The 69032-nt window shown below is 45.2% G+C and overlaps 6 protein-coding genes across 11 annotated transcripts; 4 read left to right on the top strand and 2 right to left on the bottom strand.

Moving 5' to 3' along the window:
* Positions 1-5940: 5940 nt before the first annotated feature.
* On the top strand, positions 5941-14648 carry cUnh4orf54 (chromosome Un C4orf54 homolog; the record flags this gene model as incomplete). Its single annotated transcript, XM_079371536.1, has 2 exons — positions 5941-10391; positions 12438-14648. One exon carries the CDS (start codon positions 5941-5943, stop codon positions 10369-10371), a length of 4431 nt encoding a protein of 1476 aa, XP_079227662.1. The 3' UTR covers positions 10372-10391; positions 12438-14648.
* A 1686-nt stretch (positions 14649-16334) lies between these two features.
* Positions 16335-19728, top strand: trmt10a (tRNA methyltransferase 10A). The gene is made up of 7 exons (XM_079371240.1): positions 16335-16610; positions 17139-17307; positions 17578-17649; positions 17829-17903; positions 18788-18937; positions 19042-19147; positions 19261-19728. The coding sequence occupies exons 1-7, from the start codon at positions 16453-16455 to the stop codon at positions 19431-19433; spliced, it is 903 nt and encodes a 300-aa protein (XP_079227366.1). The 5' UTR covers positions 16335-16452; the 3' UTR covers positions 19434-19728.
* Positions 19729-20528: 800 nt separating this feature from the next.
* spata6l (spermatogenesis associated 6-like) lies at positions 20529-28150 on the top strand. 4 transcript variants are annotated; one of them, XM_079371236.1, is made up of 14 exons: positions 20752-20856; positions 21080-21127; positions 21767-21904; positions 22178-22226; positions 22683-22724; positions 22817-22941; positions 23034-23126; positions 23331-23546; positions 25297-25366; positions 25588-25634; positions 25827-25942; positions 26064-26145; positions 27281-27373; positions 27948-28150. In XM_079371236.1, the coding sequence occupies exons 3-13, from the start codon at positions 21818-21820 to the stop codon at positions 27344-27346; spliced, it is 993 nt and encodes a 330-aa protein (XP_079227362.1). In that variant the 5' UTR covers positions 20752-20856; positions 21080-21127; positions 21767-21817; the 3' UTR covers positions 27347-27373; positions 27948-28150. The 4 variants fall into 4 exon arrangements, with proteins under 4 accessions (XP_079227363.1, XP_079227360.1, XP_079227361.1 ...); XM_079371237.1 differs by lacking the exons at positions 20752-20856; positions 21080-21127 and adding an exon at positions 20529-20713; XM_079371234.1 differs by lacking the exon at positions 21080-21127 and having other exon boundaries at positions 20720-20856.
* Positions 28151-29474: 1324 nt separating this feature from the next.
* On the bottom strand, positions 29475-43794 carry slc1a1 (solute carrier family 1 member 1). Of its 2 annotated transcripts, none has more exons than XM_079371229.1 (13): positions 43427-43794; positions 40495-40609; positions 38045-38185; positions 36854-36946; positions 36571-36685; positions 35836-35878; positions 35606-35713; positions 34328-34512; positions 33866-33973; positions 32005-32127; positions 31723-31917; positions 30595-30729; positions 29475-30504 (listed from the first exon to the last, which is right to left on the bottom strand). In XM_079371229.1, the coding sequence occupies exons 2-13, from the start codon at positions 40592-40594 to the stop codon at positions 30264-30266; spliced, it is 1587 nt and encodes a 528-aa protein (XP_079227355.1). In that variant the 5' UTR covers positions 40595-40609; positions 43427-43794; the 3' UTR covers positions 29475-30263. The 2 variants fall into 2 exon arrangements, with proteins under 2 accessions (XP_079227355.1, XP_079227356.1); XM_079371230.1 differs by lacking the exon at positions 43427-43794 and adding an exon at positions 41601-41752.
* On the top strand, positions 43083-55608 carry aco1 (aconitase 1, soluble). 2 transcript variants are annotated; one of them, XM_079371227.1, is made up of 22 exons: positions 43083-43235; positions 45841-45895; positions 46015-46147; positions 46213-46381; positions 47057-47194; positions 47297-47366; positions 47454-47637; positions 47714-47853; positions 47939-48110; positions 48197-48297; positions 48934-49050; positions 49144-49303; positions 49375-49510; positions 50125-50209; positions 50289-50445; positions 51565-51689; positions 51769-51873; positions 51960-52102; positions 52220-52367; positions 52446-52568; positions 53241-53426; positions 54852-55608. In XM_079371227.1, exons 3-22 carry the CDS (start codon positions 46039-46041, stop codon positions 54966-54968), a joined length of 2685 nt encoding a protein of 894 aa, XP_079227353.1. In that variant the 5' UTR covers positions 43083-43235; positions 45841-45895; positions 46015-46038; the 3' UTR covers positions 54969-55608. The 2 variants fall into 2 exon arrangements, with proteins under 2 accessions (XP_079227353.1, XP_079227352.1); XM_079371226.1 differs by lacking the exon at positions 45841-45895.
* Positions 55609-61154: 5546 nt separating this feature from the next.
* On the bottom strand, positions 61155-63948 carry paqr9 (progestin and adipoQ receptor family member 9). Its single transcript, XM_079371728.1, has one exon. It carries the CDS (start codon positions 62819-62821, stop codon positions 61676-61678), a length of 1146 nt encoding a protein of 381 aa, XP_079227854.1. The 5' UTR covers positions 62822-63948; the 3' UTR covers positions 61155-61675.
* Positions 63949-69032: the final 5084 nt, after the last annotated feature.

Below are 69032 nucleotides of genomic sequence, written 5' to 3'. Positions count from 1 at the left end.
AGGCAGAAAATTTAAAAAACTAAAAAAATTTACATGCAACATGAAGCTACAAGCTAACTAAAAAGCGCTACCGTTAGCCTGCTAGCACAACAATGCAGCTTGAGTTGTTTTGGTTTTATGCTGGTGCTCAAGGGCGACATCTACTGGAACAAAAAGTCGCACATTCATCCTTTAAGATTAGTAGTGCTAAATAAAAACTCAACAGAGGTGAGATGGAAGCAAAACTTTTCCTGCCAAAACTTTTTGTCTCTGTCCATCGACAGTGTGGGGAAAAATTTAAATGTCTTGGGTTAAAAATGGTTTAAAGACTTTCAGGCGTATACTCTGCATTGCACATTAGCGTACTTTACGTTATCTGAAGAAGACGTGTTAAAGTGCTTCACCACGGCTGAGGGTGTAATCATGTCTGGACATGGACGGGGTCACTTTTCACCTTCCTATATTTGTCCTCTCACTTTTTAGCCTCCGGCTGATTCTCTCCTTTAAACCTCTCGACAGACTGTGAAGCTGTCAAACTGTTCAAACCTCAGAGGACACAACTGAGACGTTGATGTGTTCATGTTTGTCTCCTCCAGTAAAGAAGAGAGAAGTCAGAGAGAGTCCATGGGAAACGCTGTCTCAGGCTAACTTTGAGTCAAGCTAACGACAGGCTGCTAACTTTGAGTCAAGCTAACGACAGGCTGCTGACTTTGAGTCAAGCTAACGACAGGCTGCTAACTTTGAGTCACGCTAACGACAGGCTGCTAACTTTGAGTCAAGCTAACGACAGGCTGCTGACTTTGAGTCAAGCTAACGACAAGCTGCTAACTTTGAGTCAAGCTAACGACAGGCTGCTAACTTTGAGTCAAGCTAACGACAGGCTGCTAGCTGTGAGTCAAGCTAACGACAGGCTGCTAGCTGTGAGTCAAGCTAACGACAGGCTGCTAGCTTTGAGTCAAGCTAACGACAGCCTGCTAACTCTGAGTCAAGCTAACGACAGCCTGCTAACTGTGAGTCAAGCTAACGACAGGCTGAGAGCTGAGGCGGGTTTTAAGCCTCCTGACAAACCGTTACACGGCGCCCACCTGTCAATCAGCTCAGCTACACGCCTTGTTGTGAATAACTCTGATCCTTCATCCAATCAAAACTGATGAGTCATCAATAAATTGTCTTGGTGTCTATTTATTATTTATGCACTGTTAAAGAAAGTCTGATCAGAGGGGAAGATCACTTTATCATTTTGCTCTTTACACATCTCACTGATTGGACCATTGAACACAAAGATTTCAAGAAACGTGATGTATTTCCAAAAATGTGTGTTGAAATGTTTTTAACCTTTCAGGGCTTAAATCTGATTTGGTAAAAAAAAGAATCTTGTCAGAGAAAATGTTTATCAGAGTGTGAAACATGTGGAGCAGAGTTTCAGCGCTAAGCTCAGCGCCGTCTCCGTTACTCTGCTGGCACGAGGTGACGGGGAAATTTGTTGCCCACCAACAGCAGAGTTGAAACCCTCTCGCAGCCCAGTGGTGAGTTCAGGGTCCCTGCCAGCCAACCATCAGCTGCCCAGTTATTCATTCCAATTAGACCCGGACTCTTTGACTGCTACTGTCCTGCAAGCTCTGCTGATGCTTCATTAAAATATCTCTCATCCGATGGACGCTGGAGCTTCGTTTCACTCTGAATGTGAACAAAACGTTTTGTGTTTGAGCAGATAAACCTTATTGCCTCATAGTTTATCTATAGCCAATAATTAGCTAATATTTCATGATGGATCACATGTTGCACATAAAGAATTATCAAACACTCAACAGCCTTTTAGCCCATTGTGGTTCAATTTCAAACACACCACAAGACATGAGATGTGTTACACCAGACACTGGATTTTAGAATAGACTTGTGATTTCCATCTGGAGTTTTAGAAACACGTCATAAACATTTCTTCAAGTGGACACTCCAGGAACTGCAGTTTGTTTCCACTTCTGCATTGGATTAATTTTTCAACATCACAGGTTGCAGCTGAGTTTTTATCCCATGTGCCACCACAACATAGAGCTCTATGGAGACTGACTCACCTGCAGGAGACAGACTCTAGTGGACACTGGAGGAACTGCAGCTGTAAAGTTGGACATTTTAACATAGAGCTCTATGGAGACTGACTCACCTGCAGGAGACAGACTCTAGTGGACACTGGAGGAACTGCAGCTGTAAAGTTGGACATTTTAACATAGAGCTCTATGGAGACTGACTCACTGCAGGAGACAGACTCTAGTGGACACTGGAGGAACTGCAGCTTTTGAGACTATTGCACTTGCGTTGACTTGTAGCCTCGAGGGTTTGGCGGAAAAGTTTATGGAGACTTTAAACAATAGATTTAATTAAAACAATCAGGATTTTGCTTTCTGTGATGTAAAAGAAGATTATTGAACACATAGCTGAATCATCAGAACGATGGAGTGTGGCGGCTGATCAGATCAATGAAAGGTTTCTGCTGACACGCTGCACCCTCTGAAGACTCCGGATGAGACTGAAGCTCGGATCCATAAAAACTGTAACTCTCCAGGAAGGTTTCTCGATATGTTCAGGGAGCGTCAAAAGAGTCGTAAACTATGGGAGCCATGTCAACAGAGAGTAACGCTGTGGAGTATGATGTCTGTTCCCGATCAGCGTCCCTGAGACAAACTCTTTTTATGATATTCAGAAGCCCACATGAACAGGGAAGCAGGTTGTAGATTTAATCTGTCAGTGATATAAAAACACAACCTGAGCTGTCCGTGGTGCTGAAGATTCACCCTGCTGTTTGCATTCTGATTTCTTCAGTTTCAAGTTCACAGTCAAATCCAACATATTAAGAGGGATTATTAGAGATCCTCATGCATTTAGTGTTGAAATATAATCAGTGTGCAGAGATAAAGATAAGAGCTGAGCCAATCAGAGGCCGGCAGGGAACGAGCAAACGTGACTTCAGCGTGGCGCCCCGTTAGAGTCCTGAAAGAAGAAGGCGTTTATGATGTAGAGAATCAACAGAAGATAACTGCAGGATGTTTGTGAATAATTTGGTCTGATTGTGGTTATTTCCTCTGTTATGATGGACGCTGCTGTGTTTCCACCTCTGTCCTGGCGCTTTGCATTGTGGGAAACGCGACACAAGGCAGAATGTTCATTTCTCCCACATCCGGGTATCTTTGGCATCCCGAGGATCTCATGTTTGTTCCCATATTGGATTTTTCAACGACTCAGCGTGTAGTAGACGGTTTCATAAACAGCCGACGTCTTGACTGAGACCTTTAAAAAACCTTTTAAAAACCCTTTAAAGACCTTTTAAAAACCTTTTAAAGACCTTTTAAAGATGAGGCTGAATAAGAAACACTTCATTGGGTCTTGAGGTCATGGGATCTTGATCGTCTTGAACCGTTCTTGTTTCTGTCCAGAAAAGCTAAAATAGTGTGACCTACTTAAGCTCCAGAGGCCCCTGGTGGCCCCTGGACTCCAGACCGGCCCGGCCTGACACAGACTAACCCCTGTGCTCGCTCCTCCTGGCGGTGTGCTGTCGATGACTTGTTGTCACTTGGGTGTTTATCTGCCAGACAGTCATCATCTGACGTGTCACAAAAAGCCCGCACGCCTTCCTCCTCGTCTAACGCAGCTGCAGTTTTCACATTTTGCCTCGGTGCCTATATTTGACTTTGACGTGTATTTTTAAAAGCGGCCGTCAGCGTGCGGGGAAACGTTATCTGTCTGTCAGGCAGAAACAGGCCGGGCGCTGCGCTTCCTTTGGACTCCAGTCTCCTACATTTAATGAAATATCTTCAGCTGTAGCCTCTTGGTATCAGAAGCCGTCTCCACACTGATGCGCCGTGCTCTCACGTAACACAGTTTGAATTCACAGACAGTGACGGCGATGTGACGCCTTTGGGGAACAAGTTTGAAAGTCTTGCTGTGTAATGAGGAGCTCTGTTACGGCTCTGATCTTAAACCTGCATTCTTTAAAACGACCAGCAGGGGGCGATTCCGCTTCTTGGAGAGAGAAACCAACGCGTTCAGAACGCTATATGAAAATCAGAACCGATCAGTAATCATTTTACAGTGATGTTCTGTGTTTCTCTGGGACCTCTGTTTGACCTCTGTTTGACCTCTGTTTGACCTCTGTTTGACCTCTGTTTGACCCTCATGTCCTGCAGCTTGTGTCACTTCCTTTTCCACGCAGCGCTCATCATGCAGACATCATTTCTTGAGTCTGACTTTCACTCCGTCTCACAGAGGCTGAAAAAGAAACGAGCTGTCTTGTGATTTACTCGCATTAACGGGTCTCGAGTTTGTTAATATAACAAACATCATGATTCAGATCTGTCCGTTGTTCCCGGTTCCCATTGGTCAGGTGGGATTTATCATGCAGAGTTATAAGGAGTAAAAAGGGAAGCTTGGCATATCTGTCCTCAGGAGGAGAAAACTTCTTTAAAAATGTTTGTTTGTAAATAAAAAACAGGGAAGCATTTAAGGCGGGGCTTAACTTTGATTGACAAGTCGATCCTGCTGTTTATGTTTGTTCAGTACATTTTTCTTTATAACTAATATTTAGTTTTTTATCCGTAGCTTGAGCTTCACTCCTTCAATCAAACTCACCTGGAGAGGAGGAGGAGGAGGAGGGGGAGGAGGAGGAGGAGGAGGGGGAGGAGGAGGAGGAGGAGGAGGAGGAGGAGGGGGAGGAGGAGGAGGAGGAGGAGGAGGAGGAGGAGGAGGAGGGGGAGGAGGAGGCGGGGGAGGAGGCGGGGGAGGAGGAGGAGGAGGAGGTGTGGCCCAACAGGAAGTTTGTTTTGGTTTCATTCTGGTTCTCAAAGTGCGACACCTACAAAGTGGCACATTGTTCCTCTTTAGTTGATTAAATATTAAATGAATAATCCGATGAGTCAAAGCTTTTTAAAACAAGCAGACGTCACATATTTAGATTTGCTGTAAATAAAAATAATTAGAACATTTGTGAGCAAAAACAAGATGAGTATCAGGAGGACAGCTAGCATCCACTGAAACAAGGTTTTTAAAAGGATGAGGACGTTTTAAATAAAAGTCCATCTTGACCTGTGTTGGTGTACAGCGACATGTTGAACAGTGTGTGTCCGCGGTGTGAAGAGGCGCTGCTTCTGTTTGGGCCCCCAGACCAGTAGGGGGGCCCCTGAGGGCTCCTGAACTGAAACCAAAGCAGTGGCACAAAATGCGCTAATTTTGCAGAGACAGAAGGAAACCTCTCTAACGGGCTCCAATCTGACAGTCAACAAATAACAAAGAGGAGGAATCATCCATCAGTGAGAGAGAAGAAAGAAACCGGAAGTAAAGAGGAGGAAGGATCGGGTCAGACATGAACAGACTCTACCTGAGCGGATCATGCAGAGTTTTATTTAAAGAAGTAAAAGTTCAATTCTTCCCTCTCAAAGTTTCAAGAAGCTGATGTGTTGGACATGAACAGAAGATTCAGTGTTAAATTCTCATGAGGTGTGTTAACACGTGACTGTCACTTTATTTGACCAATAGATTAAAAACTAAAGTGGGGTTTTGCAGCTCATAGTTCCTCATCCTCCACAGCGTGAGTTAAACTTTTTATTTTCAATGGAATAGTTTGAAGGGGAGTGCCCTCAAGGCTGCTATTGGTCCGCGAGCCGCAGGTTGAGAAGCACGTGGCCCAGACAGAAGCTGGTGATGTCTCTGGTCCTTTTTAGACTCTGAGCTGCATGTTGCGGTGAGCTGGAATGATCGGAGCGCTTCCGTCTCATCAGAGATTCTGTCAAAGAGGGAGCGAGGCACCATCTCTGCCTGTGACTCTGAGGAACCCCGTGGTTGGGTGAGGAGGGAGGTGTGTGTGTGTGTGTGTGTGTGTGTGTGTGTGTGTGTAGGGGGAGGGGGGGGGGGGGGGGTCCTCCATCTCAGCCGCTTCTCTGCTGTCACACACCGCATGTCCACTGAGACTCAGCCATGAAGACTGAGACACCGGCAGATCTCCGCCAGGTCAAAGATCTGCTCCAGAAGCTCGCGCGTAAAGGGGAGGATGTCCCGGAGAGGCAGGACGAACTCAAGTATGTGGATTTGGACTTAGAGGACATGAGTCAAGGCGGAATGATTGGGGAGAAAGATCGCGGATCCGATGAGAGAAACCAAATGAAAGCTCCGCGCGCAACAGAGAGAAACCACGAGGTTCAAACTGAGACTGAAACGAAGAAGAAAGACAACTGTGTCGTTTGTAAATGTTCTAAGGATCTTAAGGAGCACCCCTCTCCTCCTTCTGTGACAGTAAAGTCAGAGCATTGCCTCAAACCTGAAGACAAAGGCGAGCGCGAGCGCGACCTCGCGCATCAAGACGGGTCCAAAACAGAGAAGAAGAAGAGCGAAAGAGGAGAGGATTCACGCTGCCTCCATGATGAGGAGGATTATCTGAGCGGGAGGAGTGAGGTGGAGGATTTTGAGGAGGAGGATGATGTTAGCTTGGTGCTTTCGGACGACTGCGTCCCGTGCGTAACGGACGACGAGTCCCACTACATTACCACGCACGAGATCCAGCTCTCGGAGCTTTCTGACCACGAGGGGGATTATGACATCGGAGTGGGCTCCTCCGCCAGCTGGGACCTTGAGGATGACAATCAGCAGGTGTACTCTTTTGTCGATTACGCCTCGTTTGATGGTGATGGAGCGGCGGCGGCGCGCGCTCAGGACGCAGCAGCAGCAGCAGCAGTCAGCAGTCTGCTTGAAAGTGATCCGGCCAAGTTCACCAGCTCAGATGAGAGTGTGTCAAAGCAGCAGGCCGGTGGCAACGGTGCCGGACAGATCCACCTGTCAATCAGAACCACTTCTCGAGCTATAAATGACCCCAGCAACATCCAAGAACAGAAAAATATTCTTTATCATGCCAGGCGCGCCGGAGACATGAGCCGGTATGTGTTGAGGGGAGTTGATGGGAAGGGCGACAGGGCGAAGTGTTTCATAGCCGCGCCCGGACGCTTGCACTTTGGCCACAGATTGAGGGGAAAAGAGGTCACCGAGCTCTCCAGCGGTGCGTCCAGCGCTGTCAGCGAGCTGGACGACGCTGACAAGGAGGTGCGCAATCTGACAGCCAAATCCTTCAAGAGCCTGGCGTACCCTTACTTCGATGCCATTAATTTCAGCACCTCCAGCGAGTCATCCGCATCAGAGCACGGTTTGGGGATTAACAGGTGGTCCGCGTTTGTCGACCTGAAATATGGCAACATGTCACAGGGAAAGGAGCAAAGTGTCGCTTCACGTCAAAACGCCACGGCCTCTTTTGAAATCGCCAAAAATGTGGGGAGCAGAGGCTACAAAGGTTTGACACTGGCAAGCATCAAACCGGCCACCAACAAGATCTTCACTCTGAATGGGAATCCCCACAGCGCGTCGTCTTCGAAGAAAATCGAGCTGATGGGGAAACTGAGTCAGGATCACAGCGGGCTCATCACACTCACTGAGACTCTGAATTTTCGCTGTAATGTGGAGTCGGGAATGTCTGCGGGAGAAAGGCGCACGAACTTTGCGAAAAATTCTGCAGGATCACGTTCCACGGATGAAGTTACCAACAGTGTGCCAAGCAGCCAGAGGAGAGGGGCCAGCAAGCCTGCCTCCAACGCCATGGAAGACACGCACAAGAAGGCCATATTCGCCTCCAGCCTGCTTAAAAATGTGATTTCTAAAAAGATGCAATTCGAGCAGGAGCGCAAGATGGAACGAGGGGAGATCAGTGAGCCTCCCCCGAGCTCTGCGCACCAGGACAGCGACAGCCACAGGGGGAAGGGGGGCAGGGAGCTGCACAGACAGAGCTCCAAGTTCTCAGAGAGCAGCGCAGACTATGCCATAATGTGCTTGGATGAACTAGGAGACATTATTGACAGCGGCTCGTGTGATACTATGAGCGACTCGCGGAGACGAGACGCGGCGGCTCTCTCACTAGAAACCAATTTAGAGCAGGCAAATGAAGCTAAAAGAGGCGCATTGGAAGCGTCTAAAAGCACGCTGCTTCGAAGCCAAAATAGCGCATTCAGATGTTGGAAGGACGAGGAGGTAGAGTTTCAAAAGGATCATAAAAACGATCAAACTCCGGAGGAGACGCTGCCTTCAGCTCGCTGCAGAGAGGGCGAGTGGGATCAGTGCTCATCAGGCGGCAGCAAACTGATTAAAATGTCTCATTTGTTTGTGCCAAGTATCCAACTGCTGCACAGTGACGGAGAAGAGAGGCAGCAGCTGCAGAGCCGGAGTTTCTCTCCATGTGAGGACGGAGGAGGAACACACCTGCGCTCTGACAACTCTTTATTCGTGGCAGACTCGAGGAGTGTGGCTACGTCTAAATCTCCGGAGATCAAAATCAACCTGAGGAGCGTCAGAGACAATAAAACGGAGCCGTTTGGTGTCTCCAAACTGCGCGCTCCTAATATAGGCAGTAACCCAGCCAGCCTCGGCAGAGCAGACGACTTCAGATGCCAGTCGCTGGCTGCAGCGCTGAAGGGTGAGTGTGCAGACAAAGTGCCGCACTTCATGGTTCGAGACATCAGAGATAATAAAGGGAAGTTGCAGACGCCCATTCATCAAGTCAGAGACGTGCGCAAACTTGTTAAAAGCTCCTATCATTTTGTCTCTTTGGATAACAACGAGAATAAACCCGCTGCTGACAGCCACACAGAGCAGAAGAAGCAAATGCCCAATCGAAATCTGAACTCTGTTTCCCCAATTGTGATAAAATGTCAGTCTGTGAATACAAACAGCAACGGCAAACAAGAGTTTTCTAAACGGGAGCAGCTGGACTTCGACAGGTCGTCTCCAGAGGGCGCTATACTGCAAAGTGCATCAGGAAGAGTCCCCGGAGATAACTCCATTAACTCCTCAGAGGGAGGCATTGGATCGAGAATTGAAGGCAACATGGCTTCCAAGAGGCAGGAAAACCCATCAGATGTCACGGATAAGAAGCCTGAGTCGAAGGTGGCGAACCAGGCGGCGTTGGAGAAACTCCAGGCGGCGGTGAAAACCATGGAGCAGCTCTACGTGTTCGAGAGAAACGAGTGGAAGAGGAAGAACAAGCCCAGGCCGCTGACGGACAGCCATGTTCTGTCCCTGCTCACCAGCGAGGACCATGAGGGACTCGAGGACGAGGAAGTCAGAGGTTTCAGCATGGACAGGACCGCCAGGAGAGACTCCTACCCCAACGCCGACAAGACTCCGCCTGCTGCCGCGGCGTCCCCGAGCCTGCAGAGGAGAGAGGACAAAGTGTATCAGACTCCCAAGTCGATGCAGACGACCGCCAACGCCACAGGCACCAAAAACATGTTCAGCCTCAGCTCCGGGTTTAAGCCCTCTGCAGCCACAAGGACGACTCAACCGCCGAACGCAGCCACACAAACGCCGTTCAACACGAGAAGTTTCACCCCGAAGTCGCCAAAGATGCCCGTGTCCTTAAAAAGCAGCCAAACAACGTTGAGTGGACACGATGGAGTCAAATCAAGGGAGGTAGAGAGGCAAGATCTGTGGGGCGCCGACAACGAGAACTACCTCACGATTCCGGTGAAGTCTCCCGCTAGCGCCAAGAATCCAACGCCATCCGCCGATAAAACTGCAGTGTACACGTTCACCGCCAAGACGAACCCAACCACGCCTACAGGACTGGTGGGATCCACCACCAGGGGTCCCGAAGGGTTCAACCAGTCCCCGAAACGAGCCAGCATCGTCATGGAGCCGCGGTCGCCGGAGATCCCTCCTGCGACCATCTACCACTCCTTGCCGTTGGGCATGAATGCAAATCATCCTCAGATGTACTGCTTCTCCCCGGCTATCACTCCCGCTCCCACTCTGGACCCGTTCCAGGCCACGCAGAGAAAGATGCTCCTGGATCCCACAACCGGAAACTACTACCTGGTGGACACTCCTGTGCAGCCAACCACGAAGCGCCTCTTTGACCCGGAAACAGGCCAGTACGTGGACGTGCCGATGCCGCAGCCACCTATGACGCCAGTTCCCATGCCGATCTCACCTTTGGCGCTGAGTCCAGGAGCGTACGGACACACCTACATGATCTACCCGGGCTTCATGCCGACGCCATCCGTGATCCCGGCACGGACGCTGGTGCAGTCGCAGATGTCGATGCAGTCGGAGGCTGAGAGCGTGGAGAAGGCTTCGGCGCAGCAGACGGAAGGCTTGTACATGGAGAGTCCCTTCTACATGTCGACAGGGAAGTCTCCGCAGGCCGCCACCGGGGTTCAACAGCAGGCCGCCACCGCCACCAGCAGGCCAACACAGGGGTTCTCCACTGCCAAGCAGCCGCTCATCAGCATTACTTCCCAGCAGGGTCCACGGATCATCGCCCCGCCCTCGTTTGACGGTACCACCATGAGCTTTGTCGTGGAGCACAGATGAACGGCAGCCTACCTGGACAGGTGAGCAGATCTGAATGTTTATGTTTTCGGCAGGTTTGAGTGAACAGGGAGGAGGGTCACATATTAGGTCAAAGGTCACATATTATGCAATATACTCTTCTCCATGTTCCTCCTACATGTGTCTCCAGTCTGTCTACAAACCCTCCAATGATGAGAAAAGTCCATCCTCTCCGTGTGCTCAAACAGGCCGTTTGGAGATTGTCCCTTCATGACATCACAAAGGGCATTTAAAGAGACACACACACCAAAACGGAGCGTTCAGAGAGAGCTGGTTTCTACAGGGTCACAAACCTCCTCTGCTGCTTCATTCATGTTTTATTTGGACCAAAGCTCAGAAACACAGATGTTTCATTTGGAGCACAGGGGGCGCTGTTTGAAAAGATGGAGAAGAGGGGGATCATGTGTCCTCTTTAACTTTTATCCCTCTAAACGCGAACACAGAGGACACATTTTAGCTCCCCTCTGGGTTCCATGATGTCCCTATTTTGTGCTAAAACTGCTGCTAACATCTGCTGTAGCACGAGGAAGCTGTTTGAAATGTGACAACCCCACGTTCATTTACACTCGTTAAAATGCATCATCAAAAACATGTGGGTGATGTCACTGGTCGTGCTTTCACACATGCACAAAAGCTGACCTGTACGAGTGAACTCAAACAGCCGAAGTTTTCCGGACTGTCTCCTCCGAGTAGTTTTTCCACATGAAGTCAGAGTGAGCTGATGTGAGAACTCAGCAGGATATAATCATGACCCAATGGGATTGTAAACTTTCTAAGTATGCACCACAGCGAGCTGGTTCGTGCATTCTGATATGCCAGCACAGATAAAACAGATTATGCTGACATGTCTTTATTAGCTCCGTGTTTGAATGTGAGTGTGTGTGGCTGCATGTTGGACATAGCACCAGTGCAGGAGTTAAAGGTCAAGCAATGGCAGGTATTTGTTATTGTATACACAGCAGGGCCGCTTCAGCTGCTGCCGGACATCAAGAGGCCGCCTGTCAGGTCAGAGTCGCTGCAGGGTCGGCCGGCTTTTTATAGGACCAGTCATTTAAAGACGGGGAGAGTGAGAGGCCAGGTTCCCATGGCCTCCGATCAGAGATTACATAAACACAACATGCAACCCAGCAGGCGCACATTCGGAGTTCCCCTTCTCATCTGAACATGAGACACACCTTCTTGAACAGAGAGTCACAAGCTTCAGAAATTAGCTTTTGTGTGGAAGTTATTTTCCCACTTTGTTGGAATAAACACGACAAAGTCTGCTCTGGTCACTTCCTGTCAGCTCCTCTGGTCACTTCCTGTCAGCGCCTCTGGTAACTTCCTGTCAGCTCCTCTGGTCACTTCCTGTCAGCTCCTCTGGTCACTTCCTGCCAGCTCCTCTGGTCACTTCCTGTCAGCTCCTCTGGTCACTTCCTGTCAGCTCCTCTGGTCACTTCCTGTCAGCTCCTCTAGTCACTTCCTGTCAGCTCCTCTGGTAACTTCCTGTCAGCTCCTCTGGTAACTTCCTTTGTGCGCCTCAGGTCACTTCCTGCCAGCTCCTCTGGTCACTTCCTGCCAGCTCCTCTGGTCACTTCCTGTCAGCTCCTCTGGTCACTTCCTGTCAGCTCCTCTGGTAACTTCCTGTCAGCTCCTCTGGTCACTTCCTGTCAGCTCCTCTGGTCACTTCCTGTCAGCTCCTCTAGTCACTTCCTGTCAGCTCCTCTGGTCACTTCCTGTCAGCTCCTCTGGTCACTTCCTGTCAGCTCCTCTGGTCACTTCCTGTCAGCTAGTCTGGTCACTTCCTGTCAGCTCCTTTGGTCACTTCCTGTCAGCTCCTCTGGTCACTTCCTGTCACCTCCTCTGGTCACTTCCTGTCAGCTCCTCTGGTCACTTCCTGTCAGCTCCTCTGGTCACTTCCTGTCAGCTCCTCTGGTCACTTCCTGTGAGCGCCTGTGTGTCTGATCAGACTTAAAGCTGTTTGTTTGCACTTCCTGACGTTGTTTCCTCTGATAAATGAATCGTAGATGATTTGAACTGATTGTCTTTTTCGTTGTTGCTCCCGACAGGGCTGAGCTGTGATTGGACGCTGGACTTCTCTGCATCTTTGATCACGTATGTTTCTTTCTGTTTTTAAGTGATGGATCAGAGGAAAGGCCTTTTTCCCTATTTCAGCTTTTCAAACTGGTACATGTTTATAAAGTGTGCATCTGTTGTTCACACGTAGTGAAAATCAGAAATAACTGAAGTCTGATTTTAAATCAACACGGTGATCAATCACACCATGAGTTCTGTACATTGTTTTCTCTGACTTGTTGAGTCTTTTGCACTTTGTTTCATTTTTATATCGGCCTGTTTTCTCCACAAATGAACTTTTTAAGATCTCCTGGGTGGGTGTCATGTTTTACAAAGACTGTCAGCATTAGTTTGATCTTTCTGCTCCAGTTTGATGTTTTTAAACTCATCTTTATTTTCTGAACATGTAATGTGTGTTCAACATGATGTCACACATCCTCGAGATCTCTCATCACACCTTCATCCTGCGCTTGAGGATTTTTATTCAGTTTAAGAACTTGTTGTTACTCTAATCGAATTGATGAGAGACCCAGTGTACCTGTTCACTTTATACTGGAAGGGTTATGGGGCAAAGGATCATGGGACGGATGGCGAGTGAGCACGAGGTGCCAGTAAAAGGTGAGACAAACGTTCAGTGAACGACAGTCGGTAAAGTCAGGGACATAATTCTTATTTACGTTTCTGAGTCGTCTTGAAGTAAACAGATGTTCATGTGTCCGACGGCACATGAACGCACCATACGCTCTGCTGTGATTGACAGTCGCTCGCTCGTGCAGTGGTTCACTCCCACAAGGAAATAAATCAAGGCTGGAAAAGTCAACATTATCACTCATGATAACCATTTTCAACATTTCCCTGTGACAGTGCAAAGAGAGACCTCGAGGATGACTTGTTTTTATGACCTTTGTGTTTTCACTTCCTGTTTTGTACTTTAAATGTTTCACAGACTCTGGATCTGCTGGACAGTCCATCCTTCTTCCATATTCAGTTTACGGTTGATCCACCAACCTGACATGAAGCTGTTAGTCTTCACACTGCAGTGACAGGAAGGGACACTCGAGACATTTTGTTTGTGGGTTGTCTTAAAAGTGTTTTTGTTAAAAGGTGACGGTTGTCTTGGTTTGTGGGCTCTGCAGCACTTTGTTTCTGTTTTTTGTTTTCAGGTGTGCATGAGAGAATCTGTGCAATAAATGAGAAGAACTACAGAAGTCCTGAGCAGACGGATATCCAGACATTTTATTTTGCTCAGTTGTAGCATTGTTTTCTCATCTTTATAGTCTTTGCAGTTTTTTTTCCACGCTCGACAACGAGTTAATTTATCGAGATCTCGACATATATAGATGGACAGCAGCACTGTTATCCCAAGATAAAAAGACAGATGAGGGCCTGTCGTTTTTCTTCACTGTGCCGGATTCTTCCAGTTATTTCAGAAGAGGAGAGAGCTCCAAACTTTTTTTTTTAAGAAGGAAAGAGAGTCACCGGCGCTCTTTGCAAAATGAATGATGATCCCTGTGTCATTTGTCTCCCACTGAATGTGACGTGCCCAAACATCCTCCGTGCTCCAAGTCTGATCCGAGCTGGGATGGCGAGGTGGTCCTTATAATCTGACAAAGTAGGACGGCGAGCATCCTCCGTTTGATGCAAATCGAGAAGAAAAAAAACCCCAATATGAAATGTACAGTAAAGAGCAACAGGACACCGAGACAGGACGCCTGGCAGCACTTTGATTCTCACATGAATAAAATGGCAGGTGGACACAGGCTCGCAGTCTGGATCTGAAGGAAACAACCGATATGTACTCAAGTGAAGCAAAATAAAATGTATGGAAGCATGTCTGATCCGGGCTTGATTTTTATTTGATTGTATGAAATTGTACAAAAGTGTAAATACTTTGATCTGCAGGTCTCAGGGTTAGACCTGCTGTTGTTTAAAGTCACCGTCTGCACCCGGACAGAGAGCGGACACTGTGAAGGTCGCAGGAAGTAGATAGGAAGAGAAACAGGGACTTTTATTTTGAAGGGACTTTTTGTGAAGTGAAACGATGAATGCAGAGAAATGTTTGTTTGGAAGGACGAAGAGAAACGAAACTATGAAATATCGAAGAGTTCAATGTTTGCAGTCGCGGCTCACGTTGATGTGTTTCCAGAAGTGTCCATGATGAATGTGTTTGTGAACATGTAATAAACCTGAAAGCCTTTTTTGCAGACCTCTTTTGTTTTTCATTGTTGACTTTTCTTTATACTGATGGAAACTAAGAAGTATATCTCACAAGTCTAAACATGTTACAAGAACCCTTTTAATGCAGAAACATGGAAGTTCAAATATGCGATTAAAAAGGGATTCATTGTGATTATCTGTTGAAATAAAGCCAATAATTGCGTTAAAAAAAATGAAGGTTACATGTTTGTAAATAAAACCGTCTTCCACTGTGTTTCTGAACATTTATTAACCTGATAGTCCACAGACCCACAACATGTGAAATAAATCCATCCAGTCCTTTGTTTGTGGTCTGCATAAGTATTACATTGTAGAGAAAAATACTCAGTTTCTAATGTGCTCCCCTTGTGATGTCACAGTGGGATTCTGGTTAAAAAACAAAACAAAAAAACCTCCAGCCTAGAGCGAAACTTAAGTGCAGGTCGGCCATTTTTATTCTCTCGAGTGAAGGAGGGAGGTCTAACGGTAAAACTCAGGGGCGAGGTGGCGTGCTTTTAAAGAGACACACACACACACACACACACACACACACCATCAACATCGTCCTGAATAAGCAGCCGGCGTTCAAGGCTTCTTTGCTGGCTGTGTGCTCGTGTTCAAAGTGGGTCAGTGTAAGGTATGTGGATGTTTGCAGGATCGTGTTGCAGAGCTCTGACTGTATACATCAGAGGCTCTGCATGTGTGCAAAGCATGTACACCCTGACAAATAACACACACACACACACACTCTGCACTATGGTATGTGCAACATCAGCAGATCAGCTTCAGTGTCACGAGGAATATATACACAGAAAAACTCAATCTATTTATTTGTGTTTTAGTCATTTCACTTTTTTTAAGCCACAGTTTCTCGACAAGTCCAGATAAACATTTGATTTGAGATATTAAAGGCATAACATTTGGCCTGCCAATTGAGCACAGTCAGTGGGGGATGGCATGCGGGAAAAGAGTCACAGGCCAGTCCTGAACCCAGACCTGAACCCAGACCTGATCCTAGGCCGCTCACTCGTCAACCACCAGGTCACCGGCTCCATTAAATCCCATTTAAAGGCTGTGAAGTGACGTAGCTCAGACTCCATGTAATCAAGTGTTTGACTAGAAATCTTAAAAATACACTTGGTAAGATTTGTGTTCTTATCATCTGCAGAAGATCAAAGAACTGACTGGATCTATTTCCTCTCAGCAATAATTTGGTTTTATTTTGAAAAACTAGACTATTTTGTGTTAATTGTTCCCTTTCCTGTCATTTTTATAGATGTAATTTAAAAACAAAACATATGTTTCCTGAAAAGACAGATAGACCTACCTGACATTTTATTAATTTGAATACTGAATGTTATTCTTTTAAAGGAAGGGTCGATTTGACAAATTGTTAATATATGTTATATTACTTTTTTTAAATTTATCAATACTCCACAAAAAAGGTGTGAAGAGGAAAACCTTTCAGGAAAGAAACTTTGGATAATGAAACAGGAAGCCTGTTATTCCAATTGTACGTGAATGCGTCTGGAGCGTCCGAATGACGTCACGTCCGCGCCAGGAACAGCAGCATGTGGAAGTGTGTGTTGCTGAGTTAAACAGCTTGTTTATTGCTCTCCTCTCGGTGTGTGTGTGTGTGTGTCAGTGTGTAGATATATATCAGCGCGCTGATGTCCTTTAAATAGTTTAATTCTTGATTTAAATATAAAACGAAATAACTGCGAGTGTGTTTTAAATGCAGCCAGTCAAGGCGAGCTAACGTTAGCAGCTAGCTCATTTATCAACACAGCAGCGTTATTGAATCATCCCAGCATGGCTGATGATGACACCGGGAGAGGTGACAGTAAAGGTGGCGTGCAGACCGGAAGCAGTGACGGAGGAGCTGCAGCAGAAAGCCAAAGTCTGTCCAAAAGACAGATGAAGAAACTCCTGAAGCAGCAGAAATGGGAGGACGAGAGGGAGCTGAGAAAGTGAGTGAACGCACGTGGACACTGTTGGGATGAAGTCACGTGGACACTGTTGGGATGAAGTCACGTGGACAGGGAGCAAAGGTTCCTCCTGCTGTGCAAAAACTTTATCAGACATTTCTCATCTTTTGTGTTTCTGGTTTTAAGGACGTGTTTTCATTCTGGTTTTACACATAGAACAATAACTTTTACAGTATTTAACTCAAGGGGGGATAAAAGGTGTTTCTGTTACATGTTTCTAAACTTAAAGGAGCAGTCTGTATCTCTGACCCCTAGTGTTCAAAATAGGTATTGCAGTCAGTGCGTGGAGCTTATTAGAAACATGCAGAGGCTTTTTAGCTCGGGTACAATCACTTCTATCTGAAGCAGTTCCACTGCCCGCTTCCATCGCTGCAACACCTGTTCACCTGATAACTGCTCTCATATCTGGCACACCCAGGGGCGTCCAAAACGGCTTGTTCCAATGAACACAGATTTATTTTTTCTCTTAGTTTATAAAGAGAATAATAATAATAGTCCTGTGGTTTGCAGGGAGAGACGAAAAGAGAGGAAGCAGCAGCGTCGTGAGCAGAGGCAGAATCAAACGGAGGAGGAGGGAGGAGAAGCTCAGAGTTTCAGGAAGCGTCCTCGCAGAGAGGTGACCCCGAGCTCCGTGAGGCTGCTCGTGGACTGCAGCTTCGACGACCTCATGCTGATGAAGGTAAACTGCGCTCACGGGGGGGGGGGGGGGGGGGGGGGGTACTGTTGGCGTCCCACTCTGTGAATGCACATTACAATTCGGTGTTGTAAAAGCACGCCACAGCGGGAGCTCGCCTGCTGGCGCCGCTGACACCGTCTCCACTGTAACACCTCTGTCACGACCTCTGAAGGCAGCACCGGTGGGGGGGGGGGGTGTGGACGTCCCCGGGGTGTAAATATCACAGCCTTTAAACCCTCCCTCTCCTCACTGATGACAGCGTTTTGTGTTCAGGACGTACGAAAGCTTCACAAACAGATCCAGAGGTGCTACGCTGAGAACAGACGAGCGTTACATCCTGTACAGGTGAGACCGCCCACCTCTTCTTTTCTTTAGTCTGTTCAGAACATTTACAGACACAGACAATAAACAGTATAAAAAGCATGATATACAGAGGTACATGTTCATGGGAAGTGTGGCTGACGCTTGAATCCCAGCATGATCATAACTCCGAGGACGTTTAACGACTCGTCTCACTTGTCCAGTTTTATCTGACGAGCGTCGGGGGGCAGCTGAAGCAGAGCATGGACGAGAAGGACAAAGGATGGGTCAACTGGAAGGTGAGCAGGATCCTGAATGACGCTGATCTTTGATTTGATATTTGTCCCCGGTGAACTCGAAGGCTCACAGAGCAGCAAATGTTACCAAAATAAAAGAATGATTGTCAAGATGTAAGTTCAGAGTTAAAATCCAAAATGACAAAGTTAGATACAAAAGAAGGTGTCAGTGGACGACGATCGGACTAAAGGTGTAAACAGAACTGTAGTGCAGTAAATAAATACATATAGAGCTGTTTTAACAGCGTGTCACTTTAAGGCTCCTCTCAGCTCAAAGACAGTGGAGCGATGTTAAAGCAGCAGAGGTGTTATCTTCTCTTTCAAACACTCGTCTCTCTTGTAACAGCCAGAGTCCTTCATTAATGCAGCGCCGTATCAAACAGTGTTTCAGGAGGCAGCTACGGGAGCCTGGAAGCTTCATCCTGCAGCAGATGTCAATCAATCAGTCATTCTTTATTTATATAGCGTCTATTCATAACAGGCGTTATCTCGAGACACTTTACAAAAGCAGGTAAAGCACCTTACTGTTTGTCTGTTAACATTAACAAAGAGCAGGTAACAAGACCATGCTCATTGTGATGTTTACATAAAGCAGGTAAAGGACCTTACTGATGGCTATATTACAAGAGCCCAGCTGAATCCGTCATAGAAGAACAAACTTCCCTTTAACAGGCTGAAATCTTCAGCAGACCCGGATCATGACGGAACAGCCATCTGCTAAACTGTGCTGGGCTTGAAAATGGGACAAGATGCAGAAAGAAGAATAGGACAGGATAGGTTTGGGGGATAGATGTCTCTGTTTCTTTTCGCTGCACTTCAACCTGTGTGTATCTGCATGCTGCTGTGTGTGTGTGTGTATCTGCATGCTGCTGTGTGTGTGTGTGCAGGACATCCACATTAAAACGGAGCACTACAGGGACGTCGTGGAGAAGGAGGAGCTGGTGTACCTGACGTCAGACTCTCCAAACGTGCTGGAGGAGCTGGACCACAAGAAGGCCTACGTGATAGGAGGGCTGGTGGACCACAACCACCACAAGGTGTGTGTGTGTGTGTGTGTGTGTGCGCTGTCACAGCTGCAGCTCACTGCGTGTTGGGATCACTGCAGGTCTCTGAACTGTCTGGGGTTTTTTTTTCCCTGCAGGGAATCACGTTTGAGAGGGCGAAGGAGCTGGGCATCGAGCACGCACAGCTTCCTCTGAGCAGCTTCGTCAAGATGAACAGTCGGAAGGTTCTGGCAGTCAACCACGGTAAGGCCTCAGAATTCAGACTGGATGTTTGGATACCACAGAGGAAGTGGCGTGTTACTCCAATAACGGAGAGAGACGAGGCCTTTGATCGTCTGTTTCCGTCCCTCCTGCAGTGTTCGAGATCATCCTGGCGTTCCTGGAGAAGGGCAGCTGGAAGGACGCCTTCTTCACCGTGCTGCCTCAGAGGAAAGGAGCGGTGGCCGTCAACCAGGGCGGAGAAAATACTCCGAAAGACGACGAAGAAAATTCAGACTGTGAATCTGACACAGCGGAACAAACTGCCTGAGAGCCTCGAACGTACTTCAGCTTCAGAGCTTCGAGAGGCTGACGCTGAGATCTTTCTGTTTACGCTTCGTTCTTGTTTTTTTATTACAGATATTTATTGAAGATTTTACTTTGTGCCTCCTGTAATGAGTAATATTTCAGTTTGAAGAATTCTTTCTTTTGATCAAGTTGCAGAATGAATGAATATACAGTTATTACACTAAAGAGAAGTGTTTCCTTTATTTATCATCTGTTCTGAATGAATTAATATAAAAGCTGTTAAAATGACGGTTTCTAGATCCTCTTTCTAGATATTTTCAATGAAGACAAATAGAGAATCTCTTGAGACAGATGAAAAGGTCCTGGAGAGACTTTTATTCTTACTGTGCTGTTAAGAGACAGATAACATAAAAGTGTGACACAAACAATAAAACTAACAGAAGAGGCATCGGTCCGTGGAGACGGATGGAAGTGAGCTTTGGAAGTATAAACAGATGTGAGGTCAAAGGTTAGTAGGGGTCGGACTGAAAAGGATTTGAATACATCCTTTCTGAGGTGAATCTCTGGTTCAGTAATATTGAATGTATACATTTTACTGTTGAAGGGAGAAAGATAATCCTTATCGAAATGACGGTCCAGCCCACTGGAGGATGTTGTGGTTCAGGTACACGCACTTAAATGTCTCCTATAACAGGGTTGGGTTCACAAGACACTGACAGAGACTCCTAAAAACATGTCTGTTAAAAATAACTTTTAATTATAAATTTTTTGCCCATTGTTGTGAAAATATTGACAAAAAGGGTAGATCAAGAGATGAATTTTATTCTGCTTCTGTCATTGCTTACATTAATTGTAAGTTTGGCTTCCGGCAACGAAATCCCGGAAGTTGCAGTAACCATGGTGACAAGGTAACGCGACACTAAACCGGATCCTTACAGCAAACACTTAGATTAGAGAAATAAAGCCATGAACTCTCAAAATTACAATCAGAACAATTAATCTCCACCTAAAAAAAGTTTACTTTTTTGTGTTTTTGTTGTTTTGAATCGGTTTTTGGCTTCTCTGCCAACGAAACCCGGAAGTTGTAGTAACCATGGTGACAAGGTAACGCGACACTAAACCGGATCCTTACAGCAAACACTTAGATAAAACAAATAAAGCCATGAACTCTGTCAAAATTACAATTGGGACAATTAATCTCCACCTAAAAAAAGTTTACTTATTAGTGTTTTTGTTGTTTTGAATCGGTCTTTGGCTTCTCTGCCGACGAAACCCGGAAGTTGCAGTAACCATGGTGACAAGGTAAAACGACACTCAGGCTGAGCGGAGTTGAGCGGTGCCGTTAGCTTTTTCTTAGGCTTTTACGTTTTATAACGTTTTTATTTTAATTAGATCAAATGTCCCGCAAAGTGCTGAAAGTTTTGGTTGAATTAAAGATTAGAGCGGTAAGATTTGTTCTTTTTTTTTTTTCTTCAGTTATTTAAAACCTAAAATATTGATTCGGTCTCTTCAACCAAACGTGAGCCGACTTTCATATAATTTAAATATTTTCCCACCTAGCAGTGAAGCTAAATCTCTTCTTGTTAAACTAAATTAAGACTGGTGTTTGACAAGTTATGGGACACATTTTGGCATGTAGATACCAAATATATACTTTTATTTTAACAGCTTGGCTGATATTAAATTTGAAGACTGTTTACCTGGAATTATCAGCAGGTGGGTCAACAGCTCATGATTAGCAGAAAGAATGTGTTGTATTTAATAACAGCTAACTGTGGTATTTATATAAGACTTAATCAGCATTTTCATATAAAACAGGCACATAATAGTCCAAGCAGCATATTTAAATGACTCAATAAAAACCAAACTGACCAAAAAACAACAATTCAAAAACATATGACAAGTTTGAAAGGATCAAAAAAATATTAATAAGTCTTTTGTAAATAACCCGAGCTAAAAAGCCTCTGCATGTTCCTAATAAGCTCCAGCAGCAGAAAGCTGCTCAAACTAGGATCAATGTTGGAGATGAAACATGGAGAGAGGTTAGAACGCAGAAAGCTTTACAGACCCATGCAGAGCTGGCTAAACACTGAAGCTACAGTGTCCACCACATGCAGAGCTGGCTAAACACTGAAGCTACAGTGTCCACCACATGCAGAGCTGGCTAAACACTGAAGCTACAGTGTCCAGCACATGCAGAGCTGGCTAAACACTGAAGCTACAGTGTCCACCACATGCAGAGCTGGCTAAACACTGAAGCTACAGTGTCCACCACATGCTGACCTGTGTGAGCATCCACTCTCGAGAGGAGATGATTTTGCTTCTAACCAATAAATGCTCTTTCACTGTTCTCAGGTTTCTTGTCCTGGAGTTCACCTGTCGATCAAAGATGATATCTACCTCAGCATGTGCATCATGGGACAATACCGTCAGTCTGAGTGTCTCCCCGCTGTCTTTCCGCTGCTGTTTCACGAGAAGATGACGTTTGAAAAGGTAAGTCGTAGAATGTGGGATAGACAGGCCCTCCCACATGACCCCTAATGACCCCCAAAGACAACTTGCAACTTACTCCTGGTGCCAACATAACAGGAAAAGAACGGCAAAGAGGAGAGAAGAGAAGAGAGACAGACATGGAGAAGTCTGAAGAGAGGTTCTAGAAAGAGGGCCGGGGAAGCAGAGCCAGGGCACAGTGATCACTAACAAGGATGTTAAATCTTACAGGTAAAGTCCACAAGCTGTTAGAAAACTCAAAATGTGTTTGTTTAGATTTTCAGACATGCAGTCGACCCCGGAGACATCGCAGTAATGCTCGAGTGTAAGTCACCTTAACTTGTTATAATCATTCACATACTTTATTTTATTTAATGTCTAATGTCACAATCCTCTTAGACTTCTGACCCTCCCTTTCATCAGTAATTCAACACATGATCTGGAATCATGGTGTCATGTGTCCCTGCAGCTTCTTCCTCTGTGCAATCTCAAGTTTAAATAAGCAGAAAATGGTTTGCAGCAGTAGCTGCGTCTGTCGGGACTTTGCTTGGTAACAGGAGGGTCAGCGGTTCAAGTCCTGGTTACTGAAGAGGTGCAAGTTCACTTCCTGAGCGCTGCCGAGGTGTCCGTTCATTCAGTGTTGTATTGAGACGCTTTACAGAAGAACATATGGGATCATCTACAGGCAGGATTTTTCCATTGTATTCCTCAGCGCTGAAGTGGAGGTGAGAACAGGCCGTCTCGCCATGTTTAAGCCGTCTCTCATTTTTCTCTTCTTCAGATGAGATGGTCCGAATTGATCTGGTGCAGCTGAGTCCTCCAGGTAAAGGTGTTTTTATCATCACACTCAGACGTTATTTATTCCTCTTGTTTCGTTCGTGTTGGATTATGAGGTGACGACCACGGTGTTTGCAGGAGGCGACATTCTGGCCTGCTTCGAAGAAGACGCTCGACGTTTCTTGTTCCCGGAGCCCAAACTGCTCCCCTCGTTCTCCGGAGTGGATCGAGAGGTTCTGATGACCCGAGCGCCTCACTTTCCCGTCAGTGCTGAAGATGCACCTGTTTTCCTGTTCTCGTAGATGTTTGTGGTTTCAGGTCTCTAAGGTGCACATATATCTCGTCTTTTTCTCAGGGTATCGCTCCCAGGCTGGAGTTCTCCAGCAAGACGACCGTCCTCGAGTGCTCAGCTGATGCAAAGATCAACTTTTACCCCAACGTGCTCATGGTAAAGATTCATCAACATGGGCTTATGAGTAGCTCAGTCTGTAGGGACTTGAGTTGGGAACAGGAGGGTTGCCGGTTCAAGTCCTGCTGCTGTCTCTATCTCTCTTGGCCACATTAAGACGACCGTCAGATGGCGTCACAAAGTCAACAGAAGCCCCGTCGATATGTTCAGATGTTGTTATGAGACGCGCTCTCTCGTTTCCAGAAGCCGGTGATGAAGAGGATCAGAAAGCCCTCCAGCAGACCCACGACCTCCTCTCCTCAGAGGAGACGAGGCGTCAGGTCAGCGTCACACGTCTCCAGGTCTCAGTCCCTGTCTCCTCTGAGGGCTGGACACAGTCAGCGTCTGACCCGGCTCAGTCTGGACTCTTCAGCACACAGAGGCCCGGAGACCTGGAGCACATCCAGCACCTCTCAACCTGTAAGCACCAACTACACGTCTTTATATTCTCAAGCTCTGCCAGCAGAGGGCAGCACTGAGTCATGTTTGTCTCCACACAGCTGTTACCTCACCTAACGCCTTCTAATCCTTCACCTGTAAGGTCATCTGAAGGTCAAAGCTGTGTCTGTAAATCTGTGTTGAAGCAGACACACTGAGGGAAGCCACGAGTCGAGGCAGTGTGTGTTAGCTGCTACAGAGCTTCAAACTACAGAGATAGATAGATAGATAGATAGATAGATAGATAGATAGATAGATAGATAGATAGATAGATAGATAGATAGATAGATAGATAGATAGATAGATAGATAGATAGATAGATAGATAGATAGATACTTTATTGATCCTGAAGGAAATTCAACTTTTGGTACAAGAGACCGGTTCTGCAGCGATACAATTCGCGCTGATTTGGCTTCATCTCGGACCTTTGGAGAGGGAGGGGGAGGGCGTGTTACAGGTAGGATGCAGGGGGAGTGGGGGCATAAAAAACACTACTTCCATGCTGTGCCTGTAGAGGGAGGCACAGATTGAATGCAGGGAAAAAACATTGCCCTTAACACAAACATACAGTAGCAGAGTGTGTAAGGGTGGGAGGAAGACGGGTGTGTGCAGGGAATGTGTTTGTGTGTGCGTGTGTGCCTGGCCTCCCCGGGCTCGCTCAGGTCAGGATGTTCTCACTCGCGATAACCGGCGAAGAACACTGCGTGTGCTGTGGAGAGTATTACTCTGTCAGGTGAAGGCTTTTAAATGCACACGGTGCCTTACAAATAAAGTTGAACTGAATCGAACTGAAAAAGGTCGCTCTGAAAACATGTTCTCCAAAACACTTCTCACAACATAATCAAAATAATTATACATCCTAACGTCTTCTTGTAAACACAGAAATGGTGGGAGGGGGGATATCTTCAAAAGTTACTTTGACTTCAGAACAAATTAATCAGATGAAGCCTGAATTCTGAAGGATTGAACATTACGCAGCATTTAGCACCGAGCCTCTAACAACATTTAACACGAGTTATATCACATCAATATTAAAGTGTGTGTCTGTACGCTGCACACAAAGTGCTGACTTCACTCTGAAAGTCTGCCTGATGAATAATTTAACTCCTTTCAAACACTACACAGTATATTTGGGTGGCATTGGAGGTGATAGAAGAATGTAAGTTATGTAATCCTTCAGTGAAGTCGTCTCTCAGTCACCTGTCCACCGGCATGTGATGAAGGGTTTATTTCCTCGTTAGAGATAGAAGGGATAACTGTGTCTCCCTCGCTCTGTTGTAAACCGTCAGCTGCTATCTTTATTTCCTCTCTTACGTCGTTAAAGCTGAGGAAACGTTCGAGGCCATCATTCTCCCTGCGAGCGTTACGACACTCATTTTAAAACCAAACTAATGGCTGTTTAACGTCCTGACGAAGAGCAGAGTCGAAACACGTACACACACATTTTTCTGCTGCATCGCCTTTCAGTGCAGAGCTTTCCTCACAACGAACCAGGATCTATTTTATCAGCTGAATGTCTTCATGTCTTTTTCATGTTGCACACAATAAAAAAAAACTCAAGGTTGTCTGAGGGGGAGGGGCCACGACATATGGACCCATAAATATCAACATCTTTAGAGACCCTACACAAGCTGGATGGGACGTGAGGAGGGGACAGACAAGTCAGGCCAATCATGATAGTAGCATTATGCTAAATGCTAAGTGCTGTTTCTTTTCCATGTTGTGCGAGTAGCTGATCGCTTCCCGGCCTGGAGCCTCGTTCACCAGCTCCTCCTCACCTTTGACCTCCTCTTCATCCACAGGTAAAATCACCCACCCAAGCTTCAACAAATACTGCTCTGTGTTCTCTTATCTCAGTTTATCATCTCAAACGACTTCCCAACAAATTACAGCAGCCTGGTAAAGTTATACTGCTGCTGATAAGAACAAAGCTGGTTAGTTTCCTTCTGTCCTCTAAACCTACAAACTGTCAGCTTTTTATAACCTCAGAAACATTTTCTCTCTTTTGTTGTTGCTGTTTCAGCGAAATATTCTCCAACTGGGAGAAGAAAGTCTTTATCCAACGGTTTGGTAGGTATCTTTATTTATCAGCCACAATGGAGGGGGAGGGGGGGAGGGGGGAGGGGGACGGGGGGAGGGGGGGGGGGTACATGTGTTTATATCTGAGAGTGAAAGAAAACATCAACATGTTTTAAAGGTTGAAGAAAGTTAAAGCGGACTGTTTGAAAAGGAGGAAAACGATGTCTCTGCTTTCATATGCAGGTCGGAGGGACGTCAGAAGACGAGTCCAGCTCCTCAGACACACATGACCCCCCTGACTACCACAAAGACCCCTCAGGACTGTGGCGGTCCTGCAGAGAACAGGCCAGGCGGAGGAGGTAATGAGCAGAACGCTCGTCACCGCAGAGAAACCGTTTGTTGTCTGACTTACAAAAAGATGATTCTGGACATTTTATAGCTAAAGAAAGATGATGAAGGATTCAATGATTTCCTGTTTAGTTCCCACAGAGAATGGGAGGAAATCCATGAGCGGGTCCAAGGACTCCTCACCACACCAAGAGCTGTACGCCGACTTGTCTATGTGAGTAAAACACAATATCATCACCTCTACAGACTGTCTGCACGCCGCCTCTACAGACTGTCTGCACGCCACCTCTACAGACTGTCTGCACGCCACCTCTACAGACTGTCTGCACGCCGTCTCTACAGGCTGTCTGCACGCCACCTCTAGCGTCTCTACAGACTGTCTGCACGCCGTCTCTACAGGCTGTCTGCACGCCACCTCTACAGACTGTCTGCACGCCACCTCTAGCGTCTCTACAGACTGTCTGCACGCCACCTCTACAGACTGTCTGCACGCCACCTCTACAGGCTGTCTGCACGCCACCTCTACAGACTGTCTGCACGCCACCTCTACAGACTGTCTGCACGCCACCTCTACAGACAGTCTGCACGCCACCTCTACAGACTGTCTGCACGCCACCTCTACAGACTGTCTGCACGCCACCTCTACAGACAGTCTGCACGCCACCTCTACAGACAGTCTGCACGCCACCTCTACAGACAGTCTGCACGCCACCTCTACAGACAGTCTGCACGCCACCTCTACAGACAGTCTGCACGCCACCTCTACAGACAGTCTGCACGCCACCTCTACAGACTGTCTGCACGCCACCTCTACAGACAGTCTGCACGCCACCTCTACAGACTGTCTGCACGCCACCTCTACAGACTGTCTGCACGCCGCCTCTACAGACTCTACAGACTGTCTGCACGCCACCTCTACAGACTCTACAGACTGTCTGCACGCCGCCTCTACAGACTCTACAGACTGTCTGCACGCCGCCTCTACAGACTCTACAGACTGTCTGCACGCCGCCTCTACAGACTCTACAGACTGTCTGCACGCCACCTCTACAGACAGTCTGCACGCCACCTCTACAGACTGTCTGCACGCCACCTCTACAGACTGTCTGCACGCCGCCTCTACAGACTCTACAGACTGTCTGCACGCCGCCTCTACAGACTCTACAGACTGTCTGCACGCCACCTCTACAGACTGTCTGCACGCCACCTCTACAGACTGTCTGCACGCCACCTCTACAGACTGTCTGCACGCCACCTCTACAGACTGTCTGCACGCCACCTCTACAGACTGTCTGCAGAAGCTTCATGTGGTTCTGGTACTGTGAGTGTTTTTGTTTGTTCTGTTTCAGGGAGCGTCACACTCTGAGGTGGACGAGGTCTTATACAGGAGGTCCATCTCTCCAGGTCCACCATGAGGACGCAGCCGGCTGTGGAGAGACCGGGTACGTGGACTTGAGCTTGTTTAGTTCTGTTCTAGTCTTCTTAAAGACTCGGTTCAGTTCGGTTCGTCATCCATTTTGTTCCTAAACCAAAACCCGGGAAAGATTCCCAAATAACCGACCCGTACCGTCCTACTTCTGGGACCCTTCTGTTGGGGTGCCAAGAATATCGAGCCGACCCTAAAAGGCGGAGCTAAACACTGCAGTCTGCTGATTGGTTGAAAGGATCGTTACTTTCCGTGTTTAAACAGTCGATTATTGGTGTGTATTTGTCCTCGCCGCACACAGCTGTGTCACATGACTGCTGGATGTCTTCATCGTTGCTCTTTGTTCACTGTGTTGCTATGCTACGATGTGACGCTGCTACGTAGCTGACGCAGCTATCGGAATCCAGCTTTGACGCCGCCTACCAAACAGGGCACGGTTGGCTGTTGCTTCACCGGCTTCATCCATTCGCTCATGGCACTGACCACCACGTGGTCGCCAACGACAAAGAACTATGTTGATCTTTGCGGTTCGTTATTTACACTTGTGCTTCTTCCCTGAATGTCTGATCTCTGTTCCTTTCCTCCTTCAGAGAACGAGGCCCTCAGCTCGCCAACGCAGCCGTGAGACGTCCAGACTCCACTGATGTGTGTGTGCAGAAAAAAAGAGGTTTGAGAATGTTCCCGCCCCCCTGTGATGTCAGAGTGAAATGTGTGGCGTTAAATAAACCTTTGAGAGAAACAAGAAACTCAGCGTTCTGTCTCCGGCTGAACGGCGAGTTCTTTGACGTCATAAGTCTCCGTCGTGTTAATCCATCAAGCTGACATTGTCGAGTCCTCGGGTAAATCAAGCGCAGGCTATTAAAAGCTAATTGCGGCCGCGGCGCTGCAGCGCTGTGTGAACTGCGGGCCGTATATCAGAGAAATAGCTGCTCGCTACTGCGGCTCTGTCAGGAACATTGTGAGTTATCGCAGACTGGTGCTGAAACAGAATCCTATTTTTGGTGTGATACTCCGCCTGGTAGAACAGGCGTGTGATTGGTCGGTTCTCCCCGAGCCAAGCTGTGCTAACACGTCTTCTCTCTGATAAGTCGCTGATTTAGCTCCAGAATGTGGCGTTATATGAACTAATGGCGTTTTCACACTGACTGGGTTTGGTCCGGCCGAGTTAGTGCGTTTCTCTAGAGCTGTCAATCAAACCCCGGTGTGGACCAAACAACCAATCAGAGACAGCTTCAAGAGGTGGGCCGCTCTGTGAGATGCTTTTTTTCCACCGCTGCGTTTCCTCTCTGATCATCATCATGACCGAACACGTGTTAAAGACCACAGGCAGACCTGACGGAGGGTCAGAAACCGTTTGGGTGGATGAGCAGGTCCTGGTTCAGGAGGATTAACGTGGTCCTGGTTCTGTTGCTGTCTCTCTTTAGTTGTCTGATCTGACCTCAATCATCTGAAGACATACCCGAGACAAAGACCAAGACCTTAAATGTCACTGAGAAATCCTGATCTGGTCCCCCACTCCGACTGGAACACCAGGAAGGTTACGACCTCGGATGATGTTCTTTTAGAAAGCGGCGTTTTCCGTTCTCATCACAGTCATGACGTGGAGAAAACATCAGTGGAGGTCTTGACCGGTGTTGATTTAAAATCATGGAACAGCTTATACATAACCTGAGTCTCAGCAGTTCCTCTGTGTGAAGCTAACAAGGAGACACCATGTGGACTACGGGGGCACAAAAAAGTAAAGATTTTTCTAAATATCCGATTTATTGATAACATCAATTGATCAGCCAGCCCGACTGCAAATGTTCCTCGTGTACATTTTTCCAAACAGTGTTTGTAGTGGGACCATGCATCAAACGTCCTGTTTGACCTGCACATATGTGTTCAGGATGAAGCCAGGTGGAGATGTGTGTAAATATCACAAAGTTCAGACTGAAGTATATTCTGTGGGATTATTGATGTTTTATTCCAGCCGACCGAGGACCAACCTCCCCACGAAGCGTCTCCACCACGGTTGAGCCCTTAAAGCCGACAACACAGTGAAAAACCAGCAGCTATAATCACTCAGTCTTTCCAGTGTCTCTACATTGTTATATCTATTTAGTGATGACCCCCCCCCCCCACCTCCCCGCCCCGCCCCGCCCACTGTCTAAACACAGACACTGTTAATAATCATAAATGTCAAAATCAAACCAATGAATGTCGGTGATTTGGTTCTGAAAAATGTCCTCAGAGTTCACAGTGTTCAACGACTTCAGAAGCCTCGTCAACCGTTCAGTCTCCGTTTAGAAACGTCCCGCGGCGAGCGTTTCTTTTAGCATATCACTTCATGCAGCTTCGTAAAAACGTTCTTTTATATGTTTGGCACAGTTTAGACACACAGATAGCTATACAGAGCAGTGCATTATGGGACGGAGACATTCGACACAGCCACACAGAGAAGATCATTGGAGAGAATAATAAAGGAGTAAATGACGTTTCACATCAGGATTACTGCTTTGAGTATAATAGATATTTCTTTTTTGCAAAACACACACACACACACACACACACACTTGTCTTTCACCCTACATAAACGTCCTCATGCACTCAGCTTTTCTTATGAGTGCGTATTTGCAAGAAAAGCACGCTCTCACTTTAAAGAAAACAGACTTTTCTTTAACTTGGCACATGTTGAGAGTAAGAAGGAAGCACTTTAATCTAGTCGTGGTTGTAAATGTCCGACACAAAGCGTGATCATCTTGGGTTAGCTTAATGGAGGCTGCTATTGCTGATGTCGGAGCTTGGATGGGGCTGGTCTGGATGGGTTTGTTTCCTCTCACGTCATGGTGCTGATACATGATGGAAGGGGCTTTTACATCCGTAGCAGCGCGGCACTTTCTCTGCTCCTCTGAGCCGGGCGGAGGCTAAAACTGGGAGGTCTCAGTGAACGAGATCGCGTCTGTCTTGTCGACCGTGAAGCCGCCGTTCACGTAGGATTTCTTCTCGCACTCCTCGTCGTCCAAAGTGGCCTCCAGAGCGAAGGGGTTGGCGACGTCCACGTCCGACGTCAGATCCATCCGATCCAGTTCCCTCTTTGATAGTTTCTGGACGATTCCGGCTCCGTAAGCGTCGCCGAGAACGTTGATCATCGTGCGGAAACGGTCCCTGAAACAGAGCGATTCAAAAGTTGTAAAAAGTATTTCAACTTGAAATTTTTAATTGGAATAACTCAAAAAAAGCCAGAAGACAACTTACAGCAGCCAATCCACAGCCACGATCAGAGTGACATCATTTGCAGGTAACCCGACAGCTGTTAAGACTATCACCATGGTAACAAGCCCAGCATTGGGGACTCCTGCTGCTCCGATACTGGCAACCGTTGCAGTTATACTGAAACACAGAGACACGGAGACATCGATTTATAATCCCAACCGTGACGTTTCTTAATCCCAAGCACACGAGTCCTGGAAGTAGCAGTCTGAAAATGTCTTGGTTTTGTCCTCTTTAGCGCCTCCTGTGGTGGAACACAGCTACTGCAGGCTTGTTTGGCGATGTCAGTGATGAGATCCAAACAGCGTGCTCACTTTGGGCTCTCATTAGATAATCTGTACTGTATCTATACGCTTTAACCAGCAACTCTGTGTCTGACTAACATGACTCAAAGTAGCCGTCATGTTCGATGTGCAGACTTGGACTCGACCAAACGTCCCTTTTATCTCTTTCATTTTTTTGTTTTCGAGTCCGCCTGTCATGTGACCTGAGCACGCTTCATAATAACATAAAGCCAAGCATGTGTCGGACTACGTTGTGTACAACAGGTAACCGAGCTCAGGCCCGGTTAGTCCTGGAGCAGAGGGAGGACGGGGGGGGGGGGGGCAATCACTCCTAAACACTCTGCAGTTATCAATCCTCAGCGATGTTATCCATTAACTATCAACTCACCAAACCTTCGTGTCATGTTACAGGTCAACGTGTCGACTCTTTCCAAAGCTTTCTGTAGTCCTGCAGGATTTCGTGGACTTTGCTTCCTTACCTGCCCATCCTGGATGTCGTTTGTTTTTCTTGTTAGCTTCCTGATTTTTTTTTATCTCTACCTCCTGGTTGGATTAAACATTGTTGATCTTAACTTGTTGTCATGTGACAAACCTTCCTGTCGACTTGGTGCCACCGTGTTCAATCATAACATTGTTATCTTTTTAAAGGTCTAACTGACTCGTAAGAAATCATAAACCTGAATGTGACCTAAATATGGGCTGCTGACCTCGATCTTGACTCTGTTTGTTTAATGTTACTTGTTTTCCAGATCAGGAACGACTGGAGTCAGAAATCTGTTTTTAACAGAATCATAATCTCTGTTCGTCGTGTCCCTGAGTAGCTCTGTACCTGATGGTGACGATCTGGCCCACATCCAGAGCGTAGTCGTTCAGCTGGGCGATAAAGATGGCGGCCACCGCCTCGTAGAGCGCCGTGCCGTCCATGTTGATGGTAGCACCCACCGGGAGGACGAAGCGGGTGATCCTCTTGTCGATGCGATTGTTCTCCTCGGCACATCTGAAGGTGACGGGCAGGGTGGCAGAGCTGGAGGGCAACACAGGGTTCGCACACATCGGTCGCTATTCTTTAAATACTGACACGTGGTTTTTAAAGAGTCGTGTTCCTGCTGACCTGGAGGAGATCATGAGCGCCGTCACCAGAGCCTGAGCCATCCCCAGCGTGAAGGTGAACGGGTTCTTCCTCACGATGATGAAGTAGATTAACGGCAGACAGATTGTGGCGTGGATAGCAAGACTAAAAGACAACAGTTTATTAGAAGAACAATATTTGCCATCTGGAGATTCAGTTTGATAAAATATGAAATCAATAGACAATTGCAGGAATATTTGTTGAACCTGCTAATATATTTCTACCTGACAATGAGGCCGAGGTGTGGACTCGAGTCACATGACTTGGACTTGAGTCATCAATTTGATTACTCTGGATACCAATTCACGAAGTCATAAAGGACTTAAAACCCCACTTGGACTTTAACCGATGACTTTACTTCGATTTGAGTCTCATTTTAAAATCATGTACTTCATTTAAAAAGTTCCAGGAATCAGTTCATTTGAACAGCATTCATTGTTTCCCAACCAGAGGACACTTTGTTTGAAGCATCTGAAAAGATCCAATCGACTTTTCCTACAACCCGTCAAGAAGTGTGTCACTTGGTTAAACGCCAGAACTACTGAATGAGCAGCCAGCTGCACAAATGGGCTGATCCTGGGTTTACCTGTCTTTATGTTTGGACTTGATCCTGGGTTTACCTGTCTTTACTTTGGACTTGATTCTGGACTTGCCTGTCTTTACTTTGGACTTGATTCTGGACTTGCCTGTCTTTACTTTGGACTTGATTCTGGGTTTGCCTCTCTTTACTTTGGACTTGATTCTGGACTTGCCTGTCTTTATGTTGGACTTGATTCTGGACTTGCCTCTCTTTACTTTGGACTTGATTCTGGACTTGCCTGTCTTTATGTTGGACTTGATTCTGGACTTGCCTCTCTTTACTTTGGACTTGATTCTGGACTTGCCTGTCTTTATTTTGGACTTGATTCTGGACTTTCCTCTCTTTACTTTGGACTTGATTCTGGGTTTACCTGTCTTTATGTTGGACTTGATTCTGGGTTTACCTGTCTTTATGTTGGACTTGATTCTGGGTTTACCTGTCTTTATGTTGGACTTGATTCTGGGTTTACCTGTCTTTATGTTGGACTTGATTCTGGGTTTACCTGTCTTTATGTTGGACTTGATTCTGGACTTGCCTGTCTATATTGCGGACTTGATTCTGGGTTTACCTGTCTTTATGTTGGACCTGTTCTGGACTTGAGACCAAAGACTTAAGCATCATAAAATGCACCAGAACATTGAGGAAACACAGACCTGCAGGTCTGATGTTTTAAATGTAAGTTGGTTGTTTGTGTTGAGTCTGGTGGTTGGATAAGAGCGATGAAACAGCTGTTTCTGGTTTTACAGTAAAATAAAGTTTACAGTAAATGAAGCCTCAAAAAGGCTTTTTTTTCTGTAGCATTATTTTCATTAGACACTTAGAAGATTAGAATATTGTTTTTTAAAGTCAATACAATGCTCTCAGCGATGGCTTTAAGATAATACCACATAAAACTCTAAACTTGACCTTCTATACTTTCCAGTTATACTTCATGAAGTTTATCCGGTTAGCGATGATGCTGCACTGAGGACGTTACAACAAAGTGTGCTCATGTCATCTCAGGGACACTGTGAACCTCAGACTCACCCCGTGACCTGCCTGAGTGGGATTTACTGTACACTCTTTATTGGTGTTGCTCAGATTTAGAGCCCGGCTTTCATTACTGCATCTGCAGCTTGAGCAGTTTTAAATGTCCTTGGTCCTTATCAGTGCCCGCACAGAGCTCAGATTTTTACTGTATCACTGGAGGGAGGACCGGCCCCAAATGTCACCCATAAATCCCAGAGTGTGGAGCAGGCTGATCGGAGTAATTGGGCAGCTTACCCACTCAGCACTGTCACCATATAAAGACCCATCTTCCTGAAGATCTCCCAGTCCTCCACCTCGATGATCTTTGCAGCAATTAGGAACAAGATTCCCACGGGCATGTAGCTGGAAAACACATGAAGTTCATTTTTGGTCATAAGATCTGAGATTGAAGCAGTATTGTGAATTTTTATTACCAGGTCGAAATTCATGCAGATTTACTGTTTCAGCGACAAATTAAAAAACGCACGACTATAAAAGAAAAAAAATATATATATGTAGTTTTGTTTAATTAAATGTAAAGCTTCCTTTGGTTTCTTTGATGCAAAACTCTACAAACCTGATTATCTAAAAGCATGCTAATTAAATTTATTCCAGTTTTTCCAGACTTAATTTCGGTCCCAGTTCAGGACCATGTTGGCCTTGAAATCACATGTATGAATCTAGGTTTGGATTCCATTTGTAAGCCCATACACGTACCACATGATGATCTGGACCAACTTCATGGTGGCTTCATTCAGGGCGTCGAAGAACTCGAGGAGGATTCGTCCTTTTTCACCCATTTTTCCGATGACGAGGCCAAAAGCAACACAGAACACGATAAGCCCCAACACGTTGATTCCATCCGAGTATGAGCCGACGATTTTATATTCCTTGGTTATATTCTGCAGGGAGACGAAACAAGGAATCGATTCATTCAGGGAACCAGCACCCGGCCAGGAAGCTGCTCTCACAACCACATTATTTGCATCTAAGGACTCATTGATGAGCTTTTACAGGATGGCTGACCGCTGACCCATGGCCTCTTCTGACTCATTATTGGGTCATCTGATGCATCTAGATAAGATGGAGGTTTGCAGGTGTAGAAACATGAAACGCAAAGTGAGGCATGTGGATAAAACAAGGGAATCTTTGTTTTCATGTGAAGTAAAAGACCCCAACAGGTCATGCATGAACACAGCTGCAAATACCAATCCTCAATCCTAACCCATCACAAAAAGGCAGCTGGGGAAGCCACCTGAAAAAGTTAGACTTACAAGTTTGTACTGACCTGCCAACGGCCCCAACCTCATTTATTTATTCGCTAAATTATATTTCTACCTGTGTTTGACTGAAGGAGGGCACTAATTTTGGACCTTTCATATTTACCTTTCATATTTTACATTTATGAAAGTTGATAGATTAAACTTCTCCAATGAAATCAGATGCTGACCTTTAATTTTTAAACGAGAATCAAAGCGCAGTCTACTGAAAAAAATTAATTTGGGGGTTTTAAACGTCACATTATCGTCCTTTTCAAAAAGGTGAAATAAGTGTCCTCGCTCCTCTTCAACATGTGTGTGAAGTGTGTTGTTGTAAATCCACTCTGATCCTGTATTTGATCATGTCTATAAACCCCTCTATTTCAGCCCTGCTCAGAACAGGCTGTTTCTGTGTCTGTAGCTTTAAATATGTAAATGAGCTGTGTCTGACCACGCCCCCTCTCTGGAAGGGCTCGGGTGTACTCGCTGCTTTCTGGCTCCATGTCCTATTGTTTACGGTGAGAAGGCAGACTCAGAGGGCAGAACAAACACCTAGCTGTGGGAGTGTCACCCACCTGGGGGAGGGGCTACTGCCCTTTGTGATGTCATGAAGGGAAAACCTCCAAACAGCCTGTGGGGTTGGGGGGGTTTATATTTTGATCAGGCTGCCCATGTTTTATGTTTGGATCTGTTGCTTTAAGGAGCTGACTGCTCTGGATGAAGAGTTCATACCGACCTCCACGACTGAGACGAGGGTCGTGGTGAGCGGGGGAATCGTGGTGGTCGTAGCGTTGATGTTGGACAAAGCTCTCGGAGGCTCCAGCTCTTTGCGCTTGGTCTTGTACTGAAGTGGAATTAATCACACAGAGTTAAATTCACATGCATGCTATAGAATCAACATGTCCAGATGTATGTTTGAATGTCACTTCAAGATGAAATAAATAACGGATGTAAAGAGACTCTTACCTGCTGGAAACAAGCCTGCACGAGATTTTCAGGAAACATGTTTCTGTTGATGGAAAAAAAAACGAGGAAGGGGATGAACGGAAGACAAAGTTATTCATACAGGCTGCTCTGTAAAAAGATGCCTTCCAAAAATCCACTCCAAGATTTTATCAAGGCAAGTGTATTTAAAGCACACGCGATTATATTTAAGAAGTGGAGTCTGACCTACTGTCACTATGATCAGACTCCACAATATGCTACAAACAAAGCAGCTCATCCATCATCCACTACAGGCCAGTGTGTGGCGCTATAACGTTTACATATAGAGCCGGCTACAACATTTGCTTCACTCAGAAGGTTAGGCTGCTGGCGCCTGTGGGGTTAGTGGTTTTTGTGTGGACCCATGTACGGAGGTTGTACTCCTCTGGGCTGGTGGTCCAGGTTCAGATCCTGCCTGCGACTCCTTTCCCACATGTGATTCCCAACTATCTCTCTCCCTGATTTATAACTCTATTTATGACTCTACTTGAAGAAAACTGAGGCTGTAAACACTGATTAATTTTTTTTTACATTAATCTGTGTAACTCAGCCGTGCTTTTATTTTGAAATAAACTTAAACCTTGAAATAAAATGGCCTTATGGTAGCTGGAAGATGAGGACATGAAGTTAAGCACAGAAAAGGTCAATGTGTGATGTCATCAGGTGAACAGTAACAAAGACACGGGGTTCCTTTGACCACGTGAGTCTGAAGGTCACCTGACGAGGTCCAGGAGCGTGTCGACCGTTGTGACGTTGGGCGTCGTCCCCTCTCTGTCGATGTGGTCGGCCGTCTGAGAGACGCCCGGTTTGATGGTCATCACCAAAATAATACCTGCAAAGAGAAACAACACCCCTCAGTCAGCACGACCCGTTACCATGGCAACGTCAGAGAGACTAAACCGAAGAGGGTCTGGAACAAACAAACAGAGAGATTATGTTCAGTGATTCTGAGAACTGAGGAAGTGAAGTGAGAGCAGGACGAGGGACAGAATCAACTCACCAAGAATTACTGCGATGATGGTTGTTGAGAAGTAATAAATGACAGCGCGCAGGCCAATCTTTCCTGACACCTCGGAGTCCAGAGCTGCAACACCTGTGTGGACAGGAAGTAGAAATATCAGAGCGTAAAGAGAGTGAAGTCAAACTCCCTCTGGGTTCTTTGTTCTCAGCTCTGTGTTCACACCGACGGGACGCTGCGTCTTTCAGCTCGTTTGTGTTTCTCATAGAGGCTCCAACATGTTTCATACATAGTTTTTTTTTCTGAGTGAACTCCTTCTTCTCCAGCTGTTGGAGAGAGACGGAGAGTCGACCCCGCTCATTCAAGGCCTCGTGTGTCGAGAGGTATAACAACAGCATGTCATCACAAGAAAACAATTCAAGGGGAACAAACAGAATTTGGAAATAGAAGAAAATACTTTCTGTGGCCTAAAAGGACAAACATGTTGGAATGATCTGAATCAACTTTGAGACGCACCAAGGGGAGCCAGTTTTTTTTAAACTGTAGTCCAGGAAGCGGCCGGGCTCAGATTCAGCTCCGACCTGTGGCTGATTTCCCACATGGCATTCCCCTTCTCTGTCTCCCTGATTTCTGACTTCATCCCCTGACTTCCACACATCATCACCTAAAACGTGACCTCAGCATCCTGTTTTCAGATGTTCAGATGGCTCTCGCCTGCTGCTGCCGTCGTCCCTGCTGCTGAAACAGAACGAGGAGGGAGAGTGTGCAGATGGTAGCGTGGAAGAGAGCACTCGTTTTGATCTGAAGGTTGCACACTAAAGCCTTTGAGGAAAGTGACAAAGGGAGGTATTTTAAAGGCTGCTAAAGTCTTTCCCTCCGTCCTTCCACTCTCTTCCACATTTGGTGGCATCCTTCTATCCAACAACGTCTTCCAGCCCCTCTCAGGGGATTCCCAGGGTGAGGACATACAATCCCTGCAGTGAGCTCGGACTACACTTGGGTAAGCCCGACATACGCTCTAACTGACTCCGTCCTATCAATGCAATCCCTCCATGATCACCACCTCAACGTGCTGCAGGGGTTTGTGTGTAGCTGTGAATGTGGGAGGCGCATTGAGCTACCTTCTTGAGGCAGACCTGACAAGACACCTCACGGACATGTTTGGTTGAACCTCTGAGACTCATTTAAAGGTGTTGAGGAAGGAGGAGGACGCCACGTGACCTTTAAAGTTACCTGTTATCATGCTGGAAATGATGAGCGGCAGGATGACGAGCTTCAGCATCCTCATCAGGATCTCTCCGGGGAAACCAAAGTACTGTTTGTGGAGGTGTGAGAGGGACGCGTACTCTCTGACCACGACGCCCAAACTGATCCCTGAAACATGAAGAAGGAGAAAACGCAGAGTTACAAAGGCAACAAAGATGGCCGACATCGACGCCCCCCCGTCACTATAAAGAAGATTCAAGTCGGTTTGTTGTCGCTTAAATGAATAAAACATTTCCTCTGCTGAACAGTCAAACTATTGCCGAGCTCAGGGGAATTTCATCTGTGGAGAATTAACGAAGCACATCACACGCTGGTCCATATCTCACAGCTATAAACCAAACATGTATTCCACTCAATGATTTAATGGAGTCCACATCGTCATCTCTGTTATCATGCATACACAGACCACCGTTAAGATGCCTGTAAAAATCTGTGATGACACAGCAAACTCTGCAGATTCAGAGGTGGAATCAGCGTGTTGAAGCTTCAGGTCCCGCTGTGAGCTCTGCTTCAGTTCACAGCTGCTGTTATAAAGTGAAGACTTCACTGTTTCCTCTCAGCCCACTGAGGCTGGTTTGGAAGTCAACCTTGAACTGAGCAGAGTTCAAAAAAACACACAGTGACAGTGAGGTGGAAGAAATGTGGACCTCAGGGGAAACTGTCGCTGTTGTTCCTCTGACTAAATCGAGAGAGAGAGAGAGAGAGAGAGAGAGCGAGCTACCAGGAACAACAGGCTTCAGTGTTTATATATTTTACTGATATAGATAGCAGGTTTTGTTTCCTGTACCTGAAAAGACGACAGACTTAAATCTTCCTCTCTCTAACCCCGTGACCTTGAAGCACAAAAAAACATGGAAACAACTAATTTTACTTCGATCCAATTAGTTAAAATCTTTGCACGGCTTGTTGTCCCGCCTGAGGTCCTGCGATGCTTTTTAACTTTTAGTTTGAGTTTAATGTTCTGTGATTGGTCGGGTGCCTTTATGGAGGGAAATAAACAAACCAACCAAGCAGACGTTATTCTTTGTGCTACTTGACGTGTGATTGGAGGATGAAAACCGTGGATATAAAACGTTCATATTTGTTGGATAAGAAGACTTTTGATAAAAAACAAGATTTTTAGTTTAAAGGAAGAATTTGCGATTTTTTGATCCAGCAGATGTCGCCTTTGATCAACAGATTAAAAAAAGACTTTCTGTTTGGCCACGCCCCCTCCATACTGAAGCCTCCGCTCTCCTCCTGAGACACACCTCCCTCCTCTCTACGCTCGCATTTGCAAACGCAATCAGCGCTCAAAATTGTCCTTGATTCAAGTTGCTATCACCTGTGTGTCCCGCATCGTTGTGATAGCATGCTAACGTTAGCGATCTTTAGTTAGCTCGTTAGCTTCACGTAAACTGACACAGAATGATGTAAAAACTCTTCATCCAAATAATCAGTGAGTATGTTCTTCTTCTTCTTCTGGGCTAAAACAGCTTTTATACACAAGGAGGAGGAGCCACGTAAACACAGCTCTGACAACAACACAGGCAGCAGGACTCCAGCTTCTCCCTCACTGCAGACAGTCAGGACTCACACACACATTCACACAGAACACACACTGGATTAATTATTTATTTTTGAAGAACATGTCACGCTTTCTTCCTTAAAGACTGAAGCTGTGATAAACTGCCAACTGTGCTGGGGGGCGGGGCCTCAAAGCCCTGCCTACCTTCTCTGGTCCAATCAAATCCAGAGCATTCAGGAGCAGAATCTAAAGTTAGAAGGAGGACATGCTGGCTGCATGTTTCCTTCATGATCACTTTCTCTACAAAGCTCACTGATTGGTCCTTTAACATCTGTTTAAATATGTTTATTTAATGCAGCACACAACTGACTTCGGCTGGATTAATAAAACCGATATGTGGATTTAAAGTTGTAAGATGTCATGACAAAGTGACGGGTGATCCTAATAAACAAAACTGAAACTACATCACAATAAGATCTGAAGCCATCCTGTTTTGAACACCTGCTGATGGTTGGTACTTTACATCCTCCTCACAGAGCAGCATCAGCTGTCCCCTCAGTCTGGTCACGTTTAACTGAGACACGTCCAGACACACGGGGGGAGAGGATGGAGGCTTTTACACTCAGCACACAGCCTGCAGTATTTTTACATTCATGTCATAAAATCATGGATTAAACAGCTGATTTCTTCAGCACACATTTTGCTGTTTAGTCCTGCGGAGGGATGCAGATGAAGAAGAGGATGATTTATTCAGCAGTGACAGCAGCTGAGAGCAGCACTGAATGGTGAAACATAAAAGGAAGGATGCACACATCAACAGCAGTGAAGATGAGTGAAAAACATAAATCAAAGATGAGAACGTGTCATTCTCTCAGTACACAGCAGCAGGCGTTCAGCAGTGTCCACATACCGAGCAGCACGGAGAAAATCGTGGCAATCAGAAGCCAGTTCCTCCTCAGCAAGCCTTTGAAATTCATGCCTCGTCGCTCTTTGTTACCCATCATGTCCATGTAATTCTCTTTCTCCTAAAAAAAAAAAAGAGGGTAGAAACAATAGCAAAGGGCCCCCGTAGAGACACAAAGGAGTCGTGCAGCGGTCAGAGTGTCAGGAGCAGACGACGCAGAGGAAGAGGAGGATGGAGGAGCTTCAGAGAGCCGAGGATGCAGCCGTCAGACGCTGCTGAAGGCAGGCAGAGTGTGAGGGAGAGAGAGAGTGTGTGTCTGTGTGTGTGTGTGTGTGCAGGAGACGAACGGAGGAGGGGGGGGGAGTCTCCTCCTCCCTCCTCCACCACCACCCTTCCCCCACAACAAGGTGTCGCTGACATTTCCTCATTTTTTAACACTGACTGCAGCATGTGTGGTTGGCAGGTGCAAGGGTCGAAGTAAAGGATGATTCCAACATGTTTTTAATTTGAAGTCTCAACATCTGTTTCAGCATCAGCTTCCAGTGTTTTCAGATCAGGCCGACTACCTGCACGCTTTGCTGAGTCATGCTTATTTGTTTGTAGTTGAAGTTAGAAAACCAAACCAACATGAAAGAAATCTATTAAAATAAAGTGAGTGAGCGAACGACAAAACCAGACATTAAGAATGTGCAGACGGTCTACGGTCAGTGATTATATCTCACATCAGGACTTTCTCCAGAGACAACAAGCCGGAGGAGAAACTCTGTGTGTGCGTTCACACACGCAGCTCAGCCTGAGAACTTCAGGAGTTTTGTGCATGTGTGAATGTACTAATTGTTCTTCTTTTCTTCTGACATTTTTAGAGGATGTTTATGAGTCTACGTCATTGTCTTTGTTATATATAGTTAATTGGTGTTTCCCTACACCTGGAGATCAAAAATACACCTGTTGGACTATTAAAAATCCTGGTTTCAGACCTTTTACTCATGTTGACACGTGCTTTATAAATACATGTATTGGTAAGATTATTTTTTAGAAATAAAACAGGTCTGCTGTGGACTCTCAGAGAAGATTAAAAAACGTTTAAGTTATATTTGTACAATATTTTGTACCTTTTATAAATTTGCTCGTTGTAGCAGAAAATGTGAAGAAGGTGCCCTCGTGGTCCCTGAGGGGTTAGTGCTGTTTCCTCACATCGAGAAGGTTCCTGGTTCAAATCCCCCTTCTCACAGGAGCCTCTCTGTGTGGAGTTTGCATGATCTCTCTGGGTGTACTCCAGCTTCCTCCCACAGTCTAAAGACCCCTGGTCAGGAACTTTCAAGGGCCCCTCTGGGAATCTCATATCAGTAGAGAGTAGTGTGTGATCTGACCTGGTGTTTTTTGCTGTTGGCCCCTTTACAGATCTAAGGCCCCTGGGCAATGGCCCGGATGCCCTGATGGTTTATCTGACCATTGCCTGAAGTGACCAGTTCACCATTATCCTGTTCTCGCAGCACCTGTGCTCACAGGTTTGTGTCTCTGCTGCCATCTACTGGATCAACCTGGTACCAGCGTCTGTGACAGACGATCCCTCATACGTCTCTTTTCACTCGACCAGAGGTCATTACACTTGGATGATAATCTTCGTTTTACACCCTCTGCTCAACTTGAGTTATATTAAAGAATTATTATAAAGATTTAAACCTGCGTCCTGTTTTTAACAAATGTAATTGTAAATAACCCAAAGGTGTAAAAACATTTAAAATCACAGCCACAGACAGATTCAGCCAACAACTGCAAGTGTTTCAGATAGTCTGAAACAGAATCTTTTAAAGTATAACTCTTAAAAAGTGATCAGGCTCGAGTGTTAAGTGTGACAACATATAATAGATTGAAAAGCTCAGGTGCTGTCTCTCTCTTCTGAAACACACTAATCTGATCACTTATCGACTCCAGCAAAATAAGCTTACATTCATTTTTGACTAGTTGGAATGCTTAAGTTAAATCATGGTGAATATTTTATTCGTATTCTTAGCTCTTATATTTTGTACATTTTTAGTGCTTTTCTACTTTGTATTCCATATTATATTGTTTTGTTACTAACACTGTGTGTTTGATGTCCTGCTGCTTTAATGCTTCAATTTCTCAGCTCAGGATCAATAAAGTACATCCATCTCCATTTACAAAAACCGAGCTCGCAGGAACTGGTTAGGTTCTGGTTAAGTGGTTTTGACTGTTTAGTTTAGTTGGAGATATTTTTATTCTTTGATCTTTCAAAGATTCAACATCAGAATGGACAAACTATTAACACACATTTGAATCAAGCAGCGACCTCCTATTTTGAAAAATGAAGTCGATGTTGAAGTGTTAAAATCCTGCAGTTCCTGGAGTGTCCACTAGAGGCTGGCTGCAGCCTCTATGGACTTTTGGCAAACAATTTGGTAAACAAACGTTAAGATTTCATATTTTTTCTTTTAACCTTAATGGGCTTATTATTGTTAATTATTCTAATAATATTATAACAATGTAATATGATAGTGTAATACATTTGATCCCTCTTATCTGTTAACATTTTTAAAGTTGCGTTTAAGTTTACATTTATAGTGTGTGCTTTTATTCTGAAACTCTGAGCGGTGGTGTGTGGTAGTTGTAGTTCTTTGACGACGCGGAAGTTGTCGGAGCTGCAGGAGGCTGCCTGTTTGAGATAATCTCTGACAGTGTCGATAACACACTGCTGTGCTCTTCGTTGCCTCCTCTGCTGCTCTGAAGTAAGTTATTTAAATATAAAGAGGTTAAATCAACTGTTTTATTCAGTAACGGCCGTTAGTTAGCATGACGAAGCTAGCTGCTAACGTAGCAGAGCCCAAACAACACTGTGTCAGTGTTGTTTGGTCAAAGTGTCAAACTAGCTAACTTTGACTGCCTGTCAAATGTTCAATCTTTAATCTTTTACACTCACTTGTGTTGTTGTTATATTAAATCTCCGATATTCAGTAAAGTCTTTAAGGCTGTCGCTGTCCGTAATGTCTCCGTATTTAACCGTTAAAGTACGTAAATGTTGAAGTTTAAGCAGGTTAGCTTAATGCTAACATGACGTCACAACATCAGGCCATGTCAGATTAAAAACTCAGATTTAGAAATTAAAGCTCGTTTGGAGGATTATCCCAACTGCTTTCTCTACAGAAATGTTTTAATATTTAATCAGTTTTATTAGAATAAACATACTCGGGTCCAGGATAGTATTTTTATTAAGTATAGACACTGTATACTAAACAATATATGTCCATAATGAATGTATAAATAAAGCTATGGGCTGATTTATTAAAAATGCCTTTACCTATAAGGATTGTCATTTTCTGTAATTCAACCAAACAAAAATCCTGACTGTTTAAAACTACAACATGTCTGCTTAAAGTGAGAGATGTTGTTTATTGTGAAATGTTTGAAAACACCAACAACAATACAAATCTCAAATTTTAATATTCTACTTTTTATGTGACATTCAGTCACAAACTAAACAAATATGAACATTAAATAACCCATTACACATTAAATGTGATTTATAATCATGTTATTTACAGTGAATAGATCATAATCAAGATACGATGTAGGATTATTTCCTCTCTTTTCCTGCACTCAGCATGTCAAACTAAATCAAAGCTGCCGTTCGCTGTGTGTGTGTGTGTGTGTGTGTGTGTGTGTGTGTGTGTGTGTGTGTGTGTGTGTAGGTTATATCACAGCGTATGTCAGAACTATAGAATGACTTTGTACTTTGCAGCCAAGCTTCAGCCTGCCCAGTATGTAGATATTCAGGATGTGTTTCCCCTCCTGCCAAGTGCTCCTTTATCACCGCTTCACCTTTCACACAGATAACGCCTCTCGAGGACACAGATTTCACCCTGTCTTCTGACTTCTCTTTGTGAAAGTCTAAAGCACTTTCTTCCAAATGCTAAGCTGCATGTTTTTGTGTTAAATGTGTTTTGACAGATTGCTTAAGAGTCTGTCGTTATGCAAGGTTTGGAAAACGTGGACCAATGGTTCACTAACCCTCAGGCAGGCAGCCCACGTGGACTGCCACCATAAAAGTTTATCTATTTCATCACTGACTGTGGATGGACTCCAGATTGTAATCCCAGCCTTTTTTTTTTTTTTTTTAAACCGATGTAAACAGACACTGCTGTTCATGTGCATATCATTTTTTCACCATTATTAATCATTAAGAGTACCGGTTTGTCCATGTCAAGAGAAGCACAAAAAACGAACTAAAATAATAATGAACAATGAATAGGCCGTATGAAGTAACAGAACATGTGCATTCAGTGTTCAAATAATCCTTAATCCTGTTTATAATCTTCATTGCTTTTAACGTAATCTTGTTTAAAGTGACTCGAGCTCGTAGTCCGAGGAGGGAACAATAACTTTAAAAGCACTTTGAGGTTGGACACACATGATTGGTCCATGTGACTGAAGCTTGTATCTTGTAGTGCTCAGTGGATAAAAGAAGCGGGTTGTGTGATAAGGTTTTATGAGAAAACGTAAAACATCATTACTTCAAGAAAACAAACCGGCTTGGGCTCGCTGATGAATAAGAAGCAGTGGTGTGTGAAAACATCTGAACCTAAACAAATGTTCAGACGGCGAGCCTTCAAGCGAGACGAGGAATATCATCATCATTGGTTATTGAGCAAACATTGCTTGGATCACTTTTTGTCTTGAACCATGTCACAACCTCCTTAACCAAAATAATTACCCAGAGCTCGACCGATTAACCGGCATGACGATAATATCAGCTGATATTTTTATGTCCTGTGACTCGTTTTGATCTCAAAGTAAAGGTAATATTACAGATTTATTCACCTGTCAAACAGCAATCTCTGTCACCAGCAGAGGGCGCTGTGTGCAAACATCAGTCTGCAGAGCGGTGATCACGTTCATGCGTCGAGTGACCATCTTTTCTTCATTATAAATCTTTTATACAAGTGTATGATAATTGTATTTAAGGGATCAACACAATAAATGAATTTAAATCCATATAGGATTGAATATCGATCAAAGAAATATATTGGTGTTATTTATTTATTCTCCAAAAGTCCCATTTCATCAGGACCTATATTAACCCCAAAGACTCAGAACACTGAGGTTGAAGACATGTAGAGACGTCGCACAGATTGAAATGTTTGAACCAAAAGCTTTTTTCTTCATTTCCCTGAAAACACTCAAAAGATACAGAATAAACAAAAGGAAATGGACCTCTGCCTTAAAGAATAAAGTATGAGAGGATGAAACACAATCAGCTCCTCCCTCTAAAGAATCCCTACGTAAGAAAACAGCTAAAACAGCTTTTCATTTTGTTTCTATTATTTATATATAAAGAGGAGAGGACCCACTATAGATCCCTGTGGGACGCCGTTTTGTTTATTTTTAAAAGGTAAAAAAAAAATCATCAACTTGGACGTTTGAAATCTTCAAGTAGTTGTCAAACCTTTCAGCAGTTGTTGAGGACTACCTTTATTAAAACAAGCTTACATATGGTCTCCTTTCTTCCAGATTAGATCCGACACATAAAGGAGGATGTCTGCGACTGTGAAGAATCCTTTTCAACATATCGTTGAGCATCTGGACCCAGATGAACCAGATCAGAAGTTTTACAATCTCTCCAAACTTGGAGACCCCAGATATGGTGAGAATCTGTTTTGAGTAGCTCGAGGTCGAGTGGCGTTCACTAAATATATATTCTGTCTTTAGACCGTCTGCCCTTCTCCATCCGCGTCCTCCTGGAGTCTGCCGTCAGGAACTGCGATGAGTTTCTGGTGAAGAGCTCAGACGTGGAAAGCATCCTCAACTGGAAGGAGACTCAGACTCGGACTGTGGAGGTCCCATTCAGACCGGCCCGCGTCATCCTGCAGGACTTCACGTATGTTGATGACGCATTTATTTAATGACAGACGTGGCGTCTGCAGTTTGACAAATCCCCTCTTTCACTGACAGAACAGCACACACACAAGGACAGGAATCAATTTGTACACATAAAGTTCAAACTCGTGGAGTGTTTAATCTTCTGAATGTTTCCTGGATCTGAAACCCCGAGGGCGGCCTCGTCGAAGAACGAACACAGGGAACAGAAAGCTCTGTCGTCACCCGTAGACGTTCAGATTCCAGCCTCAGTGTGTGCTGGAGACGTGTGGATACACTCGTGTTGTATCTGTGCTCAGATTTCCCTCACAGTGGACTCAAGCATCGTGTCGATTCATGGGAGATTCACATAAAAAAAAAAAAAAAGGTTTTTTATCCCATGAATAAGGAATTTACTCTGACCAATCAGAGAGCTGCTCTCTTCCTGTGTGATCATGAAGGAAACCTGCTGTGTTGAAGCTTCTCTGACAACAATGCAGCAGCCAGTATGTCCTCCTTCTAACTTTAGATTCTGCTCCTGAATGCTCTGGATCTGATTGGACCAGAGAAAGTAGGCGGGGCTTTGAAGATGTATCGCCTGTTTCATGGCTGCAGACTGAAGATAGTAGAGAAGTTCCCTCCCTCGTACGAAATGAGTCATTTAATCCACAGTGTAATAATTAGACTCTCTTCGCAGTGGCGTCCCCGCTGTCGTGGACTTTGCCGCCATGCGTGATGCGGTGATGAAACTCGGCGGCGACCCGGAGAAGATTAATCCTGTTTGTCCAGCTGACCTGGTCATCGATCACTCCATCCAGGTGGACTTCAACAGGAAGTAAGAGCACGTCCACAGACGGCCTGAACGTCTCACTTTGCTGTGTGTGATTCTCTGCTCTCAAACAAACTCGCTCCCTTTTTTTTTTTTTTCATCCTTCAGGTCGGACAGCGTTCAGAAAAACCAGGACTTGGAGTTTGACCGGAACAAAGAGAGATTTCAGTTTTTAAAGGTGAGAAGTGTGAACAGACCCAGAGTGTGAGATTTGATGTCGTGTTGAATAAATACGGATGTGTTGACCCTCGTCTGTCCTCCTCAGTGGGGCTCGAAGGCCTTCAGGAACATGCGAATCATTCCTCCGGGATCAGGAATCGTTCATCAGGTCAACCTGGAGTACTTGGCTCGAGTGGTGTTCAAATACGAAGGCTTCTTCTACCCTGACAGCCTGGTGGGCACCGACTCCCACACCACCATGATCGACGGACTGGGAGTGCTGGGATGGGGTAAGAACAACAAAGTCTGTGTGATTGTGATTCCGCGTGCGGCTGTGAGGGATCTCATGGAAGCTCGATCCTTCAGGCGTGGGCGGAATCGAGGCGGAGGCCGTGATGTTGGGTCAGCCTATCAGTATGGTGCTTCCTGAAGTGGTGGGATACAAGCTGAGCGGGACCCCCGACACGTTCATCACCTCCACTGACATCGTGCTCACCGTCACCAAGGTAGCGACAGTCAGATCTGCAGATGGAGACGTTTGAATGTGTGCAGGAAACGTTTGACCCCCCGCCCCCCCCGCTCTCCTCACAGCACCTCCGTCAGGTCGGCGTGGTGGGAAAGTTCGTGGAGTTCTTCGGCCCCGGCGTCGCTCAGCTGTCCATCGCCGACCGAGCCACCATCGCCAACATGTGTCCGGAGTACGGAGCCACCGCGGCTTTCTTCCCCGTGGACGACGTCAGCATTCAGTACCTGGAGCAGACGGGTGAGCGCACACGTGTCCACAGCTGCGTCTCTCACATGAACATCAGCGGATTCTTACTGAAGGTCATGTTTGTGTTCGGTCTTCAGGGCGAGAGGCGGAGAAGCTGGCGTACGTCACAAAGTACCTGAAGGCGGTGTCGATGTTCAGAGACTACAACGACGTCTCTCAGGATCCAGATTTCACTCAGGTCACTTTTTGCTAACAGCTCTGAGCGCCACCTCGTTCAGCCCAGGCTAAACTCTGTTAACCAATCAGATCCATTTCATGGACATTTGTGCAGTTTTCACTTCAGACGGTCCAACGCATGATGTTTTTAACAATCGTCTCATAACAGCTGCACGACCTCCCATTGGCTCCCGAACCACCGAGAGCTGCAGCTATCGAATATTAGCGTCAGGTAAATTAAAAATACAGGCCAAACATGTTTTAATGGCTGAAATAACAAACAGTGTTTCGTGTAGCCGACACATCTGTTACAGTACATTTAATAGAGAAAGCATCATGTTCTGTTGAATCAATCACAGAATCAATCATTATGTCAGATCAGGAGATTGAGAAACTTTAAATATATTTTTGCTTCCTCGATGAATTTTTGTAATTAAGTTATTGGAGGAATGGTTTCAGCTCTAGAACCACCAGTTGGTCAGGCCAATGAAACGTCTCGTCCTTCAGACAAACATGGCGGTTGTTTCGGTGAATCATCAGAGCAGGGCGTTGACTTATTTTCTCCGTTATTCAGCAGCGACTTGAAGCAAGAGACAGAAAAACACCAAACAAGCTCAGGTCCTTTTTATTTACATGTGAACGTGTCCGTCTCTCTCAGGTTGTGGAGCTGGATCTGAGCGCCGTGGTTCCCTGCTGCAGCGGTCCCAAACGACCCCAGGACCGAATCCCCGTGTCCGACATGAAGACTGATTTTGAATCCTGCCTGGCAGCGAAGGTAGGAGCGAGCGCCCGTGTCCTGCGCATCATCACGCATCACGTTAGCGACGTCAGAGTCTGACGCGTTCTTTCTCTCTGTGACGGCGTTCAGACGGGTTTCAAAGGTTTCCAGGTGTCTCCTGAACGCCACAGCTCGTCCGTCCCCTTCCACTTCAACGACAAAGAGTTCACCTTGAGTCACGGCTCGGTGGTCATCGCCGCCATCACCAGCTGCACCAACACCAGCAACCCGTCCGTCATGCTGGGAGCAGGTGAGTGGGTTACACCTCAGAGAGAGAGAGTGATGCATGATGGGTATTTAAGCCGCGTGCTCTTCCTCCAGGACTTCTTGCGAAGAAGGCGGTGGAGTGCGGCTTGAGCGTGAAGCCGTACATCAAGACCAGCCTGTCGCCGGGCAGTGGAGTCGTCACGTACTACCTGAAGGAGAGCGGCGTCATGGACTACCTCTCCAGACTGGGGTGAGCTGCTGCTCATCAGGACGCACAGCAGGGGGCGCTGTTCTTTCCCTCGTGGTTACAGCTTGTTTTATCTTTGAATATTCAACGTCCTGATAATCATGTGACACAGATTCAATATCTGATGATCATAAACGCAGATTCCTGCCTCCTCCCTTGTTCCTTTCCTCTGCTCTGTGCCTTAAAGCAGGAAGTGAGGAGACGAGGCGCTCTCGTTTACAAACTCTGATAGAAGCTCAAAGGCGACCCCTGCTGGTCTCTACTTGTTACTACACCTGAGTGAACTCAGATTTTTATTTCACCCGTCCCTGAAGTTCCTTTTTAAAGAGGATGCAAACATGTGACGTCTCCTGGTTGTTTCCTGCACTGCACGCCTCCGCTCGTGGTGACATCACCATGATTATACTGCATGTGCTGCAGCACGCACTGAAAGCATGAAACGGTTAATCGCTGCCTCGGAAACTAGCGCGAAAACTACAAATATATTCTGCAGCCTCGATTTGACTTCATCGTTTGGACTCGGCTTCTCTCAGCTGTAGATTTAAAGCGACCTCGGCGAGTCGTGTCCGTCGAGCAGTCATAACGTCAACAATGTTCTCCTGTGTGTTTCCTGTCAGCTTCGAGGTGGTCGGCTACGGCTGCATGACGTGTATAGGAAACAGCGGGCCGCTCCCAGAGCCGGTGGTGGAGGCGATAACACAGGTACCAGCAGCAGCTCTTCTTCCTTCCTCGTTCGTAACCCGAGGAGCTGAAGTCAGGACGTTCCTTTCTCGTGTTTCAGGGCGATCTGGTCGCGGCAGGAATCCTCTCAGGAAACAGAAACTTTGAAGGCAGAGTTCATCCAAACACCAGAGCAAACTACCTGGCGTCTCCGCCGCTCGTCATCGCCTACGCCATCGCCGGCACCGTCAGGATAGACTTTGACAAAGAGCCCATTGGTGAGAAGTGAGAGTGAATGTGTCCGAACATGAACCAGCACAGACGATTAAAGCTGAAAAGATGCAGGATCATGAAGTACTCCTACATGACCACTAGGGGGGGTGAAGTACTCCTACATGACCACTAGGGGGGGGTGAAGTACTCCTACATGACCACTAGGGGGGTGAAGTACTCCTACATGACCACTAGGGGGGGTGACGTACTCCTACATGACCACTGGGGGGGGGGGGGGGGGGGTGAAGTACTCCTACATGACCACTGGGGGGGGGGGTGAAGTACTCCTACATGACCACTAGAGGGGGGGGTGAAGTACTCCTACATGACCACTAGGGGGGGTTAAGTACTCCTACATGACCACTAGGGGGGGTGAAGTACTCCTACATGACCACTAGGGGGGTGAAGTACTCCTACATGACCACTAGGGGGGGTGAAGTACTCCTACATGACCACTAGGGGGGGTGAAGTACTCCTACATGACCACTAGGGGGGGTGAAGTACTCCTACATGACCACTAGGGGGGGTGAAGTACTCCTACATGACCACTAGAGGGGGGGGTGAAGTACTCCTACATGACCACTAGGGGGGGTGAAGTACTCCTACATGACCACTAGGGGGGGGTGAAGTACTCCTACATGACCACTAGGGGGGGTGAAGTACTCCTACATGACCACTAGGGGGGGTAACGAAGCACTGAACCGTCTCAGACTTTAATGGAGTCGGTTCTGCAGAAGTCCAAAATGAGTTATGGGCCTGGAGCGTCACGCCGAGGTCGTCCATGTGACGGCAGCAGTGTCTCGTGGTGTTGACATTTAACACGCACACACACACACACACACACACACACACACACACACTCTGCATGTGACTCTGAGCGTGACCACGTCAGACTTTTATTTTGAATTAGTCGAGGAAAAGGAAACACAGCTTGTTTTTCTTTTTTATCAAACGACAGAAAAGTAGAAAGTATGAGGCGCCTCAGGTCACATGATCGGCGCCTCAGGTCACATGATCGGCGCCTCAGGTCACATGATCGGCGCCTCAGGTCACATGATCGACGCCTCAGGTCACATGATCGGCCCTGATTGATTCATCCTCTCGTTCTCTTGTTTCCTCTGAAGCCGTGAACTCTGAGGGTCGAGAGGTCTTCCTGAGGGACATCTGGCCCACGCGGGAGGAGATCCAGGCGGTGGAGAGGACGTTCGTCATCCCGTCCATGTTTAAAGAAGTCTACGAGAAGATCGAGGTGAGCGGCGGTCCGACGTGCAGACGGCGTGTTCCTGCAGAGTCGTCTGGTTCTGACTCTGTTTGTTCTGTTGTGGCAGAAAGTGAACGAACGCTGGAACGCTCTGATCGCTCCGTCTGATAAACTCTACACCTGGGACTCCAAATCCACCTACATCAAGTCTCCGCCTTTCTTTGATGGTTTGGTAAAAAATCTAATTTCATCTTTAATTGAATCTAAATCCAGATTTGCACTTTCAGGACGTGTGACGGAGCTCTGTTTGTGTTTCAGACCATGCAGCTCCATCCTCCTAAATCCATCCAGGACGCCTTCGTGCTGCTGAACCTGGGCGACTCCGTCACCACCGACCACATCTCTCCTGCAGGAAACATCGCCAGGAACAGCGCTGCAGCGCGCCACCTCACCAGCAGAGGGTGCTAACACCTTTTTTATACATGAAGATTTTCTCTCTCAGTTGATTCAGAATAAATGAGATAACATGGAGTGTTTCCACGCGTGCTTTGTGCTTCATCGTTGTCTCGTTTTGACAGTTTGACCCCTCGGGACTACAACTCGTACGGCTCACGGCGAGGAAACGACGCCGTCATGGCCAGAGGGACGTTTGCAAACATCCGCTTGTTCAACAAGTTCCTCAACAAGCAGGCGCCTCAAACCATCCACCTGCCCACCGGAGACACGGTGAGCTCACAGCACCGCTCTCCTCCTGATATTCACGCTCCGTGCAGAGCGCTAACCACGCCTCCGTCTTTGTTGCAGCTGGATGTGTTCGACGCTGCGGAGCGGTACCAGCAGTCCGGCGTCCCTCTGCTGGTTCTTGCGGGGAAAGAGTACGGCTCGGGCAGCTCCAGAGACTGGGCTGCAAAGGGTCCGTTTCTCCTGGTGAGGAGACTCTTCTTCAGCGTGTTTGATTGTTTCTTCTTCTGTGGTGTTTTCCTCTCGATGAACGTCGTCTGCTGAGACTCTTCTCCTCCCTCTGATGAGGAGATGTTTCCTGCTCCGCTCTTTCCCCGACTTCAAACACTTTAGGTTTACAGCTCCTGCTTTTCAGGACATGCAGCGTCTCAGCATCATGCACTTTTAATGTCCTCTATTCATCTCACAAACGGAGAAATGTGCAGCAGCATAGCAGAAGAAAAATGCAAAATTAAATTACATAAAAATATAAAATGTAGCAAAAAAAAAAAAACATGCATAAAAAAACTTAAAGAGCATATTGCAGGTTAACATTTTTCATTATATGTTCAACACAAAAGGGCTCTAATTTAGAGGAGGAAGTGAAAGAATCACGCAGTGCAAAATTAAATTAGATTAAAAAATATATATATATATATATTTTAAAAAAAGCATTAAAAAATAGTTAAAAAGAGCCAGTAACTCAAAGTTAAAAGGATCCTATCGGCCTCCTCCACAGAAACACAAACTCTCAATGATTCACGACCGACCTGCGACCGTTTGGAGCGTGTAATCGCCACATCTCCTCCTCGGCTGTCGCATCAGAGAGGGTCAAAGGTCAGGAAAAGTTGGAGACTGACAAACGTTTGTTGCTCGCAGGGTATCAAGGCTGTGATCGCAGAGAGCTACGAGCGGATCCATCGCAGTAACCTGGTGGGGATGGGAGTCATTCCTCTGGAGTATCTCGCCGGAGACACCGCCGACAGCCTGGGACTGACGGGACGAGAGCGCTACACCATCAACATGCCCGAGACGCTAACGCCGCGCATGCTCGTCGACGTCAAGGTGCCTTACTCACGCTGTTCAAGCACTGTTTTTAAATCTGCTGCCGATATGACGCCTGAAGGTTTGTGTGTGTGTTCCTGTGTGTGTGTGTGTGTTCCTGTGTGTGTGTGTGTGTTCCTGTGTGTGTGTGTGTGTTCCTGTGTGTGTGTGTGTGTTCCTGTGTGTGTGTGTTCCTGTGTGTGTGTGTGTGTGTTCCTGTGTGTTCCTGTGTGTGTGTGTTCCTGTGTGTGTGTGTGTGTGTGTGTGTGTGTGTGTGTGTGTGTGTGTGTGTGTGTGTGTGTGTGTGTGTGTGTGTGTGTGTGTTCCTGTGTGTTCCTGTGTGTGTGTGTGTGTGTGTGTGTGTGTGTGTGTGTGTGTGTGTGTGTGTGTGTGTTCCTGTGTGTTCCTGTGTGTGTGTGTGTGTGTGTGTGTGTGTGTGTTCCTGTGTGTGTGTGTGTGTGTGTGTGTGTGTGTGTGTTCCTGTGTGTGTGTGTGTGTGTGTGTGTGTGTGTGTTCCTGTGTGTGTGTGTGTGTGTGTGTGTGTGTGTGTGTGTGTGTGTGTGTGTGTGTGTGTGTGTGTGTTCCTGTGTGTGTGTGTTCCTGTGTGTGTGTGTGTGTGTGTGTGTGTGTGTGTGTGTGTGTGTGTGTGTGTGTGTGTGTGTGTGTGTGTGTGTTCCTGTGTGTGTGTGTTCCTGTGTGTGTGTGTGTGTGTGTGTGTGTGTGTGTGTGTGTGTGTGTGTGTGTTCCTGTGTGTGTGTGTGTGTGTGTGTGTGTGTGTGTGTGTGTGTTCCTGTGTGTGTGTGTGTGTGTGTGTGTGTGTGTGTGTTCCTGTGTGTGTGTGTGTTCCTGTGTGTGTGTGTGTGTGTGTGTGTGTGTGTGTGTGTGTGTGTTCCTGTGTGTGTGTGTGTGTGTGTTCCTGTGTGTGTGTGTGTGTGTGTTCCTGTGTGTGTGTGTTCCTGTGTGTGTGTGTGTGTGTGTGTGTTCCTGTGTGTGTGTTCCTGTGTGTGTGTGTGTGTGTGTGTGTGTGTGTGTGTGTGTGTGTGTGTGTGTGTGTGTGTGTGTGTGTGTGTGTGTGTGTGTTCCTGTGTGTGTGTGTGTGTTCCTGTGTGTGTGTGTTCCTGTGTGTGTGTGTGTGTGTGTGTGTGTGTGTGTTCCTGTGTGTGTGTGTTCCTGTGTGTGTGTGTTCCTGTGTGTGTGTGTGTTCCTGTGTGTGTGTGTTCCTGTGTGTGTGTGTTCCTGTGTGTGTGTGTGTTCCTGTGTGTGTGTGTGTGTGTGTGTTCCTGTGTGTGTGTGTGTGTGTGTGTGTGTGTGTGTTCCTGTGTTCCTGTGTGTGTGTGTGTGTGTGTGTGTGTGTGTGTGTGTGTGTGTTCCTGTGTGTGTGTGTGTGTGTGTGTTCCTGTGTGTGTGTGTGTGTTCCTGTGTTCCTGTGTGTGTGTGCTCTCACAGCTCGACACGGGGAAAACATTCCAGGTGACCATGAGGTTCGACACGGACGTGGAGCTGGCGTATTTCCACCACGGAGGAATCCTCAACTACATGATCCGAAAGATGTCCGAAAACTAAAGCCAACAAACGTGCCGGAGAGTCCAAACGTGGCCGAGTCGCAGTTTGGACCTCGTGTAACCGTTAACGAAGAAATAATCAAACCGAGCAGAGAGACGTTCTAAGCTGGATGACTTAATTTACTGTTTTCACTGAGAACGCTGCTACTTCCTGTGACCACACGGCAGACTGAAACGTGAGAGGCGAGTGAGACGACAAATCGACTTGTGATCCAGTTTTTAAGTCGTTAAAAAAATCCAATCCACGTCCAGCTGGGGGGAAAGTGTAGTTATGCATCGAGCCGCCATAGATGGGACTCCAGCGCCCCCTGCAGGGACACACAGGGAGCCACACTCAGACTTCTTCTCTTCATATTTAGTCTCTGGTACAGCCAAAAAAATGTTTTCCTCATGCAATTTCTTTTAAATGTTCGTAGTAATACTAATTGAATCGTGATGTGCCCTGAGGATTTCATGAACACTCTTCTTCTTCTTCTTCGCTGCTCGTCTCCTCGTCTTCAACAAAGATCAGAGTGAAACAAACAAACCCGCCCCTCCAAAAATGCTAATAGCTCCAGCTAACAGAGAAGCTTCAACACAGCAGGTTTCCTTCATCACACAGGAAGATCATTTTTAAGTCATAAATAAAAGATCACCAGAACGTTTGAGTCTCTCTTGCCTCTTTGGACAAGAGAACTGAATCTATAGAAGATGTATAAATATATGTACTTAATATATAACGTTTATAATGTCAGTCAAAGATGAAAGGTAGATGACGCTCGCTTGTTTCATGCTGACTTTAGAATCATTCCTCCGCTCGATGAACGTTCACACATTCCACTCTTTGTTTTAGTCGTCTTTTTGTCTCCGTGTCACATTAACGCTAAGCGCTGCCTTACTGTGTCCGTGCCATCGTCTTCTGCTTTGTGTCGTTCAGCGTTGATTGTCAGATTGTGAATAACGACCCGATCATGTTCGTGTGAATCGTGCATTAAGCCATACGTGACTGACACTTCAATAAAATGTGATTCTGTTCTTGCCAACAGTTTTACCTTCATTACTGTTTCTTCATCTTTGGTTTGTTTTATTTATTTATTTATATATTTACATGCTTTATATGTACACATACATGTACACGCATACATATGTACATATATACGTACACATTTACAAACATGTACACACAGCCTATTTCTGCCAATAATATTGATTGTTGATCAGTCATGCACCTATTATAAACTCCTTGTGGCACTGGCAGTGTTGTTTACATTATCCTATTATCAGCCTGCCATGTGTTTATATATATGTAATTTATAAAGACATGGGCTACGTTCCAGTTGTCTTATTTGCAGTGTCCTCGGTCCTCAGTCGAACCGGAAGGAATGAAAACCAGCGTACATGCCTATGTCATGTAAATGAAAAAAAAACGACATGCATACCTATGTCGAAAATTGGAAAAAACGACATACATACCTATGTCATGAAAAGTTGGAAAAACGACATACATACCTGTGTCGTAAATTGGAAAAAAAACAGCATACATACCTATGTTGAAAAATGGAAAAATGACATACATACCTATGTCGAAAAATGAAAAAAACGACATACATACCTATGTCGAAAAATGAAAAAAAAAAAACATACATACCTATGTCGACAAATTGGAAAAAAACGGCATACATACCGACGACTAACCACAAACAATGTGACAGAAAAACAAAACATGAAGATATCGTTTATCTTCACCAAGCTCCAACAGTTATGGTCCATTTTCAGTGTGCAAGTTAATCAAAAGGAAATAAATATTTTACATCATCTAAATTTTTTCTGTTCATCATCCCTCCCTTTGAATGTCTGATGATGAGGAGGATGATGAAGGTCTGATCCCTCAGACTGTTTGAATGTCTGATGATGATGATGATGATGAAGGTCTGATCCCTCACACTGTTTGAATGTCTGATGATGATGATGATGATGAAGGTCTGATCCCTCAGACTGTTTGAATGTCTGATGATGATGAGGATGATGAAGGTCTGATCCCTCAGACTGTTTGAATGTCTGATGATGATGAGGATGACAGTTTGATGAAGAGGGAGTACGTTTAACATTCACACTTATTTATCTTCTGAACGTTTCATCATTTAGATTCTAATCAATCATTTTCAGTATCCTGACACATAAATATCTGTGTTTATAAAATACAGAGTTCGTTGTCTAAATACAGGCTAGGTTCAGTCCAAATTGATTAATAATAATCAATAATTATAGACAATTCAAAATGAAATCTTTTAGTCAGAAACTGTCCTTTTGGTTTGAAACAGACTGCAGGTTGTTCTTCAGGTGTTTTTTTTATCAGGTAAAGACACGAAACACTGTAACTGTGTGTGATTAGAAATAATACAGTGTGTGTGTGTTTGATTAGAAATAATACAGTGTGTGTGTGTGTGTGTTTGATTAGAAATAATACAGTGTGTGTGTGTGTGTGTTTGATTAGAAATAATACAGTGTGTGTGTGTGTGTGTGATTAGAAATAATACAGTGTGTGTGTGTGTGTTTAATTCGAAATAATACAGTGTGTGTGTGTGTGTGTTTGATTAGAAATAATACAGTGTGTGTGTGTGTGTGTGTGTGTGTGTGTGTGTGTGTTTAATTCGAAATAATACAGTGTGTGTGTGTGTGTGTGTGTGTTTGATTAGAAATAATACAGTGTGTGTGTGTGTGTGTGTTTAATTCGAAATAATACAGTGTGTGTGTGTGTGTTTGATTAGAAATAATACAGTGTGTGTGTGTGTGTGTGTGTGTGTGTGTGTGTGTGTGTTTGATTAGAAATAATACAGTGTGTGTGTTTGATTAGAAATAATACAGTGTGTGTGTTTGATTAGAAATAATACAGTGTGTGTGTTTGATTAGAAATAATACCAAAGTTAAATTCCTTTGGCATGAGTATTTTGCTATTTGAATGGCCAGTTAAAAGATACATTTTGCTTTTTTTAATGTATTTATTTGAAGATTTATTTTTGGACGTTTTACAGCCTTTGTTGCAGAAATGTTTTGTCGTTTTTAAGCTAGCTAGCTAATTTGCTAATTACGGCTATACACATCTCTTTGACAAACGTTTCATTAGCAGGTCATGCAAACACTCCCTCCTCTTCCACTTTCTTTTTTCTCCACCTGAAGGACATGTCCTTTTTTGTGACGTTGTTTTTTTGACTCTACCTGCTCTTTGGACGTACAGTGACAGTGCGCACTTTACTGCCGACACCAGCAGCAGCACTCTGTTGACCTAAAAGTGTGTTTTTGTACAGTAATATATCTTTGATCATGTAGAAATCATCAGTCAGACTCGGACATGCAAAAAATAAAAAGTGAGATGTTTTTGTTAATTGCTCTTGAGCGCCCTCTGGTGGCCGCAGGGCCCGAAGCAAGCGCTCAGTTCGCTTTTGCCTTGAGCCAGCTCTGTGTACACGTACATATAAGTCACACATACACACATATATATGTACATATATATGTACACGCATATGTATGTACACGCATATGTATGTACATATATGTAAACACATACACATATGTACACACGTGCATATATGCAAATATATGTACATACATACTCAAATATGTACACATGTACATTATACACACATGTAAATATATGTACATATATAAATACATACAATTAAAAGTAAACTTGCATACTTTAGTAAAACATACTGTACTAATGTTTTATATAAACATGCAAAATAAAGAAATGTGAATGAAGGGAAGTAAATGAGAAGCCATGTTAATATTTCTCTGCATAATTTATTCAACAAAACTTAAAATCAATCATATAAGTGCTAATCTAAACATCAATTAAAACAACAGGATTTTTATCAGCATTAACAGGAAGACTATAATTATCTCCTCTAAAGTATGTGAGTAATACACGTCTCCTTTTTCAGCCCTGAGATTCAGTTCAAAATCCAAACACTGTTTCACATCGATCCAGAGTTTAGACGAGTTAAACGAGGATCTGTCGAGGTAGAAACATCCGTTTTAACATCGAGAACAGAATGATACAGTACTGCAGGGTCAACCCTTAAAGGGACATTTCAAAGAGCTTTAAAGTGCACCATCGTAGCATCATTATCTCATCTTTATCTCCTGTGCAAGTCGATGCATGTGCAGATGTGGTTATCACACCCTGTCTGAAATGACACACGGACCACATCAGCCATCAACATTTAAAAACAGGTGCAGGTAACTTCCTGTTTGACTTCTCGACACGACGACAAACCACAAACAACGTGACAGAAAAACAAAACATGAAGACATCGTTTATCTTCACCAAGCTCCAACAGTTATGGCCCATTTTCAGTGTGCAAGTTAATCAAAAGGAAATAAATATTCTCTGATATATAATATCTAATTTTTTTTTTTTTAATACAACAGAAGCTGCAGCTAACAGTGACTCAGCAGAAATTAAACAGCTAAAAGCTAGCAAGCTAGAAAAACAGCACATCCGTAAAATTACACAAATCTATATCTGTTCTGAATTTAATGAGTCTGTAACTGATAATATGAAGATTATTTTTCAAGGTGTGCGTGTTAGAAAAAAGCTTCATTTTTGAAATGTTTCCGATGAGCAGCATCTTCTATTCTCAGCACACAGCCGGCGCTTTTCAGCCTGGAAGAGACGCCAGGTGGACCTGACGTCAAAAAACGAACACAACATAGTGGATAAAATGCAGGTTTTGTTTTTTACACATTATTGCTTGTTAAATATAATTCCTACAGCGTGTACATATTACATGGCTGTGTGTTTATAAATGCTGAATTACGAGGTCCATCTCAGTCTTTTTAGTTCATCCCCAACGAGCCAGACGAGACAGAGAGTCTTTAAATGGTAGATAATTAATTTACATATTTCTCATAAAAATCTTTTTTTTCTGTTTATCTGGTTGAAAAAATATAGACTGTAATTCAGACTTCAAACAACACCATCATCTTGATTTAGACAAAATAAACTTTAAGGGGGGAGCAAGATTGTAAGGTCAATCTTGAGTAACATAATTTGCAATTAAGTAAAATTATTTAAGCTTATTAAAATTCTTAATATAAAATCATTTTGAGTGTTTAAAACTTTGCTCCACATGTTTTTGTTTTTCTCACATGTTCAACTTCAGCCAAATGAATCTCCCTCATATATTTGTATTATTTATTGAACATGGCCCTAATAGGCTTCCATACTAATCATGGAATGCAAGGACTGAAATATTCTTCCAGGCGGGCGGAAATTCAAGTGTTAAAAGTCACTATTATCACAACATGCAAATAGGTTAAAAAAACCTAATATTTTTTTCCCGTATGCGACTGAAATAAAAATGGAGGCTGACAGGAACGCCTTCGATATCTGCTGCCCTGACAGGTGATGTAATACTCAAAGGTAAAAGACACTACGTTTTATTCTAACCTGATCGATCTGTAAGTGCAAATCTGTCCGTGAAGGTCCTGATAATGTAGCATGACAAACATAGTGCCATATCTCTACTATCACTATCCCACACTATGGCTTTCTCTCTAAGAGACAACACAACACCAAGTGACAAAGAAAGCAGCATCCATGTTAAAGTCTGTTCACCATGCAGGTCTCCAAACTGGCCTTCAAGTCGCAGCGCTGTTGGAAAGCCAGATTTTACCATCTGTGTACACACACACACACACACACACAGTAAACTACCTGTGCAGCAGGACAATCCGGTAAGCCTTCCATAGTGATTAGAAAATATTGCATCACATTTAATCTGAATTACGGCACGTTACGCATCGTGAACATAATCTGAGAGGAACTTTTCACCATCGGTTTGGAAACCAAACATACAGCAGATGTAAGAACACAATGATAAACATGTCACATTGAAACATCACATGTGTTAGAGAGTCCTCCCCCCCCCTTCCCCCCCCCCCCCCTCACAAGGCCACCACACTTCCTGTTATGTCTGTCAAACTGCACGAGCGTTCAGGGTTAAAGGAAAGTTGTCAAATAGGTTTTTAGCAGCGATCAAAGAACAGATTCTACAGAGGACGATCGAGTATCAAACCTGAGATTAATTCATCCATTAATTAATTAACTCGATTAATCCAGAAGTGGAAGTTACCTTCATATAATCTGTTCTTCAATCGTAGAATTCAGATTTATTTCTCTTCTTCACCAAGAGTATGATTTTAATTTTTTCTCATCTGCCAATAAAGTTAAAGACGGTTCACATTTGAGTAAATTCAGAATTTTGATTTTAACACCGAGTACTTTTGGCCCTAATCCTCTTCCGTAGTGTTCAAACTCGACCACGGCCAAAAACAGACGCAGTTTAAAGTGAGAGAAAGAGAAAGAGGAAGTGACAGGAGGAACTCACTGACAACATTCAAACCGCTTCACCCGAATGTTAAATGGAACTTGTTTCCTTTCCTTTGTCCTCAAGTGAGCGACACCTGGAGGTAGATTTATCATCAGACGTTCCGGCAGATATCAGAAAATCCACTCAGCCATCCAGCGGTCTGCTCCAAATAAAATCCTCTCATCTCCCTTTGTCCCAAATGTACCCGATGAAAGCTTGCACGATGCTCTCAGAGGGTTTAAAACACGCGACAGACGAGGAGTCAGGAGGGGGGACGTTGGGATTCTTCTCGTGGCACGGCTCGGAATAAACGTGCAAATTTCATTCGTGGTCGAAACAAAACAAAAGTGTGTGGTCAGTGACACTTCAGGTGCTTCTCGGGGTTCTGCTCTGCCAGCTGGTCTCTCTGGGGTCCGTAGATGCGGTTGGCCTTCCAGGAGAACCACACGATGATGGAGATGATGGTGGTCTGCAGGAGGAGCATCACGCCGTAGGTCGAAGCCACGGTCGGTCCAGGGAGGCGCGAGAGGGTCGCCGGCGGGAGCAGCAGAGTCGGGCTGAGCAGGAGCGCCCGCACCTCGGCCTTGATCATGTGGAGCTCGTCCAGGATGGACAGGAAGGTGCAGCAGTGGAACCACTGGTGACTGTGACCCCAGATGTCGAAGCGACCCGGGGCGAGCCGCTCGGGGATCTTGCTGATGTTGAAGACGGCGGACACGACCAGCCAGAAACAGTGGCGGTAGAAGAAGGCGGAGGTGGAGTTGGAAGCGGCGAAGGAGGAGGAGGTGGACGAGTAAGGCGATCGGGTGAGGAGGCGGTAGAACACCGGCGTGGACGAGACGAGGAACGGTAGCAGGAAAACGAGGGTGCGGATGACGTACCGATGCTTCCGCCACCTCTGACGAGTGTTGCAGCAGGACAAGATGCAGATGATGGCGACCGCGCACGCACTCGGGATGTAGAAGGTCTCAAAGAACACGCTGAACCACGGGAACGCCTTGGATGATGTCACACCCTCCTCGTGTTTCAGGGATCCATTGTGGCGTCCTGTCTCCACTATCCCCGCCTGCGGATGGATGTAATAGTAGTACGCCAAAGACGAGCCGACCGTGTAGGCGCTGATTGTCCCGTAGTCCACGAAGAAGCAGACTTCCCGAACCACCAGGGACATGGAGTTCAGCAGGTGGGCCATGCTGCTCGCCATTAGCAGACAGAACACGCCGATGAAGTAGTTCCAGAACGGATAGAAGAAGGGGGCGTCGGCTTGCGGCGCGCCCTCCCAGCCGAACGCCTCCACGAAATAGTAAGAAAAAACAAAAACGGGGAGGAAGTGCGTCCAGAAGTTCCCCGTCTCATTGGTCGGCCTGAATGCGGACAACAAGCACTCCCGCAGGCTGTAGTTTGGGAAACGGTAACCGGTCAGGATGAAGTTCTCTTTGACCCGAGGCGGGACGTCCGTGTCCCTCAGGAGAGGTAACGGCTGACAAGCGTTCAGAAGCATATTCAGGAATGTGATAATGTCCTTAAAAGATATTTTTATTGCTTTTCTACTTATTTTATTGAAACACTTTTAAAGTCACCACCTTCCATTACTGTATATCTGATATGAGGGGAGATAAGGCATCCATTGGACCTTTGACCCCTGCTCCAGGCTACTGCAGGTCTTTAGAGCTGATCCATATAGCAGCAATAGAGTCTGGTCGCTCTGTGGGAGAAACTCGGAGTGAGTGTACAGTGTCCGGAAGTGTCCTCGAGCCACCTGCTTCATTAATTTTGCATTTTGGTTTCCTCCTACAGCACAGATGGTCCAATAAGGTAAATAAAATCCTGGTCCTGGTTAATCCTGGTTATCCCGCTCCTTTATTCTGCACAGGTCAGCATGGATGGTCCCATCTTCTCTTATCAGCCCTGTGCACGTGCACGTGTCTTCTTACGCATAGTACCGTCTGCAGCAGCAGCACAGAAAACGGAAGGTCACTTAGTCCCGTGTTCCAAGGTTGAACCGGACGTCTCTGGCTGCGTCCATACTGCAGAGACGTCCTGGAGACCGTCCGGTGAAGCTCTGCGGTATGTAGGTCACGTGGTTGTTCAAACACTACATGAGGCCGCGGCTCGGATCCTGTTGGTCCCGGTCCATCAGAACGTCCAGGATCCTGAGCACCGAGAGAGAGAGAGAGAGAGAGAGAGAGAGAGAGAGAGAGAGAGAGAGAGAGAGAGAGAGAGAGAGAGAGAGAGAGACAGTGCCGGTGTGCAAACCTACGTAATGTTACGTTTAAAAACCGGAAATTCCTTTATAAATATCCCGGATAAACTGCTAAAAACAATGAATGAATACGAAGTTGCTGGAGGCAGCCGGCATTTCTGTTCAACACTGAGTGAGGAGAACCGGAGACAGTTTGACAGGTAGCCGCACAGTGGTCAAGTTACAAGCGCAAAAACACTGGAGTTCCGGTTGTGAGTTTCAAAATAAAACGTCCTTCTAGAGGTCCGCATGAGCTAAAGTACTTAATGGACATAAGATTTATCAACATGATTATTTATTTCATAAAGCTACTTTATAAAGCACACTGGCATGACAACATAACTTATCTTTAAATTCTGTATTTGATTAATTTCATTAAAAGTCGAGAAACAAAAGCCCCTCAGATGCAATATTTCTGTGAAAGCCAGAGTATGTCCATTTTTTTCTTTTAATTACATTTTTTATTCAGTGTGATAAACTGGTGATATACATGACAAAGTACGAAAACAAGGAGAAGGAACTAGCGCTACAAAACAGAAAAGGCATAGGTTACAAAATACAATAGAAAATCAGTAAATGAGTTACAGCAAAATAATGAAGTTTCAACAGACACACATCAACTGACTACAACTAGCACAGATAATACAAAACTACATGAAGAAAATAAATAAAAAGGCTACAATAAGTGAAAAAGAGTGATAGAGAGAGAAGGGGAGGGAGAGAAGGTGCTCAAGGAGAAGGAGAAGGGGAGAATGATCAGTGTGTGTTATGTGTTGAATGTGTTCAGGTGTGTGTTCCAGATGTGATGTGAGAGTTTGTGTATGGATTATGTTACAAGGTTGCAGGGATTTGGGATTCCAGAGTTTGACAATTAACGTCACCGGGGGAAATGAAAAATTATTATTTGTCTGTGGGGGGAAAACAGGACACTGGAATGTTGGTCGAAGCTGGGCCCCAAATAATGTTTTGTCCTAACAAGTTCCAGAATCGCCATTGTTCTCACTTAAGGGTCTCTATCATCGTCTTCATTTGAATTGAATATGATTAAAAATGATAATAGTGATTTTGAAAATGATAATAAAAATGATATGATTGGTGTTTGTGTATATTGTATTTTCCTCACACGCCGCATTATTACAGTGACATTTTGAACACAGTTTAAACTCTTTCCATAGCACATTAAGAAGGAAATAAACCCAATCTCTTATTTTGAAGCTAATAAACGTAGGTTCCGGTCTCGTGCTGCTATATTACGTGCCTCGCGGCAGTTTAGAACGCTGAACTACTTTAAGTCTTTGATCTCGTCCACAGCCTTGTGAAAAGACGCTGGAACGCTCTGCGCATGTCTGTACTGTTTACAGTGCACGTTTAAAAAACAAAATGGACACAGTCAGAATAAATGTGTAGAATAAGAGCAGGAATAAGAGCAAACCGGTCAGTGCCAAAACTGTTCCCTTTATCTGCTTAAAATGCACACTCCGTCCCCTAACCCTAACACACCCCCCCCCCTCTTTAGTCCTCAACCTTTACACAGTGTTTTACCGTCCACTTGTTTTAACTGTGAAGAAGTTCACTAGTCAGACTGTGCCACAATTTCACAAGACTCAACATGCTGCATTAAACTCAGTTTTAGGCATTATAACCTTATTTTGTATTTCAGCGCCCTACGATTGTACCGTGTGTGTTTTTAAAAGTTCATAGTTTTGGTTTAGTCTCCAGTTTGTGTAATTATATAACAATATACAGAATAATCATGATTGTGAACTGAGTTTTAAAACATTATTCAATAATGTAACTCACTTACCTTTATAAGGATATTAAACATGTTGAAATATTATTTTCATTATTTATTTATTTATTTTTGTTCAACTATTAGACGTGCATATTGAAAACACATCATAAGGCCTCCGTGTTTATGAGGTGAGGGAGGCTGGCCGCGAAAATTCAAAAAATGTGAAAAATGTTGAGACTTAAAAGTTGGGAACCACTGTTCTCGAGGTTTTGTTTTTAGCTTTAAGCTAAGTCACATATAACACACAAACAGAATATTGCTCCCTCTATCAGGTCCATCAGTTCACCCCACCCATCCATCATCCCATTTAGCCTCCAGCTACGACTGCTGGGGCAGTTTTTTTGGGAAGTCTTTGAAGGAGCAGTTTTTTTGCAGGATGGGGGGGGGGGGGGGGGGGGGGGGGGGGTATTTCTGGGCATAATGGCGACTTTCCAAATTCCCCTGAGAAATAAGAAGGAGGCAACACTTGAGCGTGAAGCAGACTGGGAGAGAGCCGCAACATGCCTTTTTAATTAGTGATTGACAGGCACAGACGGTTTAATGGATGTGGAGCCACGCCTGGATCTACGCACCCATTACAGACCCTCACAGGAAGTCTGGATCCGCAGAGACGGAAACATTACACCAGGCACAGTACACACTAGTCCAACCATACAATCATGTCTATGGTTAAGAATGATTTTTTAATATGGTAGAAGCCTGTGCAGCAGGAACTATTTTCAAAAGGGGTCTAAAGCTGCAACGCCACCTTTTGGGGCGTTTCTTGTATTTGTCACTGACAGGCTCAGATTAGTGTTCAACATTACAGAAAGAATTGTGCAGAGATTAATTATATTTAAAGGGTAGGTGGCTTTTCTCAAAACGCAGAAACAGCCAGAACTTTTTGCTCTTTGCAAAGCCACCAGACTTCCATGATAAAAACGTTGATTTCACCTTCATGAACAGGAGTTGCTGATCTTCCCCTACCATGACCAGTAAGAGGTTTTACGTGTGTTTGGGTGTTTTTGTTTTGTATGGAATTTAAATCAATGACACCAAAATAACACAATGAAACAAACCAGCAACTTCCTTTATTTTGAAAGTTTTTTCAAGGCTGGAAATCACCCGGACACCTTGGATAAAAAGTATTTTACTCTGGAGGACACAAAGCTGTTCACTCACAGTGGCCTTCTTGAAGGTGGTGGTGTTTGATCCGCAAATATTATGTTAGACCAGAGCAAACTATTTAAACAAACACACTAATGGAGGCCGCTGTAAACAAGCGCCCCTCAAATGACCATGTTAGTTAATGAGGTTTGGTTGCTTTGAAGAGACACAACAGCTGGTTTCTTTTTCCATCTTCTCCTTTAACTAAAAGGTCTGTAACTCAAAGGGCTCCTTTCTGTTCTGATGCCAGACACTAGTGACAAAAACAAAAACAAGAGCTTTTAGTACATCTTGGTACCCCTAAACATGAATTAAAAAAAGGTCCAGGTTTTAGAAATGTTGAAAATGCATCTGAATGACCCTTCAACCTTGTGGATTGTGAACACTTTTCATGGCTGTTTCCATCTCTGGCACTTTGTTTCTTTAACATAACTGTCTCTATTTGAAGTGCCACAGTCTTGTGTGCGTGTGTAAACAAGTCAAAGACACGTCAGCGCAGAAACAAATATGCAGCAAGTCCTTCATTTCACACCTGGTGGGAGGGTAAGATAAATCTATTCCCTCCTACCAGAGAAATGATAACCTGTCTCACAGTATCTGCATGTTTCCATCGCTCTGAACGCTGGACATTTGCTAAAGAGAGAAAGGAAGTTACAAGATGGGTTATACGTGATCAGTCAGCTGTTTGAATATGACAGCATACATGGAGAGAGAGCTGCAGAATCAAGCAGCTCAGTCCAAACAAATTAACAGGAAATCATTGAGCTGATGACTGAGTTTTTATCTCACACACGTTCCTGAGCCAGAAGTGGAAATTAAAAAACACCAGACACTGATTACACTGATATAAATCCATTATAAACTTCTTGAAGCTTGACATCTGTGTGGATTGAACTCAAGAGGTGCCAACATATTGCTAAGTCTGCTCCTCTTGTCTCCAGCTGTCTCCAGTTTAAATAAATAGGAGTTGACCTCACAGAGCAGTTTAGTTCGGAGCATGGGAGTTGTCTCAGGACTTTTTGGGACACGTGGCCACAAACTGCTGCTGACGTAAAAAACCTTTGAACCATGATGAGTATTAGAAATGTTTATGATGCTCGGGTTGAAGAAGGCTGAGGAGAATATGTGACCTTTAAATTGAAGTATGATATAATCATATTTATATGATATGCTGTTAAGTCTTTGAACTAAATGACTGCTGGTTTGTTTATTGTAATTATTACCTGCAGTCTGTCAACAGTAGTAAATGTAAAATGGGCTTGAGCTTGTTTATTTCTTTTCTAGTCTTCTGACTACTCAAAGTGCTTTTACACATTTACATTCACACACTGATGGTAGAGAATAATCTGTGATGTCTCAGAGTTTGGAGCAAACAACAAGATCCCTGCAGATATCAGGAAGAGCTGCTGACTCTCTCTCCCAGCTCTCATTGGTCTTTAGACAAAGCTGGGATCAGTCACAGTGAATTAACATTACACATTAAATAAGGAATCACAGATGCTACATGCTATAGGTGTCTGATGTGCCTGCTCTACCACTGAGCCACAGCCGCCCACAGTGTTGATCCCACGAGTCATTCCCCAGGAAATGTCTGCATGAGACCTCGAGATAAACACACACACACACACACACACACACACACACACACGCTCGAGGGCGCTGATAAAAGACAAAGGTGGTCCGTTCTGTTAAAGGAAATTAAATCTGACTTCCTTCCGAACATTCAGCAGCAAACAATACGCCTCACACACAAACACAACACGCATTGAGTAAACATCATGAGCTTGAAAGAAGGACACACAAACACGACACTCAGTCGTGACCTCGGTGTCACGCTCCTTTAGCCCGAGGCCACGTTAAACCAGGAGACCCTCGACCCCCTTTGTCTGACAGTTGGCTGATATCCTCTATGAATCTTCAGGAGTGCTGATGTGATAAAAGCTCCTGTAAACCGTCTGCTGAAACACGAAGGCAAATTCCCCCAGACAGACGTTTACAGAGGGAGGAGGGGGGGGGGGGGATACCAGAAGCACCAAAGCACCTAGTGGAGCAGCAGAGGGAGGAACTGAGATGAGATCAGGAGAGTAATGAGAGGACTGATATGAAACAGAGGGTCGAAAAAAAAGTGTTAAAGTGAACAAACACGAGGTAAGAACATCAAATATTCCCCCTCACTTATTTTATCTAAAGTTTCCTAAACCAGGAAGACGACTTCAGTCAGGGACATGAGTCTAAACTAAGAACAATAACATCATGACAGCTGACGTCATGTAGGTTCGTCTTTACTGGACAGAATATTGAAGTTATTTTAAAAGTCAGCAGGTTATTCTTCTGTTTGCATGATTAATGCTGACGTGTTAAAATCCTGCAGTTCCTGGAGTGTCCACTAGAGGCTGGCTGCAGTTCCTGGAGTGTCCACTAGAGGCTGGCTGCAGTACCTGTGGTGTCCACTAGAGGCTGGCTGCAGTTCCTGGAGTGTCCACTAGAGGCTGGCTGCAGTTCCTGGAGTGTCCACTAGAGGCTGGCTGCAGT

The sequence above is a fragment of the Symphodus melops genome (assembly GCF_947650265.1).
Source record: "Symphodus melops genome assembly, chromosome: 20".
In the NCBI taxonomy this organism is placed as follows: Eukaryota; Metazoa; Chordata; class Actinopteri; order Labriformes; family Labridae; genus Symphodus; species Symphodus melops.
Note: the sequence above shows the minus strand (reverse complement) of the source record. Positions and strands in the feature narration are given on the sequence as shown.

Excerpts from the sequence above, each read along its gene's own strand:
- trmt10a (XM_079371240.1), top strand. The coding sequence starts at position 16,453 with ATGGCTGATGATGACACCGGGAGAGGTGACAGTAAAGGTGGCGTGCAG. Across the intron at positions 17,904-18,787 it reads AAGGATGGGTCAACTGGAAG|GACATCCACATTAAAACGGA; the intron begins GTGAGCAGGATC and ends GTGTGTGTGCAG. Across the intron at positions 18,938-19,041 it reads TGGACCACAACCACCACAAG|GGAATCACGTTTGAGAGGGC; the intron begins GTGTGTGTGTGT and ends TTTTCCCTGCAG.
- spata6l (XM_079371234.1), top strand. The coding sequence starts at position 20,809 with ATGTCCCGCAAAGTGCTGAAAGTTTTGGTTGAATTAAAGATTAGAGCG. Across the intron at positions 21,905-22,177 it reads AGAAGATGACGTTTGAAAAG|ATTTTCAGACATGCAGTCGA; the intron begins GTAAGTCGTAGA and ends GTGTTTGTTTAG. Across the intron at positions 22,942-23,033 it reads CCCGAGCGCCTCACTTTCCC|GGTATCGCTCCCAGGCTGGA; the intron begins GTCAGTGCTGAA and ends TCTTTTTCTCAG.
- paqr9 (XM_079371728.1), bottom strand. The coding sequence starts at position 62,821 with ATGCTTCTGAACGCTTGTCAGCCGTTACCTCTCCTGAGGGACACGGAC.
- aco1 (XM_079371226.1), top strand. The coding sequence starts at position 46,039 with ATGTCTGCGACTGTGAAGAATCCTTTTCAACATATCGTTGAGCATCTG. Across the intron at positions 46,148-46,212 it reads ACTTGGAGACCCCAGATATG|ACCGTCTGCCCTTCTCCATC; the intron begins GTGAGAATCTGT and ends TTCTGTCTTTAG. Across the intron at positions 52,569-53,240 it reads CAAAGGGTCCGTTTCTCCTG|GGTATCAAGGCTGTGATCGC; the intron begins GTGAGGAGACTC and ends TGTTGCTCGCAG.
- slc1a1 (XM_079371229.1), bottom strand. The coding sequence starts at position 40,594 with ATGGACATGATGGGTAACAAAGAGCGACGAGGCATGAATTTCAAAGGC. Across the intron at positions 31,918-32,004 it reads GCGCTCATGATCTCCTCCAG|CTCTGCCACCCTGCCCGTCA; the intron begins GTCAGCAGGAAC and ends GTTGCCCTCCAG. Across the intron at positions 30,730-31,722 it reads GGCCAGATCGTCACCATCAG|TATAACTGCAACGGTTGCCA; the intron begins GTACAGAGCTAC and ends TCTGTGTTTCAG.